Source organism: Impatiens glandulifera, chromosome 7 (assembly GCF_907164915.1).
Source record: "Impatiens glandulifera chromosome 7, dImpGla2.1, whole genome shotgun sequence".
NCBI classification, from domain to species: Eukaryota; Viridiplantae; Streptophyta; class Magnoliopsida; order Ericales; family Balsaminaceae; genus Impatiens; species Impatiens glandulifera.
In genome coordinates this window covers 22,502,419-22,571,585 of record NC_061868.1, presented here as the reverse complement: position 1 = coordinate 22,571,585, position 69,167 = coordinate 22,502,419, and the positions used below count along the sequence as shown (strand labels likewise).

General features: G+C 31.4%; 1 long non-coding RNA gene across 1 annotated transcript; it reads left to right on the top strand.

Annotated features, from left to right (window-relative positions):
* Positions 1-38,462: 38,462 nt before the first annotated feature.
* LOC124944592 lies at positions 38,463-39,354 on the top strand. The gene is made up of 3 exons (XR_007099939.1): positions 38,463-38,538; positions 38,784-39,150; positions 39,266-39,354. It is a non-coding gene; the product is annotated as an uncharacterized LOC124944592 (long non-coding RNA).
* Positions 39,355-69,167: the final 29,813 nt, after the last annotated feature.

The window sequence follows — 69,167 nt, the reverse complement described above, 5'->3', positions numbered from 1 at the left end:
TCAATATATTGTAAGTTGAACAGAGTATGTTCTGTTCAATAGTGAGCTAGCCGTGCAACTGTATTTGATTATAAGAAATGTATAGTGAATCCTTCTGGTGGTAGGAAGAAGGGGTGACGTAGGAGAGTTTGCTCCAAACATCCATAAACAAACTGCTGTGTCATTTACATTCTGTCATCTTCTCCTTCTTTGGTTCTTAGATTCAAACCTGAGTAAACGTTTCCGTACTTGAATCGTTCAAGAGTTTGCAAGATTTTGTGAAGAATAGAAAGTGATTTAAATCCCTAACAGGATTTCTATCAAATCGTTTATCTGAAGCCGTCATCAATAGCCAGACCCCCGTCTCTATCGATTACGCCGATCCTATCAAATTTATTCTTTTATCAATCTATTCTTCTATTCAATATGTTCTTCAATTCATTTTGTTATTCTCTTTTCTATTCTATAAAACTATTATTGTGAGATTTATATCGTGATAGACATTGTGATTACGACAATGTGCAACTTCTTTCTCTAATGTCTATGACATGCCTATGTATTCCTTCAATGATCTTATACTTGAATTCTTCGTTAAAGTCCAATGTGCACCTATGATACATTAATTTTTCAAGTTCGAGTCTCTGCATTGCAATAGGAGAAAAGTCTCTAATTCAATCCAATTCAATCTAATTCATATCCATTTCTTTTCTTAAGCGATAAAACATTCTCATTATCATCAATTAGATGTTCTCCAACATGTTAATGATAGACATTTATCTTCTTTGTAATATCCATAAACTTAATATTTCACAAATATTGTTGTCTACCATGTCACACTTTGGATACTCTTTGATGTATGCCTTTGACCATCTTTTACCAGTAATTCGGATCACAAAAGTATTGGCTACTTTTTTGGCTTGTTAAAGTACTCTTTAATTAACATCATATTGTTCTTGATAGTTGGATCAAGCGCACCTCCAAAACAATAATTTCACGTCTTCACACATATTTCCTCCTCTAGCTCAATTTGTATACCAATGGTGGCAACAAAATCTACGCTCTGTATTTGGTAATAATTCAGCTATTTCTCTTTTTAATCCCTAACAAAATGAAATCAAATAATTCAGAAACTGTTCTTAAAAACTTTGTGATCATTTAAATATCAAATTGTAAATTTAAATCCAATTGTAATTTAAAAACATACATTTTGCATGTATGAAATAATGCTAAATTTATCTCCTTCTTCTAAATGTAAATCCACAATTTGATGTTTGAAAATTCATTCCAACTTGTTCGACTCTCTCCTTCCACCACAACCCATGATATCGGGAACATGTGATCATTTACATCTCAACTAATAGTATGAAGTAGTTCTCCTTTAAATACAGTCTTTAAAAAGCATCCATCAACCACAATTATTAATCTACAACCGGTTTATCCAGCCACTCTTACATGCCTCAAAACACACATAAATTCTGTACAATTTTGTTTTACCCACTTTTTCATCTTTTTCATTACTATATCCCTAGTATAATTTGACTCAACATCAACGTCTTCTTCATAAGTAAGGTCATATTCTTCATCCTCATCTTCAACTAGAAACTCACTTTCTATGTCACATTGATACTTAAGATTGCATTGAATTGGGAAATCTTTAATATCTTCATCAAAGTATTATTCTTTATTATTTTCAACCTCCACAATTTTAACATTCATTTATAACTTGTAGTGGTATAGGAAGAAGACTTGATTGAATTTCATAATCAAGGAGGATAATTATCAATCTCAAGACACGTCACAAAGAGCTTTAATAAATGTACCAATGTTGATCATTATTAAAATCCATTAATTGTTGATTTGGTGGACGCTACCAAAACTCCATTTTTTTCTTTACCTTTATATCCGAGAGAAATCGCAAAGTCCACTAAATCCCATAAGCAAAATCGATCAAGGTCTCTAATAGGCATGATATATTCTTTACCATATTCTTTAACATATTATTAAAAATATAATAATAATTAAAAAAAGTTACAAGTGATAATGAAATTAATTTGAAGAATATATTACTGATATGAAATTCGAAAGAGTTTTTTCGGAGTAACGATTGTATTCTTACAATTTCGGCCTTTAGAACTTTCACCTAAAAAAATCTTCATTTTTCATAATATGTTGTATTTACCATAGTAAGTATTTCAAAAAATTTATTCAAAATGTGTATAATCATACTTATAAAAAATATTCATTATTAATGTTAGTTTTATATGGAGTACATATTCATTATCATACATATATAAAAGTTTTAATTTAAATTTTTAAAAATAGAACAATTTTAGAGGATATTTGAAAATATTTTTCTTGTGTTATTATATTCAAATGCCCAAACTCCCTTGTATTTGGATTTTGATTATAGGAAACATGATGTAAAGGATTATCTCGATGGATAATTTAGACAATAAAACAAGACCAATCCAATTCAGACAATAAATAAGACATAACTATTCTATTCTCAACAACAATATGCAATTATATACATGTTTGAAATTATTCTAATGATATCAAAAAATAACTTACTATAATTCATTAATATTACACACATGAAATAGAAACAATTCCTAAATGATATAAAAGAATTTGAAATAACTTATTGAAATATCCATTAGTTATAGTGTTCTTGTTCTTGATTAAAAAATAGGTAAAAAAAATTCATCATGTACATAAGATATGCAACAATAACTTACTGTAATATTTATTATCCATTAATATTAATATTATCTGACATGATATACAAACATAGAATAAACTAACTATGATATGAATGAATATGATATTCTAAAGGAAAACACATCTACTATTACTTTATATTCCATATATATGAAAATCATTATCTAAACTCAAATATATGATTTACTAAAGATGAACACAATCAAACATAATTCGGTTGAATTTCATATATACTTAAACAAAGAATATAATTTCAGCAGAAATGACTTTTTAATTTAGAGAACAAAATAAAGTGTCAATATTACTTGTGCGCTTGTAGATGATGAGAACGTTATTGATTTCAAACTAATCTAAAAAGGACCAAATAGAAAACACATAATCTAAATCCTAAATTCAACATATCTCAATCTAAACCTAAATCAAACCAAACAATATTAACGAACGAAGAATTTTAACATAAATTAATACAGTTTAAACCTATTAAACTAAAATCTAAATACCTGAATCGTTGATGGTCTTATTAGGTATTTCTTGAAGACGGATCAAAGTAACAGATGAACCAAGAAAATGGGAATTGAAGAAGACAAAGAAGATGTCTACGAGAAGAGAGAGAACTTGTTGCAAAATAATTATGTGTTTGAGATGTAAAAAATAAATTAAAACATCTTATTGTCACGTCAATTAAAATAGACGGACCTAACGTCTGTTTAGTAAAAAGCGCAAATGTTGAATACTTTGATTGTTCGACCCCATATGGATCAAATCAAAGTTTGAGCCCATATGGCTCAAATCAAAGTTTGAGCCCATATGGCTCAAATCAAAGTTTGAGCCCATATGGCTCAAATCAAAGTTTGAGCCCATATAGGAATTGACTTTTGTTTTGAATTTTTATAATTTAGAAAAAAAAAATTATGTTATAAGTTTTGGGTTATATTTCATTTTATTTTAAAATTTGATTTTATTTGTGGAAGTGAATAATCATGTATGAAAGTGGCACTAAATCATGGAAAATCGATAAGATTATTGAAAATACACGATAAAGTCGTTGTGTTTGAAAAAATTGGTGACTCGTCTCTCTTAAAGATTGTTACTATACAAGATTAATGACCTACCTTTTATCATGAAAATCTCGTACCTTAATACTTATATTTTCTTAATTGAATTTTTGCACTTTTTTAGAATATAGGGAACTAATTTGTTTCTTATTTTTTCCTAAATCATTTAGGATGCCATTTGAATTAGATACTACATTATAATTTTAATTTTAATTTCAGTTACATCCTAATTAAAATTTTATTTATAATTCAATTTGTATATTTCAAAAATTATAGAAAATGTAATTCAATAGTAATTCTCATATTTGAACAAACAGAATAAAATTAATTTGAATATAGATTAGTTATATTTTTATAATACGTTACAACTTATAAAAGGTAGTTTAAATAGTAAAAAATGAAATAGAAAATGAAATATTGAAAGTACAATCAAATAAATTAAATTTGTTTATCTATTCAAATTAACATAAAATTAACCTAGTAATTTTAATACGTCTAACCAAAATATAAATAAAAATGAAGTTCAAATTATCAAATATTTGACTTATTCTTTTACTTTGAATTAAAATTATTCTGAGCTCAACAGATTGATTGCTGTTATAAGCCTATTACTACTTATTCTTTTACTTGGAATTAAAATTATATGTTGTGACTACTTATTCTTTTATTTTGAACTAAATTATTTTGAGTTCAACCTAATCTATTACTAAAGTAACTACGTAATGGAAGAAATAATGAGATATAGTTCTATTAATTATTATCGAATATTATATTACAAATTAAAAAGAAAACATATAAAAAAACTTTATTGAATTACTAGAACAATTTCATAATTTTTTAAACAAAATTTAGGTTTTTATATGTTTTCAAATTTAGTAGGAAAATTGTTTATAAAATTAAATGTTAAAAATTTTCATTTAAAATATTTTAAGTAAATTATAACATTTTTAATAAAAACATTCTTGAAAAGTGGTTGTGTTGGCTTAAAATAAGCACGCCGTGTCAATAACCTACTATGTGATTGTAGGGGATATTGTGTCTTATTAGATGCTTAATTATAAAATATTACTATGATTCATATAAAATATTTAAAATTTTAGTATAAAATTGAATTTATTTTTTATTCAATTTATATAAAAATTATCATATGATTTAGATAGTGTCCTTTCACATATATATAATTGATTATCGACGAATACGTCAAGGTTAATAAACATGTATGCATCATCTCTTCCTCTTCTGGTGTCGAGGTTATTAAACATATCGGCAACATCTCTTTCTTTTATGGTTATGACTTTCTTTATTACCTAAATCATTTTTAATATGTTTATGTATATATATATATATCATTATTATTACTTACTTATAATGAAATTAAATTATCTTTTTAATATTTAAAATTAGAATAAATTTAAATTATCTTAACTAAAATCATAATAATTTTTGTTATGATTTTGGAAAGATAAATTAGATTTTTTTTTTTAAATTGTTAGAAAGGGCTATTAAGGATAATAAAAAAATGTAATGAAATAGCTTCTAAAACAATTATTTAGAACTTTTATCAGTTACAAATATTTATGAAAACAATTTTTTTTATCAGAATGTACTATATTTAATGTCATTAATTAAGAATAAATTATTAATATTTTTTAAACTTAAATCATTAAATTACTATTATTGTTCCTGTCATTTTTAATTTGTTAATTAATTACAAAATTAAAATCAAATATTTTTATTAACAATTCATTATTCATTGTCTTGAATTCTCCAATTCATTTTTAAGTTATAATTTATTGAATTTAAAAAAAATTAAAATTAAAACATTATCTATTATTTTATGTAGGCAGACACAACTTTTATTGGCCTCATATTTATGTTTTTCTTAATATGTATAAAAATATTATTTAACTTTATATTATAATATAATGTAATGTATTTAAATAATTAAAATTTTAATAATTATTATAATAAAATTAATATTAGGTGTGTTACCATAGTCTACATGTGCAACTTCTTTTTCTAATATATATGGCATATCTATGTAATCTCTCACTGATATCATACCGGAATTCTCCGTTAAAGTCCAATTTGCACCTATGTTAGATTTCTTTTGCAAGTTTGAGTCTCTACATTTCTACGGGAGAAACATCTTCAATCCAATTCAATTCATAACCATTTCTTTTCTTAAGCGTCAAACTTTTCTCATTATCAACAATCGAATGTGTTTCAACATGTTAATGATAGACATTGATTTACCTGTGTTCGATAAGGACTTAGAGAAAAGATAAAAAATGAGTTCTTTGTTCCCATAAAGTTCAGTATGCAATATATAAATAAACAAGAAACAGTATGCCACATCAATAAAAAGAAAAAAGTTAAGAATATTTGAAATTACTAAATAAACATCACTTTTCTAGCTGTTTTAGAGGCAAAAATATTGATTAAATATGTATAATCTAATTGATAGACTAGATTGCTAGCCCATTTAGTCTATCTTGTGATATTGTTGATTGAAGATAATTATTGATTAACTTCAATTTTGTTAAACTTCTTTATGTCGATGCACACTATCATTAATTGTTTGATTTTTTTTCAGCCTCTTTTTTAGTTCAACCCAAGAAAACATGTTATCCATATGATCCATACTAACTTTATTATGTTTAAGAATTCTATGTATTATGCCAGTCATTGTATCCGTCATTATCCAAATTCCCATTCTACTCATCATTTGTTCAATCTTGAACAACTTACAATAGAAGAAAAATATTATATATAATGAAATAGAATATACAAACCATAGTCCATCAAATGTTTGTCCATTTGTTATTATCCGTGTATAATGCGATGAAACAAAATGTATATAAAATGAATATAGATGGCATAATATAAAAGTAATGATACACATCGATCTACTTGGTAAATATCCATGAATTAAATGTTTTACAAATGTTGGTGTCTACCATGTCACAATTTGGATACTCTTTGAGGTATGCCTTTGACCATCTTCACTCAGTAGTTCAGATAGTAGAAGTACCGCTCTTTCATTGGTTTGTTTAAGTACTCTTAAATTGACATCAAATTATTCTGGATATGTGGATCGAGCACACTTTCAAAACAATAATTCAAGTCTTCACCCATATTTCCTCTTATAGCCCAATTTGTATACCAATGACGGCAACACAATTTATTCTTTGTATTTGGTAATAATTCAACGCCGCCTCTTATTAATGCATAACAATATGAAATTAAATAATTTAGCAATTGTTCTTAAACACTGTGTGATCAAATTTACAAATCAAATTGTACATTTAAATTAAATTGTAATTTAAAATTATACATTTTGCATGTCATAAATTATGTTAATGTTATCTCCTTCTTCTAAATATAGATTCTCAATAAGTTTGAAAAAACACTCTCAACTTGTTCGACTCTCTCCTTCAACCACATCCCATGCAATCATAAACATTTCATTATTTTCAACTTGACATATAACAAAAAGTAGTCCCCTTTACATGCATTCTTTAAAATACATTCATCAACCCCAATTATTTCTCTACAACCGTTTATCAAACCACTCTTACATGTTTCAAAACACAGCTACATTCTATAAAATTTTGTTTCACCCGTGGTTTCATCTTTGATGGTTTTAAGAATAAAAGTACCATTAATCATTGATTGTAGTTCTTCCCGATAGTTCCATAACTCATTAAAGTCTTTCTCGATGTCACATTCAACTTCGACCAAAACTATTCTTTTGGCTTTATTCACAAAGAACAACTCACATCACAATTTAAATCCTCTCTACAAAGTTGTTGAACATTTTTTGTGGAAATATATCTATGGGGTTAAAATTCTATTCCGAAATTTTATCTCAACATACTTTGTAGAGACCAAAATGTTCTTGTTACCAGAATAGGAACAGTGTTCGGGACGATAATTATGTACTATCCACTGTATTTTTATTTTTTTTGCCCTTGCTTGCAAAAAAGTACCAAGAACATCCTTTTTTGCTGCATTTCACCCTCGTTCTGTACGAGTCTTGTAATCCATTATAAATTAACTATGCAATCACATGAATAATATGTTATAGAATCTTTTATTATTTGTTTTGATTCAAACACCATACCTACTATATTATTTTAAAGAAGGGTTTTATTTTAAATGAGAAGATTGTCGTCTCTTTACTTGATGAGATAATATATCATTATCAAGCCCATCAAAATCACTTTCTTCACTACCACTCCATAAATATTAATAAACTTCATCTTCATCTTTTTTATCATCTATATCACTAGTATAATCTAACTCAACTTCAGCTTCCTCTTCATAAGTAGGGTCATCTTATTCATCATCATCTTCTACTAGAAATTCACTTTCAACCTCATATTGATTCTTAAGATTACATTGAATTGGGATATCTTTGATACTTGTCTCAATTTCAATATATTCTTTAAAATATTATTCTTCATCATTTTCAACCTCCACATTTTTAACATTCATCTCTATAACTTGTAGTTTTATAGGAAGAATACTTGATTTTATTTCATAATATTAGAGTATAGAATCATCTTTAACTTTAAAAAAAATATCAACCTAAAGTAACATCTCAAAGAGCTTTAATAAATGTACCAAATGTTAATTATTGTTCAAAACCATTAATTTCTTATTACGTGACGATGCCAAAACTCCAATTTTTCATTATCCCTATTTCCGAAAGAACCCGCAAAGTCCATTAAATCTTAGAAGCAATATCGATCAAGGTCTCTAATGGGCATGAGATATTTTTTATCATAGTTTACAACTCAACGAAATCCACAAAACATTAATATAAATGTAATATTAAACTAACAAAAGTTACAAGTATTTAAGAACATATTACTAATTCAAAATTTAAGAGAAGTTCTTCAAAGTAACGATTGTATTCTTTCAATGACGGTCTTTAGTACGCTCACCTAAAAAATTCTTAATTTCTCTTAATTTGTCTTTTTTCCCTTAGTAAGTTTTCTAAACATTTTAATCAAAATGTGCATAAACATACTTATAAAAAAAAATCATTATCAAAGTTAGTTTTATGTGAATGAATAAATATTCATTATCATACATAAGTAAAAATTTTAATTTAAATTTTCAGAAAATAGAGGAATATTTTAGTGGATATTTAAAAATATTTTTCTTGTGTTATTATATTCAAATGCCCGAACTCTCTCCTATTTGTATATTGATTACAGAAAATATAATGAAAAAGATTATCTCTATGAACAATTTAGACAATAAAATAAGACCTAATCCAATTTAGGCAATAAATAAGATAAGATTATTCTATGATCATCAATAATATGCAATGATATGAATGTATGAAATTATTATAATGATATACAAAAATAATTTACAGTAATGTCTATTATCAATTGATATTAAGACATTAAATGGAAACAAAACATAAAGGATATACAAGAATCTGAAAGAACTTACTGTAATATCCATTAGTAATAGTGTTCTTGTTCTTGATTAAAAATTATGTAAAACAAAAGTCATTATGTCCATAAGTTATGAAACTTTAACTTATTGTACTACTCATTATCCATTAATATTAGTATTATTCATTAAACAAAATTCAGTGGAGTTTCATATATACTCAAATAAAGAATATAATTTTATTTAGTAATAAAATAAAGTGGAAGGATTACTTGTGAGCTTCTAGATGAGGAGAATGTTGTAGATTTAAATCTAAACCCTAAATTCAACATATCTTAATCAAAACCTAAATACAACTAAACAACATTAATGAACGAATAATTTAAAATTAAATCTAACCAATCAAACCTAATCAAACAAAAATTTAAATACTTTAATCATTGATGGTCTTGATGGTCTGATGTAAAATTTCTTCGAGATGAATCAATGAAAGGAATTGAACAAGAAAAAGATGCCTTGGAGAAGAGAGAACATGTTGAAAAATAATGATGTGTTTGACATATAGAAATTAAATTAAAATATTTTATTGTCACGTGTATTAAAATAGACGGATCTAACATCCATTTATTAAAAAGCCCCAAATAATCAAAATTTTGATAGTTCAAGCCCATATGGTTCAAATCAAAGTTTAAGCCCCAAATGGTAATTGGCTCTTGTTTTGAATATTTATAATTTAAAGAAAATTTGATTTATGTTATAAGTTTTGAGTTATATTTAATTGTCTTTTCAATTTTGAATTTATTTGTGGAGGTGAATAATAAGGTATGAAAGCGTCCCTAAATAATGGAATATTATTAGGTTTTTTGAAAATACACGATAAAGTTATTGTGTTTGAAAAGATTTGGTGTCTCGTTTTTCTAAAAGATTGTTATTATACAAGGTTAATGACATACATTTTATCATGAAAATCTTGTACCTTAATACTTATATTTTCTTAATTGAATTTTCTTACTTATTTACAATTTAGGAATTTAGAATTTTCATATTTTTTCGAAAATCATTTAGGATGTGTTTCATATATAAACGATATTATAATTAGAATTTTAATGTTAGTTTCAACCTAATTAAAATTTTTATATAATTCTATTTCTATATTTAAAAATTAAAAAAAAATTAATTCATTTTAAATTCTAATATTTGACCAAACAAAATAAAATTAGTTTGAATATAGATTAGTTATATTTTTAAAATATGTTAAAACTTAATAAAATGTAGCTTATATAGTAAAACTAATTAAATATTGGAAATAAAATTAAATAAATTAAATGTGTTTATGAAATTAAAATAGTAATTTTAATATGTCATCAAAATATAAATAAGAATTAACTCCAAATTACCAGATATTTGAATTATTGTTTTAATTTGAATTAAAATTATTTGTAGCCCAGCCTGATCTATTACTATTGTAACTATATACATGGAGAAAATAATGAGATACAGTTGTATTGATTATTATTGAACATTATATAAAAAATTTAAAAGAAAAAACATATAAAAAAACTTTATTAATTGAACAACTAACTTAATATCATGATTTTCCAAACAAAATTTATGTTTTATATGTTTTGGAATTTAGAAAAAAAATTGACAAAAATAAAGGTTAAGAAATTTTTATTTAAAATATTTTAAGTAAATTGTAACATTTTTAATAAAAACATGCTTAAAAAGTGGTGGTGTTGGTCTAAAATAAGCATGTGGTGCCTAATTATAAATATATAAAAAATTACTATGTAATTGTAGGTGATATTGTATCTAATTAGATGTTTAATAATAAAATATTACTATGATGCATACAAAATATTTAAAATTTTGATTTGTAAATAAAATTTATTTTAAACTTTGGGATGAAATTGATATTATTTTTTTATTAATTTTTTTTAAAAAAATTATCTTAACTTCATCATCTCTCGATCGGTAGTGGCTTTCCATTCGGTGTCTTAACGAAGAAAACCAACTGAAGTTGCACACAACTTCAGTTTCTCATTTGTCACAGCTTTCGTCAACATATCAGCTGGATTCTCACTCCCGGGAATCTTTTTAAGAGCTAATACTCCATCTTCTAAAGCTGATCGGATGAAATGATAATGAACCTGTATAAGCTTCGTCCTGCCATGATAAACATGATTATTTGCCAAATGAATGGCACTCTGACTGTCGCATCGCAACACACTTCCCTCGTAGTCTTGACCCAATTCTCGCATAAAGGGTTATAACCACATCATCTCCTTAGCAGCTTCTGTCACAGCAACATACTCTGCCTCACAACTAAAAAGAGCAACAATCTTCTGCAATTTTGAAACCCAACTAATTGCAGTACCTCCTAGAGTATAAATATACCCTATTGTACTCTTCCTACTATCAACATCACCACCATTGTCAGCATCAACATATCCTTCCAAACCCATATTAGACTTTCGAAAATACAAAGCGAGACCCGTACTTCCTCTTAAGTATCGTAGTATCCACTTTACTGCTTCCCAATATTGTCTACTCGGATTGCTCATGAATCTGCTAAGAACTCCCACTGCATGTGCTATATCTGGTCTTGTGCAAACCATTGCATACATAATACAACCAATGGCAGAGGCATATGGAACAGTTGCCATGTAATTTTTCTCCTCTGTTGAAGGCGACTGATCTTTAGATAGTCTGAAGTGACTAGCTAAGGGGATAGTAACTGGTTTTGCATCATACAAGTTGAACCTGCTAAGAACTTTCTTCACATATTCTTCTTGTGAAAGCTTGAGAACTTCTTCATCCCTGAAAATTCTCATCCCAAGGATTTGTTTAGCAGCACTCAAATCCTTCATTGCAAACTTTTCAGACAACTCTTTCTTAAGCTTGTTAATCTCATACAAGCTTGCTCCAACAATCAGCATGTCATCAACGTAGAGAAGAAGAATAATGTACGATTTATCAAACCTCTTGATATAGCAGCAATGATCAGCTTCACACCTCAAAAAATTGTTACTTTTCATGAAGCTATCGAACTTCTTGTACCATTGCCTTGGAGCCTGTTACAAACCATACAGACTCTTCTGAAGCTTACACACAAACTCATCTTTTCCTTTGATTTCAAATCCTTCTGGTTGTTGCATATAAATCTCTTCATCTAAATCACCATGAAGATAAACAGTTTTACATCCATTTGTTGAAGATGAAGGTCTTCTTTCACAACCAAACTCAAAATAGTTCTGATTGTTATCAATTTAACTACTGGAGAGAAGATCTCATTGTAGTGAATACCTTCTTTCTGTTGATATTCTTTCACAACCAATCTTGCCTTGTACCTCATGGTTTTATCATGTTCTTCTTTAATTCTAAAGATCCATTTGTTGTGAAGTGATTTCTTTCCCTTTGGTAGCTCAGTGAGCTCCCAAGTCTGATTCAACATCAAAGAATCCATATCATCTTTCATAGCAGACTCTCACTTAATCGATTCATCAGATTGTATTGCTTCCTCATAACATTCAGGTTCACCTCTATCTGTCAACAAGATATAGTTCAGAGATGGAGACCACCTCTCAACTGGTTTTCAATTCCTTGATGATCTTCTCAACTGTATAACCGGTGTTTGCTGATTTACCTCTAGGGCCACGTTCTCAACGATTTCATCTTCAACAACACATTGTTCTTCTTCGACAACCGGTATATATTCAGCTGAAAATTCTCTCAAATCGACTATATCAGTCTCTTCCAACTTGGAATCACCGTCTGATGTCTTCCCAACACAATCTTTGTAGAGAACCTGTTCATTGAAGATAACATTTCAGCTACGAATGATCTTCCGATTTTGATTATCCCAGAAACGATAACCAAACTCGATATCACCATAACCAATGAAAAAACATTTATTAGACTTTGGATCAAGCTTGCTCCTATCACATTCATTAATATGAACATATGATAAAGAACCAAACACTTTCAAATAAGAAAGGTTTACCTTTTTATTGCTCCAAGCTTCTTCAGGAATTTTTAATTCATGAGGAACAGAGGGTCCCCTGTTTTTCAAATAGGCAACAATATTAATAGCTTATGCCTAGAAGGTTTTAGGCAACACTGCATGCAATCTCATGCTTCTAGCACGCTCGTTCAATGTTCGATTCATTCGTTCAGCTACTCCATTTTCTTGAGGCGTTCGGGGAATAGTCTTCACCATACTGATCCCATTCTCAACACAATACTCTTTGAAATCTGAATTGATATATTCACCTCCGTTGTCGGATCGCAAGCACTTAATTTTCTGATTTGTTTCATTTTCAACCAAAGCCTTCCACTTCTTGAAAATAACAAATACTTCAGACTTGTGCTTCATAAAGTAAACCAATACTTTTCTTGTTGAATCATCTATAAAAGTCACATAGTAGTATGATCATCCAATAGAAGAAACAAGTGCAGGTCCCCACACATCAGTGTGTACCAACTCTAGTCTTTTTTTCTTGAGCTCCTTCCCAGTTTTTAAGAAACTCACTCGTTTCTGTTTTCCAAGAATGCAGTTTTCACATAACTGATGTTCAACATACTTCAGTTCTGGAATCTGTCCATTCTTCAAAAGAATTTCCATCCCTTTTTCACTCATATGGCCCAACCTGCAATGCCACAACTCATTGTTCTTCGAGTCATCAACTACAGCAGCAACTGTTTCTCTGCAAGTTGAAGTCGTGTATAACGTTCCAGTTTGGTGATCTCGGGCAACAAAAATTGCTCCTTTACTCACCTTCCACGCACTATTTCCACAACTGAAATTGTGACCTTCTTCATCAAGTTGTGTAACAGAAATCAGATTGCGCATTAAACCTAGAATGTGTCTCACCTTATTAATCTTCCAAACAGAACTATTTGCCATCTTCAATTTGATGTCACCAATGTCAACAATATCCAGTGGCTCACCATCTGCGAGATAAACTTTCCCACAGTTTCCAGCCACATAATTCTCCATTAATTCTTTATGAGCAGTGGTGTGGAAAGTCGCTCCTCAGTCCAAAACCCATGAATCTATCGGGCTATCAACAGACAGAAGTAATACATCAGTGACAGATTCTGTAACAATGTTGGCTGCATCATTTTTATCATCACCATTTTTCTTCGGTGCTTTGCAGCTCCTCTTTAAATGACCCTGTTTACCACAATTCCAGCACTCAAATGTTCTCCCAGACTTGGACTGACTCCTCATGCTCCTTGACATAGATCTGCTCTTACCTTTGTTTAAATTTCTATCATTATCTCTTCCCATGTTTTCCACATTTAGAGCAGAACCTTTGAATGTTTCACCAGAATCAATTTTACGAACCTCTTTAGCAAGAATAAAATCTCTAACTTCAACAAATTTCAGTTTAACATTTCTAACTGAATTACTAATTGCTGCCCTCATAGGTTCCCAACTATTTGGTAGAGATGCTGACAAAATCAGGGCATTAACTTCATCCCCAAAATCAATCTAACAGATAGCAATTGATTCACAATTGTATTGAATTCATTCAAATGAGTAGTGACAGAAGTACCATCAACCATTCTTAAGTAAAAAAGTCTTTTCATTAAGTGTACCTTGTTGTTAGTAGATGGTTTCTCATACATATCACTAAGAGCTTTCATTAGACCCATGGTGGTCTTCTCCTTTGCTACATTGTGATCAACCGTCTTGGCTAGCGTCAATCGGACAACTACCAAAACCTGTCTATCAAGGAGTTTCCATTCAACTTCATCCATCTTCTCTGGTTTCTCACTCAAAGGAACATGAAGCTTCTTTCCATAAATATAATCTTCAATCTTCATTCTCCAGAAGGCATAATCTGTCCCATCAAATCTTCCAATCCCATGTCCTATACTGTTCTCACTTGTCATTGTTTCCAATGCTCAGATCTAGTCTAGCTGCTCTGATACCAGTTGTTAGGATTTGTATTTCCCAAATCCGACCTACTAGAAAACAATATGTAAAAACAAAAGAAAGAAGAATACAAGAACACACAGATTTATAGTGGTTCACTCAAATTGAGCTACATCCACTTCACCACCACCAGATTCACTATGAAGAAGAAGAAGGAATACAGAGTTTTTGCCTCACACTTTATCTCTCTAGAATTCTATCTTCACCATGTAAACCCTTAATAATTACCTATTTAAAGGGTAAAAATTCAGGTAATAAACCTAAATAACTTTGGTCAGGCCCAAGCACAAAACCAAAAAAAGAAAACTCAATAAACTCTAAGTAACAATGTAAAGTTTATTTTAAGTGTAAGCTCCATAACTCAACACCTTCCCCCTTTTTAACATTATCAGTTTCAAGGGCAATAAGGGCTTTCTCTTTCTCAGGGACAACATCAGCGTCTTCCATTGCTTGAATCGATCTTGCAAAAGAGTCAGCTTGTTCCATACGTTCAGCGTCAACTCTATTCATATGCTTGGTTACTTCAACCATTTGATCTTAAAAAAGATTCATTCCTGTCATAATTTCCTGATGAAGATTCAGGTAAAATTCCCTTTGTTCCTCAAACTTCGATGATAGTCTTTTGAAAAGATTCTTTCAAATTTGGAATAGGTAGTGTTGACTTCGTAAGTATTTCTCTTCACTGTCTTCTCCAATTCTTACTGAGTTGCCAGAAAAGAAGAAAATTCTTTCTTTTTTAAACTGTATCCCTTCTCAAGATTCGAAATTCTAGACTACATATCCAACATATTCTTATGAAGAGTACTCATCATCTCCGCCATAGACTTTAAGAGCTTTTCTCCTCCAAGGGAGGTTTCTTTAGTAGATGACACTTCTTGAGAGTTGGCAGTACGAATGGGACTAACATGAGTATAAACCTACATAGAATACTCTGGTACTTGTTCCTTAGATGCATTTTTAGACTTCTCTTGATCTCTGAGAATGTCTTCATAAACCTTAAGAATCTGTTCTGAAGTTTCTCCATGATGAAGGGGTAAATCAATAACTCTTTCAAAAATGTTCGTAGCTGTTATTTATGGAGAGGATCGAGGAGATGGAAATCCTTCTGATGAATTTTCGTTTTCAGCTTGTTCCCCCTCGGCTGAAGGACTCTTATCATATTCGTCTTCTTTCTAGAGTTCCTCCTCAGATTATGCTTCAATAGGCTGATCAGCCTCTGTCTATTTTACTATAGATTTTTCTACCTCTAGAATAGGGGTTTCTAATACTAATTATTCTTGTTAAACAGGCGGTTGAATAGTTTCATCAATGTTCTCCTCTTCTACCATAATTGGATCAGGTTGAACGGGATCATGAGTCTGATTGATAATAGGTTGCGCCAACAGGCGTTTCTCTTCAGCAGGCAAATTTCCCAATTCAATTAGATGAGCAACAACTTTCTCTTCTTCTTGTGAATTATAAAATGGATTATGGTCAAAGATTTGTATTGGTTCGTCTTTATCTCATGGATTATAAAATGGATTCAACCCTGAACAGTCGGCGTTATGAATAAATCTGAGAACCGTTGAGCTATAGCTTTGCATGATTTGATCAAGTCTCTTTAAGGCTTTTTCTTCTGCAGCAGCATTTCTTTCCATGAGATTGAAATTTTCTTTTCTTTCTTCAAGCAGAGGAAAGATGAGCACACTCTCTTCTTCCACACGATATAGTTTTCTTTTGAGAACGTAGGGATTGCGGTGGAACTGTCATCTTTGGATATGGTCGACATTCTTGGTGATAGCTTGAGAATAGAAACAATGCTCTGATACCAATTGATAGGATCGGTGTAATCAATAGAGACGGGGGTCTAACTATTGATGACAACTTTTGGAAAATAATTTGATAGAAATCATGTTAGGGCTTAATATCACTTTCTATTCTTCACAAACCCTTGCAAACACTTGAAGCGTTTCAAGTGCGGAACTATTTGCTCAGGTTTGAAGCTATAAACCATGAGAGAAGAAAAGACAGAATGTAAATGACACATCAAGTAGTTTATGGATATTCGGAGCAAAACCCTCCTATGTCACCCATTCTTCCAACCACTGGAAGGATTCACTAAACTTCTTTGAATCAAATACAGTCTACTGGCTAGCTAACTATTGAACAGAAAAGTGTCTGTTCAACTTACAATATGATTAAGAGTACAAGAGTATGAGATTGATAGCAGGTAAGGCTGGTAAGCTTGTTGTAAGGCTTGTAAAGACTTTTTAAAACTTGTCACTCGTAGTAGTACCTCGACCGTTGTCCTTGAGGATATATATATAAAGTTAGGACACCAATGGTCGGATCTTCTAGATGGACACGTGACACACGCCCATTGGAAAGCCTCCATAGTACAAGAGTACAGTAGGCTCTGTGCATAAGGATCGTGGCCGTACCGAACTGGTAGTGCGCTAGATATTCTTATGGAAATGTCCTTTACTGGACAAGTAGTGGGAGGAATATTCACGTACGTAGTGTTCATTCATTGGATACAAATAGTTGGCGTACCGGTCTACACAGATGAGTGGAGCAGGAGTAGCTTACAACTAGTTGATCATGGGTAGACGTATGCTAACTTCAAACAACTACCGAAGAGAGGAATTAGACGTGCTCCATTAGACCACCAAGTCTAATGGAATTAGACTACACGTCTAACTATGTTTGTTAGACTACACGTCTAACTACGTATCTATTAGACTACACGTCTAACTACGTATCTGTTAGACTGCACGTCTAACTACGTATCTGTTAGACTACATATCTAACTACGTATATGTTACACTGCACGTCTAACTACGTATATGTTACACTGCACGTCTAACTACGTATCTGTTAGACTGCACGTTTAACTAAGTATCTGTTAGACTGCACGTCTAACTACGTATCTATTAGACTGCACGTCTAACAACGTATCTATTAGAATGCACATCTAACTACGTATTTGTTAGACTACACTTCTAACAATGTATCTATTAGACTGCACGTCTAACAACGTATCTGTTAGACTGCACGTCTAACTACGTATCGGTTACAATGCACGTCTAACTAGCAACACGTCTAATTAGTCTGTTTCAGTTCATATCTAATTTAGCATATTTTGATGCACCAACACAAAAACAATTACACGGCTTAGCTTCATTCTATTCAAAGTTTTACTAATACATCATTAAAATAACGTTAATCAAACTAAATTGACCCAACCGTTACTATATAAGATTAATGACCTATATTCGATCATGAAAATTTTGTTCCTTAATTCTTGCTTTTGCTTAATTGAAATTTTGTACTTATTTAGAAAATTTAGGTATCTAATTTATTTCTTATTTTTTTGAAAATCATTTAGGATGTGTTTGAATTATAGATGATTTTATAATTAGAATTTTAATTTCAGTTTCATCCTAATTAAATTTTATTTATATTTAAATTTCTATATTTAAAAAATTATAGAAAATTTTAATTATTATATTTGAACAAACAAAATAAAATTAATTTGAATATAGAATAATTATATTTTTAAAATATGCTAAAACTTACTAAAAGTAGTTGAAATAGTAAACTACTAAGTATTAAAAGTACAATTAAATAAATTAAATTTGTTTATCTATTGAAATTAACATAGTAATTTTAATATGTCTAATCAAAATACAAATAAGAATTAAGTCCATATTACCAAATATTTAACATATTCTTACTCACAAATGATAGAAAAAAATTATATTTTCTATTTATTGGATTTTTATCCTAGTATGGGAAATACTTTAGGAAGTTAGGTAAGGACATCCTTTTTTTTAAATAGAGCGCCTACTTTTCTTACTTCGAATTAAATTATTTTTAGCCCAACCTGATCTATTTGGAGGAAATAATGAGATATAATTCTACTAGTTATTAGTGAACATTATATAATAAATTTAAATTGATATTATATTTTTTTTTTAATTTCTAAAAATATTATCATATAATTTACCTAGTGTCCTTTCATATATATATATAATCGATTACCGAGCAAAACGTCATCTCTTCCTCTTCTGGTGTCGGGTTATTAAACAAATCGGCAACATATATTCCTCTTATGGCTACGACTTTCTTATCTAAATCATTTTTTATTATTTTTAATATGTTTATGTATATGTGTCATTATTCTTCGTTACCTATAATAAAATTAAATTACCTTTTTAATATTTAATATTAGAATAAATATAAATTATCTGAACCAAAAACAAATTTTTAATAAAATTTTTTAAGATTTTAGAAAAATAAGTTTGAAATTTTGTTTAAAATGTTAGAAAATTTATTGTAAAAAATGATTAGGAAGGATAATAAAAAAATGTAAAGAAATAACATTTATTTATAACTCTAATCGGTCACTAATATATATGAAAACAAATATTTTTATCAGATTAATATAATTTTGTACTATATTTAATGTCATTTATTAATAATAAATCGAATAAATTATTAATATTTTATTTAACTTAAATCATTAAATTAATATTAATATTACTGTCATTTTTAAGTTGTTAATTAATTACAAAATAAAATCATAATACTTTCATTAAAAAATTATTATTCATTGTCCAATTCATTTTTAAGTTGCAATTTATTAAATTTAAAAAAGAAGCAAAAAAAAAATATCCATTATTTTAAGTAAGCACACACAATTTTTATTGGCCACATATTTATGTTTTTCTTAATATGGACAAAAATATTATTTGACTTTATTTTATAATAAAAGAAAATTTATTTATATAAATAAAATTTTAATAATTATTATAATAAGATTGATATATATAATAACATAAATTTGTGGTGTGAGTATGATTCCAATATATTTATAATTTATAATTTTTTATAATTCATTTATTAATATTTTAATTTGTTATTTTACTAAAATTTATTACAAAAATTTATTACTAGTTCTCTTCGTTTGTCTTACATTCTTCGATGATTCAAAACCTATATCCATCTTTATAAACGATTTATTAATACTAGAAACTTACGGTTTCATTGATTTATCTATAACTATTATTTGTGAATCCAAGTATATAAAATAGTGGATAACTATTTACTAATATCTATTTCATTTAGTCTTCTTGTTATTTTATTCTTTTTATTCATGAATATTTTTTGAGTTTAAGATGGAGATGACCTGTGAATGAAATATCTCCAACCGAGTTGGTCTCATTCTAGATTATCACTGTCAAAGTTGTTTTAAGCTTTTTTTTGTGTTTTATAATAAATTTTATTTGATTATTTCCCCTCAAATATAAATAAATAAATAAATAAATAAAAATCAATATATATAAATATATAAGATAATAAACTTCTATTATATATATTATTATGTATATAAAAAGAATACCTATGACATAATATATGATTAATAACAACTCAAAAATGACATAATATATGATTAATAACAACTCAAAAATGAGTACATATAGCCTATGAGAGAGGTATATTGTGCAACTTGGGTAAGTGAACTTGGCAGGTAGTGTAGGTAAATGTGAACTTGACGGGCATGGGTAATATCATCTTACAATTTCTTTCATTTATTTTAAAACATTCCTAATTTATATATCAATATTTTCATTCACTTTTTTAATAAAAACAAAGAAAATAAAAAATATATATTAATATATATATATATATAAATATATATATAAATATGTGATATACAAGCTAAAATAATCTTGATAAAATGTATTATCATCATTATGCCTTTCAATAATTTAAAATGTTGATTTATATATTTCCAACAAAAAATAAAAAATATATTTCTTTATTTTTTCTACGCCTTGTTTTTTGAACATTAAGAGGTAAAATTAAAAGCTCCTCCACTTAATTGTTTAATGACCTTTTCATATGCCTTCTTGAATGTTATTCTCTTATACCAATTCTAGATATAATCTTCTAAATTTCCACCATAATGGAATATATAGTACAAACATAGTGTGCACAAGATATACATGTGAGTTGCCATAGTCTATATGTGCAACTTCTTTCTGTTATGTATACGGTATGTCTATTTATTCCTTTAGTGATCTCATACCCGAATTCTCCATTAAAGTTCAATGTGCACCTATGATTCATTAATTTTGCAAGTTTGAATCACTACATTGCGACTAAAGAAATATCTCCAATCCAATTCATATCAATTTCCTATCTTAAGCGACAAACCTTTCTCATTATCATCAATCAGATGTTCTCCAACATGTTAATGATAGACATTGATCTACTTAGTAATATCCATGAATTTAATGTTTCACAAATAGTGTTGTCTACCATGTCACACTTTGGATACTATTTAGGTATGCCTCTGACCATCTTCTCTCAATAATTAGGATCACAGAAGTACCGACTCCTTGTTTGGTTTGTTCAAGTACTCTTAAATTGACATCAAATTGTTCTAAATAGGTGGTTCGAGCACGCTTCCAAAACTATAATTTCAAGTCTTCACCTATATTTCCTCCTCTATCTTAATTTATATAGAAATTGCGGAATACAAAATATATGCAGCAATGGTTCTTATTAATCCCTAACAAAAATTAAATCAAATAATTCAACAACTATTCTTAAAAATTGTGTGATCATATTTACATATTAAATTGTACATTGAAATAAAATTGTGATTTAAAAACATATATTTTGTATGTCTAAAATATGTTAATGTTATCTTTTTCTTCTAAATGTTGATCTTCAATTAGAAGTTTTAAAAATTATTCTCAACTTTTTCTTCTAATGTTATCAGTTTTAATCTTCATATGTTTCATCATCCAAATCACTAGTATAATCTAACTCAACTTCAACTCCCTTTTCATAAGTAGGGTCATCTTCTTCATCCTCATCTTCAAAACTCACTTTCAACCTCACATTAAACCTTAAGATTGCATTGAATTGGGACATCTCCGATACTTGTTTCAATTTCAATATATCCTTCAAAATATTCTTCATCACCATTTTTAACCTCCACATTTTTAACATTCATCTCTATAACTTGTAGAGGTATATGAAGAAGAATTGATACAATTTTATAATCTTGAATTATATAATAATCTTTTACTTTAGTTTAATATATATTTCAAGGCACGTTTCAAATACCATTAATAAATATAGAAAATATTGATCATTGTTAAAAGCAATTAATTACTGATTTAGTGGACGATACAAAAACTCCAATTTTTTAATCCATATATCATAGAAAAACTCTAAAGTCCTGTAAATACCAGAAGCAAAATCGATCAAGATCTCTAATGGGCATGAGGTGTTCTTTAGAATAATGTATAACTCGAATAAATCTGCAAAACATTAAATAAATGTATTATTAAGCTAACAAAAGTTACAATTATTAATGCAGATGAATTTAAAAATAGACGGACCTAACGTTCGTTTAATAAAAAGCTTGCCAAAACTTTGATAGTTGAAGCTCGATATAGCTCAAATTAAAGTTTGAGCCTCAAATGTTAATTCTCTCTTGTGTTGAATGTTTAGAATTTATATAAAATTTGATTTATGTTATATGTTTTGGGTTATATTTGATTTTTTTTTTCAATTTTGATTTTATTTTTGGGAGTGAAGAATTATATATGAAAGTGGATCTAGATCATGAAAAATCGATAGAATTATTAAAAATAAACAATAAAGTCGTCGTGGTTGAAAAGATCGGTGACTCGTCTCTCTTAAAGATTGTTACTATACAAGTTTAATGACCTACATTTTATCATGAAAATCTAATTTGTTTCTTATTTTTCGAAAATCATTTAGGATGTGTTTGAATTATAGACGATATTATAATTAGAATTTTAATATGAGTTTCATCCTAATTAAATTATATATAATTCACTTTATATATTTAAAAAATTATAGAAAATTTGAATTCTTATATTTAAATAAACAAAATAAAATTAATTTGAATATAGATTTGTTATATTTTTAAAATACGCTACAACTTACTGAAATGTAGCTTACATAGTAAAACATTAAATATTGAAAGTACAATCAAATAAATTAAAGTTACTTATTTATTGAAATTGACATAATAATTTTAATATGTCTGATCAAAATAGAAATAAGAATTAACTCCAGATTACCAAACATTTAATTTATTCTTTTGCTTCAAATTAAAATTATTTTGAGTCCAACCTTAATCTATTAATGGTGGTTCTATTAATTATTACTCAACATTATATAATAAATTTAAAAGAAAAATATATGAAAAAAACTTTATTGAATCACTACCACAATTTATGATTTTTCAAACAAATTTAGGGTATTATATGATTTTAAATTTAGAAGAAAAAAGTCGATAAAAATAAATATTTAGAATTTTTTTTTTTAAAACATTTTAAGTAAATTGTAACATTTTTAATAAAAACATTCTTAAAAAGTGATTGTGTTGTATAAAATAAACATGTTGCGCCGAATTATAAATGTGTCAATAACAGTAGATGATATTGTGTTTTATTAGATGCTTAATTATAAAATATTACTATGATGCTTATAAAAATATTTAAAATTTTGGATAATAAATAAAATTTATTTTAAACTTTTGTATAAAATCGATATTATTTTTTATTTAATTTTAAAAAAATTATCATATAATTTACCTAGTGTCATTTCACACATATATATATATATATATATATATATATATATATATATATATATATATATATATATATATATATATATATATATATATAAAATCGATTATCTGGCCAAGATATTAAGATTATTAAACATGTCTACATCATCTTTTCCCCTTCTGGTGTCTAGGTTATTAAATATATCGGGAACATCTCTTCCTCTTATCTAAATTATTTTAATGTCTCATTATTCTTCCTTACATATAATTAAATTAATTTATCTTTTCAATATTTAATATTTGAATAAATATAAATAACTTAACCAAAACCAAAATAAATTTTGTTAAGATTTTGGAATAATAATTTTAAATTTTTGATCAATATAAAATTTATTTTAAGAAATGACTATCAAGGATAATAAAAAAAATGTAAAGAATAACTTCCCAAACATCTATTTACAACTTTAATCGATCATTAATATTTATAATAACAAATGTTTTTATTAGATTAATATTATTTTAGTACTATATTTAATGTAATTAATTAAGAATAAATTGAATAAATTGTTATTATTTTTTAAACTTAAATCATAAAATTATGGTTACTGTCATAATTAAAATATATTCATTAACCATTCATTATTTATTGTCCAAATTCTAAATTCATTATTAAGTTACAATTTATTAAATTTAAAAATAAATAAATAACAAAAGTATCCATTATTTTAAGTAGGCATATATAATTTTATTGGCCACATATTTATATATTTCTTAATATGAATAAAAATATTATTTGACTTTATTTTAAAATTAAACTTTTAATGATTAATATAATAAGATTAATATATATAATAACATAAATTTTATTTAATATATATATATTATTATGTGGTGTGAGTATGATTTCAATCAATTCATAATTTTCATTTTTTTATAATTCATTTATTATTATTTTTAATTAGTTAAATTACTAAAATTAGATTTTGATAATTTAATTGTAAATAAATTTAATATATATATATATAATAAATATAAGATTTTATTTGTAAAAATATAAACTAAATAAAAACAGATATATTTTAGTGTTGTATTAAGTTGCGATATGTTATTTTTATAAATTGTGTTCTTGATATAATTTGTATCATGGTCAAGACAACGTCATGTTTTTATGTCTTATGACTTGTGTCTGTGTTATAAAAAAAAATATGTTTTTATTTAATTATTATATATATATATAATAATGACGTGTTTGACATGTAGAAGATGTCTTGAATAGTAGAGAACCTATTAAAAAATAATGACTTATATGACATTCAGAAATTAAATTAAAATATTTTATTGCCACGTCAATTAAAATAGATGGACCTAATATCCGTTTAATAAAAAGTCACAAATGGCCAACATTTTTATAATTCGATCCTCATATGACTCAAATCAAAGTTTGAGCCTCAAATGGTAATTGGCTCTTGTTTTGAATATTTAGAATTTTGAAAAAAATTGATTTATGTTATAAGTTTTAGGTTATATTTGATTTTATTTTCAATTTTGATTTTATTTGTGGAAGTAAAGAATTATGAATAAAAGTGGCCCTAGATCATGAAAAAATGATAGGATTATTAAAAATACACTATAAAGTTACCGTGTTTGAAAACAACGATGACTTGTCTCTCTTAAAAATTTAATTGTATAATATTAATGACCTACATTTTATCATAAAAATCTTATACCTTAATACTTATATTTTCTTAATTGAATATTAGTAATTATTAAGAATTGAAGGATCTAATTTATTTTTTATTTTTTCGAAAATCATTTAGGATGTGTTTGAAGTATAGACGACATTATAATTAGAATTTTAATTTATGTTTCATCCTTATTAAAATTTATTTATAATTAAATTTCTATATATAAAAAGTTATTGAAAATTATAATTCAATTTTAATTCTTATATGTGTACAAACATAATAAAATTAATTTGAATATAAATTAGTTATATTTTTAAATTACGCTAAAATTTAGTAAAAGGTAGCTTAAATTGTAAAAAATTAAATAAATTGTTTTGTTTTAAAAAATTACATATTGAAAGTACAATCAAATAAATTAAATTTGTTTATCAAATATTTGACTAATTCTTTTACTTTTATAACCATTATCTTGAGCCCAACGTGATATATTACCATTGTAACAACTTATTCTTTAACTTCGAATTAAAACTATTTTGAGCCCAACCCGATCTAATAATATTGTAACTATTTACATGGAGAAAATAATGAGATATAGTTCTATTAATTATTACTGAACATTATATAATAAATTTAAATGAAAAAGATATAAGAAAAACATTATTCAATCACTAAAACAATTTCATGATTTTTCAAACAAATTTTAAGATTTTATATGCTTTGAAATTTAGAAGAAAAAAAAGTTGATAATAAAGGTTAAGAATTTTCATTTAAATTTTTTTAAATAAATTGTGAAATTTTTAATAAAAACATGCTTGAAAAGTGGTCGTGTTTGTCTAAAATAAGCACGTCGTATTTTATATATACTCAAACAAAGAAAATAATTTCGATAGAAATGACTATCTAAACCAAAGAACAAAATAAAGTTTCAAGATTACTTGTGTACCTAGATGATGACTATTATATATCAAACTAATCTAAAAAGGAACCATTAGAAAATTCCTAATCTAAACCCTAAATCTAACATATCTCAATCTAAACCTAAATCAAACCAAACAACATTAAAGAACAAAGAATTTAAACCCAAATTAAACTAATTTAAACCTAAATAAAACCAAAATCTAAATACCTAAATCGTTATTGGTATGATAAAGAATTTCTTAGAGATGGATCAAAATCTAAAAAAAAGATGTATTGGAGAATAGAGAACCTGTTAAAACATAATTACGTTTTTTACATGTAGAAATTAAATTAAAATATTTTATTGACACGTCAATTAATATAGGCTCAAATAGCCAAAACTTTGATAGTTCAAGATCATATGTTAATTTGCTCTTTGTTTGGATGTTTAGAATTTAGAGAAATTTTGATTTATGTTATAAGGTTTGGGTAATATTTGATTTTATATGTAGAAATGAAGAATATGAATGAAAGTGGCCCTAAATCATGGAAAATTGATAAGATTATTGAAAATACACTATAAAGTGACCATGTTTAAAAACATTGGTAACTCGTGTCTATTAAATATTATTATTATACAATATTAATGACCTACATTTTATCGAAAATCATGTACCTTAATACTTTGATTTTCTTAATTGAATTTTCGTACTTATTTAGAATTTAGGAATCTAATTTGTTTATTATTTTTTCGAAAATTATTTAGGATGTATTTGAATTATAAACGACATTATAATTAAAATTTTAATTTCAGTTTCATCCAAATTAAAATTTATTTATAATTCAATTTCTATATTTCAAATATTATAGAAAATTGTAATTAGATTTTAATTCTTATAATTGAAAAAACATAATAAAATTATTTTGAATTTAGATTAGTTATATTTTTAAAATACGATAAAACATACAAAAAGGTATCTTAAATTGTAAAATATTATAAAAACAATTTAAAAAATATTTAAATATTGATAGTACAATAAAATAAATTAAATTTGTTTATCTATTGAAATTATCATAGTAATTTTAATATGTCTAACCAAAATACAAATAAGAATTAACTTCAGATTACCAACTATTTGACGTATTCTTTTACTTCAAATTAAAATTATTTTGAGCTAACCTGATCTATTGTTGTTGCAACTACGTACATGAAGGAAATAATAAGATATAGTTTTATTAATTATTACTGTATATTATATTATAAATTTAAAAGAAAAATACATATAATATTTTTTCATTGAATCACTAGCACAATTTCATGAATTTTCAAATAACATCTAGGGTTTTATATGTTTTGTAATTTTGAAGAAAAAAGTTGATAAGAATAAAGTTTAAGAATTTTCATTTAAAATATTTTAAGTAAATTGTAACATTTTTAATAAAAACATGCTTAGAAAGTGGTTGTCTTGGTCTAAATAAGACCGTCGTGCTTCATTATAAATGTGTCAATAACATACTATGTGATTGTAAGTGGTATTGTGACATATTAGATTCTTAATTATAAAATATTAAAAAAAATATTTAAAATTTCAGATTATAAATAAATATTATTTTAAACTTTTGGTATAAAATCGATATTATTTTATTTTTAAAAAATTATCATATAATTTACATAGTGTCTTTTCACATATCTACTCTGTTCTCGACCTTGCCAGATGGTCTCTCTAAGAAGCAAATAGAGTGCTGGTATTTCAGTCCAACTCGGCTGGCTCTTGGAACATTTGGGTGTCCCTATGGGTACGGGTGCGGACATTAACCCCTGCCAAATTTTAAATGAATTCTCTGTGAAAAGCGCCTTGGAAAGGATGAAACTCACGAAAGAGTTGAATCTTGAATCCTTCGGTCAATAGACGAGTGGTCAATTGATCACTCGGTCCAAGCGACCAGCAACTTCAAGCCGCATGATGAGTTCCAAGAGGGCTAAATCCTCAGTTATGGAGTCCACTACGAGCTCCAATAGCCAAAAGAGGGCGTCTATTAGGGACTCGGGAGAAGCTGACTCCATCCCTGAATAGGGAAGACAAGTGAGTACCCATATCGTTGTTATCCCTATATCCACGTTCTCGCCATCGCCATCGCCATCAACCAACCGAATGAAGAAGTGGGCTAAGTCATCTGCTCAGGTTGCTGATCAAACGATGGCATTTAAAGCCTCTAAAATTACATCTAAGGTAACGTCCTACGCTCCTACCGCCGTAGTGCCTAATATTGAAGTTCCAATGATGGAAAAACGTTAAGGACCAACTATTGAGTCAGTTGGACAAAATAATCAATGTATTGACAGGGAAAACACGTCTACTCTACTTGATGAATTAGCAGCAGCAGCTGATAATGCTAATGTTACTGCTGAAATAGAGAAAGTCGAAGTTCCTCCAACTACTACTACTATTGTTACATCCGAACAAGCCATCATTCAGACGAATGTTTCGACACCTGTTGTTGAAATAGTTAAAGAACCACCCATTTAGAAGGAAACTAGAATTGTAAGCGAACTTCCAAAAAGTGCGTTTCAAAAGGCCCTCTCTCCTTTCGAAATTCTAAGAGAAACTAAAGGGGCTCCAAACATTTATTTCACAGAACCAATGCTTACTCCCAAACTAGCCGAAGTTCCTAGAAAAGGAAAAGGTATTGCTGAAGATGTTCCGGAAAACTTTTCGGAAGCCAACCTTATCTTTAACCTTATTATGGATGATGTTGAGACAAAGGATGCTAAGAAGATCGAAACCTTCAACGCCTGGATGAATCACAGACTGAACAAATAATATGATGAAATCATCACCATCAACGAGATTAAAACTGAGTGGAAGAAACTATTATAATAGTGAAGCATGTTCTCAAATTGGCAAAAACAACAAGTATTCATGAGGCATTTAAAAGAAAAGAACTTGTTGTGCAAAATGCAATGGGACATGCCTTATTCCTTTACAAGGATGCCAACACTAAGTAAAAGGATCTTAAACCACTTGACCTGCTTATGCATGCCTATTGCTCTACCTTCCTCCAATATGCTCATGGTACAGGTTCCTCCAAATCTGAAATCTTCTACTCTGAATCATCAGTGATAGAGTTAAATTGCGAAGATGAGAAGGAACCTGGCACTCGCCTTAATGACATTCCTTCTCCGCAAGGCGAGCGTCGCCCCAGTATGAAACTCGACAAGATCACCCACTTCTCAAAGAAGAGGAAGTTGTTGCCCCTGACGCTGAGCTGGACTCTTTGTCATAAAGATATGTTCGAACAAAAAAAGTCTTCATCCGTTGAGGGGGAATCCTCAAAGACTACATAATAGGCACTAGGTCCACAAGTTGAGGGGGAACCTTTGTATCTATGTGATCAGGAGAAGACTCCGTCTTCTGGGGGGGCGATCTAAAAGAGCATTAGAATCCGAAAAAGTTAAGTCATCTTCCTCCTTAGAAGAAAGAATGTTCCCTCCTCCAATCAATCATCACCTCTCTTCTGTGAGGATAGTAGGGTCTCTTCATGAACATTTCTGTAAAGATCCTCCTCAAACTAGTGACATTTCAAATTTTGCCAAATCGTTGGATGGTGAGATCAAAGATGACAGAAACGAATCCGGGAATATGAAGGATGCTCCTCCAAAACCCACCCAAGATAAGGAACCAGAATAATCTATATAGGTAAATCTACCTATTAACCCTATTCGATCTGTTCCAGCAAACTCGCACGTTGTATCCTCCTCTCCTCCTTCGTCAGAGGAAGCTTCTCTTGGAAACGGAAGCTTTCGCACTGCCATTATGGATGCATTGGGCTTTATGCAACAGAACCTAATGGACATGTCGTCCATAATACAAAATCTTGAGAAGGGATCTGCAACGAATAAAGAAGTCGTCTCCTCCATAGTTGCTACATAAAAGGAAATAGACAAAAATTTGTACAGACAACACTCTGATTATCATGTTGATTCAAAGAAATTCAATCTAGAGCTTCACCAAGAAACTAGGTCCATGATTGAAAATGTTTGGTCTCAAGTGTTGGAAGTTTCCAATTCATTGAGAAAAGCAGAACGTCCAGAGTAAGTTGATGCTGCTGCAAGACATTTCCAAGCTGACGAAGATGATGAAGTTACTACTGCAAAAGAAAGAGCTCTCATTGCTGCCAACTAAGATAATGTTAAAAGGGGGGAAGGAAGCAATAGAGGGAGGTCAACTTTTATAAGCAATAGAGGGGGTTCAACTTCCACTCGTGGCACTCGATACAAACGAAAACTCACTCAAGGTGTTAGAGGTAGTTGTCAATCTGATATAGGTGGCCATGGTCATGGAGGAGACAGAGACAGTGTTGGTTAAAAAATGCATCGACTTCATAACCTTCTAATCGAGGAAGAAATTCTTCAAGGTCCAGATTCTAGAGTTAACAGGGAAGGATCCTAAATCTATTATCTTGCGTTTTTGTATTTTTAATTTAGTTGAACATGTTTGAATTCATTTTAATTTGTGTTCTCAACTTAACTGATGTTGTTTGGTTTTAACATCATCGAAAAGGGGAAAATTGTTGGGAAAAATTAAAACAAAGAAATAAAGAATGTTAATTAAGAAAGAAAAAGTTTAATTAAATTTATAAGAATATAAAAGAGTTTTATGACTTCAAACATAATTTTGATGATGTTACTATGTTCAAGTTAAATTGTCTATTTGTTTTGTGCAAGTGAGAATATAAAATACTTTGTTACTTCAGACGCGGACTGAAGTAGGTAATCTTAGACGTCTTATGTATTTAGACGAGGTCGTTTAACTCCTTTAGACGCGGTCTGAAGAAAAACGTAGTTAGACGAGGACGTCTAACTCCTTTAGATGTTGTCTAAAGAGATGCGTAGTTAAATAAGGTCGTCTAACTCCTTTAGACACTAGTCTAAAGGAAATCGTAGTTAGATGAGGACGTCTAACTCCTTTAGACGCTGGGATGCGCAGTTAGATGAGGACATCTAACTCTTTTAAACACGGTCTAAAGGAAAGCGTAGTTAGACGAGAACGTCTAACTCCTTTAGACGATGTCTAAAGGGATGCATAGTTAGACGAGGTTGTCTAACTCCTTTAGACGCGGTCTAAAGGAAAGCGTAATTATACAAGGACGTCTAACTCTTGTAAACGTTGTCTAAAGGGATGCGTAGTTAGACGAGGACGTCTGACTCTTTTATACGCGGTCTAAAGGAAAGAGTAGTTAGACAAGGACGTCTAACTCCTTTAGATGCGGTCTAAAGGAAAACAGAGTTAGAAGAGAATGTTTAACTCCTTTAGACGCGGTCTAAAGGGAAACGTAGTTACACGAGGACATCTAACTCATTTTGACGCAGTCTAAAGGGAAACGCAGTTAGGTGAGTACGTCTAACTCATTTAGACGCTGTCTAAAGGAGTACATAGTTAGACAAAGACGTCTAACTCATTTTAGACATGGTCTAAAGGGCAACGCAGTTAGAATAGGATGTATAACTTCTTTAGAGGTGATCCGAAGAAGAACGTATGATGCCTTGCTTTAGTAGCTTTCTGAAGAAAGCGTCCCTCTAACTGCGATCACTTAGCTACCTGCTCCACTTCTTTCAATAGGATGACAAGCCAGATAATTCTATCAGTACGCGGATATATGTCAATTACCTTTCCAGTACATGACAAGATCTGAGGATATTCGACGCACTACTTATTCGGTATGGCCACGATCTAAATTCTCAAAGTCTTTTATACTCTTGTACTATAGCAGGCCATCCAATGGATACATGCCACGTGTCCAAAAAGAATATTCGACCGTTGGTATACTTCAAATATAAATAGAAGCTCAAGGACAACGGTCGAAATATAACACACAAGTCTAAAAATAGTCTTCTTAACTTACACGCAAAATCAGTTACTGTGTAGTTGTGAGTACATTGTAATTGCATACTGTTTTTTTTGTAAGAAACCTTAGTGTTGTAAATTGAACAGAGGATGTTATGTTCAATAGAGAGTTAACTGGATTAGTGAGTTGTATATGATTTAAGGTCTTAGTGGATATCCTTTTAGTTGTGGAAGAAGGGGTGACGTAGGAGTTTTATCTCTGAACATCCATAAAACTCTTTGTGTTCTTTATTTTCTATTATTCACATTCAATTGTCTAAAGCTTTAAATTCAACAAACAGTTCTGCACTTGAATCTATTTTAAGAGTTTCAAGCATTTGTGAAGAATAGAAACAGATAGTAATCCATCACAGAATTATTATCGAAGTGTTTATCATAAGTTGTTCACAATAGTCAGACCGTAGTCTCTAATTCTATCATAATGGCTACAACAAAATAAATGCACTTCATTTGGTAATAATGTAGAAACTGTTCTTATTAATCTTTAACAAAATAACTCAAATAATTCAGAAACTTCTCTTAAAAATTGTATGATCAAATTGTACATAGAAATTAAATTGTAAATTGAAAACATACATTTTTCATGTCTGAAATGATGTTAATTTTATCTCCTTCTTCTAATTTTAGATCCTAAATTACATTTTTGAAAAACCACTCCCAACATGGTCGACTCTTTCTTTCTACCACAAACCATACTATCGAGAACATGTGTTCATTTGCATCTCGACCAATAGCAAAAAGTAGTTCCCCTTTACATATAGTCATCAAACAAATCCATTAACCCCAATTATTGGTCTACATCTGTTTATCTAGCCACTCTTACATGTCTTAAAACACACATACATTCTATAAAAATTTGTTTCACCCGTGGTTTCATCTTTGAAGGTTTTAAGAATAAAAGTACCATTATTCCTTGATTGTTGTTCTTCCACAGTTCCATAACTTATTTAAGTCTTTTTCGATGTCACATTCTTTGGCCAAAACTATTCTTTTAGCTTTATTCATCAAAGAACAACTCATATCACAATTTCAATCCTCCCAACAAAGTTGTTGACGAGTTTTTGTGTATATGTCTCTTTAAGTTAAAATTATATTGCAAAATTTCATGTAAACATACTTTGTAGTGACCAACATGTTCTTTTTATCAAAATAAAAACATTTCTTGGCAGGATAATTCTTTATTATCCACTTTATTTTTGTCCTTTCATGCAAAAAAATACCAAGAACATCCTTCTTTGTTACATTTCACCCTCATTTTGTAAGAGTCTTGTTTAATCCATTTTAAACTAACTCTGCAATCACATGATGAAATTGTTATAGAATCTTTTATCATTTTTTTATTCAAAAACCATGACTACAATGAACCTCCCTGCACCTTGGACAAAAGGGTTTAATTTTAAATGTGAAGATTTTCGTCTCTTTACTTGATGAAATATTACATCATCATCAAACCCCTCATAATTATTTTCTTCACTACAATTCCTTAAATAACTACTGGAGTTACTTTTATCAAAATATTTAGGAAAATTCATCTTCATCTTTTTCATCATCCATATCACTAGTATAATCTGACTGAACTTCAACTTCCACTTCATAAGTAGGGTCATCTTCTTCATCCTCATCTTCAACTAAAAACTCACTTTCAACCTCACATTAATCTTTTAGATTGCATTGAATTGAGACATCTTCGATACTTGTCTCAACTTTAATATCTTCTTCAAATATTCTTCTTCATCATTTTCAACCTCCATAACTTGTAGAGACATAGGAATAAGACTTGATTGAATTACTAATATTGGAGTATAGAATCATCGTTTACTTTAAGATAAATATCTACCTCAAGGAACGTCTTAAAGAGCTTTAATAAATGTAGCGAATGTTGATCATTGTTAAAAGTCATTAATTATTGATTTGGTAGACGATACCCAAACTCTATTTTTTCTTTATTCCAATGTCCGAGAGAAACCACAAAGTCCACTATATCATATAAGCAAAATCGATCAAGGTCTATAATGGGCATGACATGTTCCTTACCATAGTGTACAACTTAAGAAAATATGCAAAACATTAAAAAAATGTAATATTAAGAAAACAAAAGTTACAAGTGTTAATGCAAATGAATTTTAAGAATTTAAGAGAGTTTTTCCGGAGTAACGACTGTATTATTAAAATGACGGCCTTTAGAATTTTCACCTAAAAAATTCTTCATTTCTCCTAATATGTGTATTTCCTTTAGAATGTTTTTCAAACATTATAATCAAGATGTGCTTAATTATAATTATAAAAAAAAATTCATTATCAAAGTTAGTTTTATGTGGAGTAAATATTCATTATCATACCTAATAAGTAAAAATTTTAATTTTAATTTCCAGAAAACAGAGGAATATTTTACTGAATATTTGAAAATCTATTATGTTATTCTATTCAAATGCCTAAACTCTCTCCTATTTAGATTATTAAACATGATGCAAAAGAATATCTTGATGAACAATTTGAACAATAAAATAAGACTTAATTAAGACAATTGATAAGTCATAAATATTTTATGCTCATTAATAATATTCAAAGATATACATGTCTGAAATAATTCTAATGATATGAAAAAATAACTTACTATTATTGATATTACATACATAAAATGAAAACAGAACCTAAATGATATACAAGAATTTGAAAGAATTAATGCAAAATCCATTAGTAATAGTGTTCTTATTCTTGATTAAAAACTAGGTAAAACAAAAGTTACTTTGTCCATAAGATATGGAAAAATAACTTAATGTAATATCAATTATTCATTAATATTAGTATTAGTATTACATGACATATATATGCAAAACATTGAATAAACTGACTGGAATATAAATGACTGTAATATGAATTGATTATAATATTCTAAAGAAAAACACATCTACTATTACTTTCTAATCCATAATATGAAAGTCATTATCTAAACTTTAGATATATTATTCACGAAAGATGAACAAAATCAAATTGAATTAAGTGAAGTTTCATATATACTCAAATAAAGAATATGATTTCAGCCTATATGATTGTCTAAAAAAGAAAACAAAATAAAGTGTCAAGATTACTTGTGAACTTCTAGATGATTAGAATATTGTAGATTTCAAACCAATATAAAAAGGAACAAATAGAAAAACCCTAATCTAAATCCTAAATTCAACATATCTAAATTTAAATCTAAATCAAACTAAATGACATTAACGAAAGAATCATTTAAACCTAAATCACACCAATCTAAACCAAAATCTAAATACATGAATCATTGAATGTTTGTTAAAGAATTTCTTGTAGATAGATCATAGAAACAAATGCATGAAGAAAAAAGTAATTGAAGAAGAAGATGTCTTGGAGAAGAAAGAACCTGTTGAAAAATAATGACGTGTTTGACATGTAGAAATTAAGTTAAAACATTTTATTGTCACGTAAATTAAAATAGACGGATTTAATGTCCATTTAGTAAAATTCACCAAATGGCCAAAACTTTAATAGTTCGACCCTTATATGGCTCAAATTAAAGTTTGAGCCCCAAATGGTAATTGGCTCTTGTTTTGAATGTTTAGAAATTTCATTTACAGAAAATTGTATTTATGTTATAAGTTTTGGGTCACATTTGATTTTGTTTTCAATTTTAATTTTATTTATGGAAGTAAAGAATCATGTATAAAAGTGACCATAGATCATGGAAAATCAATATAATTATTAAAAATACACGATAAAGTCGTCGTGTTTGAAAAGATCGGTGACTCGTCTCTCTTAAAGATTGTTATCATACAAGATTAATGACCTATATTTTATCATGAAAATCTTGTACTTTAATACTTATATTTTCTTCAAAATTAACATAGTAATTTTGACATGTCTAACCAAAATATAAATAATAAATAACTTTAGATTATAAAATTTTCAATTAAAATTATTTTGAGCCCAAACTAATCTATTACTACTGCAACTACATAAGATATAGTTTTATTAATTATTACTGAATATTATATAATAAATTTAAAAGAAAAACATATAAAAAATACTTTATTGAATCACTATCACAATTTCATGATTTTTTAAACAAAATTTTGGTTTTTATATGTTTTGTAATTTATAAGAAAATAATTTGATAAAAATAAAGGTTAAGAATTTTCATTTATAATATTTTAGATAAATTGTAACATTTTTAATAAACACTAGTAAAAATTGGATCAACATCGACTAATTTAGTGACGGTAAAATATTTTTGTAGCTAATGATCAATAAAAAATTCACAAACACACTATTTATTCATCATTGGCAACCAAATAAAAATACTGAGGCTATTGACATATTTTTTTGAATAATATTAGGAATCAATTAACTAATATTTTTCTGTAGGCCTATTGTTTTTTAATAAATTTTTAACCCATCCTAATGATAAGTTATAATTTTGAAAACAAATATTAAATATCCATTATATAAGGCCAATCAACCCATTTTTTAAATAATAGCCCACTTATATTTCTTTTAACCTAAAAACATTAGGAATGAATATTCAAAGCCTAAATCACTTTGCAAGCCAGTTCTCGTCTCTCCCTCATCTTATCTTGCGTGATCAGATTTCTCACTCCAATCCAAGTAGGCAGAATTCGTTCTAATCCAAGTATCTGTAATGGCAATCATCAAGTCGGTTCCTGTTCTACTACTGTAAGTTCTCTATGTTTTCTTCATTGGTCACTCCTCCGCTACTCCTAAATCTCCACCACTGATGGTCGGCTGTACTAATATAGTCCTCGAAATGGTCGATGACTTGTCTTACGTCTCCACCGGAAGCACTGATATGAAACCACAAGGAACTTGTTTTTCATGTATCAAAACTGTTTTGTTTTGAAAAACAATGCTCAGTGTATTGCTTCGCTTTCAGAAAGAACGCTCAATTTGGCGTCACTTTGAATGTTACCAAAGCCATGACTCTTCTTAATGCATGTCGTCTCTCTCATCCACCTCTCTTCAATTGCGATCGTGAGTGCTACTGCTTCCAAACCTCCTTAATTCATTTCTAGATCTCACTTTCAACTTCTGATTTGTTTATTTGTTTAGTGATCGATCAATCTATCTCTTTAAATTGTTTGTAGTGAGCGTTGACAGTCTTGCTCTAGGTATGTTGTTAGATGTTATAATTGTAATGAATTAATTGATGATCTTTGTTGAATTGCATTTGTATTTGCGCAGCCTTGCTCCTGATAGTTCTCTTAGACCATCAACATCATCTGTTAGTGTTGGGGCTCTTAGTCCAATTTCAGGGGAAAACGAGGTTAACCCAACCCTGATACCTTTAGGAGGAGAAAGCGAGGGTTCTGCTTCTTCCTCTGATCATCCCTACTTACTAGTTAGCAAAGTGAGAATTGTAACAACTGACTCATTCTCCTCAATCCTCATTGCTAGTTAGAAATTATTAGTCATTTTTGTTCTGATCATATGATGATTCTAATACTTTTGTATATGCAGGAAGCAAGTGAAAACTCTTGGTAAGTTTTCCTCCTTAAGTTTATTGTGGAGCTTCTTCCAATGGTTCTGGTTCTTTACTGTAGAAAATAGATGGTGCCTTTTCATCTTTCCCTATATTTAGTCTAAGCCTATAAAAAATAAGTGATTAATTACATAAGCTTCAATAAATCCAGTTCCTTTCAATTAATCTATTATTTTGACATGTTTTACTTCGACTTCTCAAATATCTGAGTTGGAATGATTTGTCCACACCAAGTCAATGTATCCTTGCTTCTTGGGTGTATCCTATCTTGGGGAATAATGTGGCCTATGATAGGAGACAAAAGAGATGATTGGTATTCTACTAAGAATTCCTACTGTGACATCCAAGGTTATAGACTAGGTAGTTAATATCCTTGCACCTTGTTAATAAATGTGAATGTTACTTACACAGATTTCTTGAGCTTGAATATAGATAATCATGTATATTTAAAGGTATCTGGCCTTCTATTAAATAATTACCTAAGTTTCTAGAAAATAACTTAAATAGTCATGTAAAATTTATGCAATATAAATGAATTGCCTATGAATGAATTTTGCTATGTAAAATTTATACATATTCACATACTAACATACTAATTAACTTCAACTTTACCTATTTTTCATGGTTTCCAATTTTTTTTGTCATTTTTATCCATAATTTCAACATTTAAGTGATCATTTTCTTTTGATTCTGCTGGTTGTGATATATAATCACCACCTCTATATTCACTGTTAGTTTTCAACTGTTTGCATACAGTGGGAGGATAAATGTTACTTGGCTGACCATCCTGGCTTGGTGCTGGTTTCCACTACATAGGTGTGTCAATTTTAATATCTAAGTTGTGTAAGAAACTTTGTTATGATAGTTTTGGTTTTGTGTTCTTCATTTCATTAAATTCTACATGTTTTATATATATTTGTTTTTTAATCTTTCCGATAATACTGGTATTATTATTAATCTCGGGAGAAATGAAATGTGAGTTTATTTGTATCAAGTTATTCAACTGTTTTGGTATTAAAATATGATCTAAGGAATAATAATTTAATTGAAATTGATTTCAGGTTATGCTAGTTCAATTGGGAAATAATGGGTTGATTTTGGCCAAGAATACAAAAAAGAACGTGTTGATTTCAGGTTCTTCTATTTCAATTGAATTTTACTTTTGTTTTTGTTATATAGTTGTTAATTTGATAATTTTACTATCATCACATTCATTGTTGGATCATTGGATGAGATTGCTAACAAAATTATAGATCGATTGGATTGACATTATTGGATGAGATTGCTAACCATTGCTTATCTTTCTTTCTTTCTCATATGTCTTATTTTGTTCTTCCCTAGTTTGAAGTAATAATGCAGGTGTAATGGCTCCTCAATTCACGTTTTCCCAAGACAATATTGAACTACAATTTTCCACCAATCATTTAGGTTTGTGTCCAACTTGTATTGATTGTAGTTTGTGATTTTGGTTCAATCTAAATCCACATCTAAATGAGAAATCTGCTAGAAAATTTCAGAATGAATCTTATCTTTTTTTGTTTAGGTCATTTCCTATTGACAAATGAGGTGTTGGAGATCATGAAGAAGACAGTTCGTGATAGCCAAAGAGAATGAAGGATTGTTAATGTCTCCTCTAAAGGTCATATGTTAATGTAATTTTAAACGTTGGTATAAAATCGATATTATTTAATTTTAAAAAAAAAATTATCATATAATTTACATAGTGTCTTTTCACATATATATAATCGATTATTGGGCAAAGACGTCAAGGTTATTAAATATGTCTGCATCATCTCTTCCTCTTCTGGTGTTGAGGTTATTAAACATATAGACAACCTCTCTTACTATTATGTATATGACTTTCTCTCTTATCTAAATTATTTTTATTATTTTTAATATATTTATCAATATGTCTCATTATTCTTCCTTACTTATAGTTAAATTAAAATATATTTTCAAAATATAAAATTAGAATAAATGTAAATTATCTTAACCAAAACCAAAATAAATTTATATTTTTGTGTGTGGCGTGAGTACAATTCTAATATATTCATAATTTTAATTTTTATTATAATTCATTTATTATTATTCTTAATATATTACATTACTAAAATTAAATTCTCATAATTTAATTATAAATAAATTTAAAATATATATATATATATATATTGAAAATAACTAAATAAAAATTGATATATTTAAGTGTTGTGTTAAGTTGTGATAGATTATTTTTATAAATTGCATTATTAATATAATTTTTATTATGGTCAAGACACCTTCAATGTTTGTATGTCTTGTCTATGTGTTATAAAAGATAATATGTTTTTTTATTTAATCATTAATATTTAGATTTTCAGTTCACTCTTTTATAATGTTGTAGACACCCTAATTTTACACCCTGTTTATAAGTAAAATTTTGACTTATAAAATAAAAATAATAAAAATATAAGAAACTTAAAATGAATATTTATTTTATAATCTATCGTGCTTTGTGTTTTTTTTATTCTGCAGAAAAAAAGATATCACATATCCAAATGGGTCCTAGGATTTCAGTCATGCGTAATGTGTGGTTCCTTTTTGGCTAATGTTTGATTCTCTTGCTCTAGAGCTGAAAAGTTTTTTTGAGACCAAATTTGTGGAGAAGGGAAGGGAAGAGAAGAGAAGAGAAGAGAAGAGAAGAGAAGGGAAGGGAAGAGAAGAGAAGAGAAGAGAAGAGAAGAGAAGAGAAGAGAAGGGAAGGGAAGGGAAGGGAAGAGAAGAGAAGAGAAGAGAAGAGAAGAGAAGGGGGAAGAGAAGAGAAGAGAAGAGAAGAGAAGAGAAGGGGGAAGAGAAGAGAAGAGAAGAGAAGAGAAGAGAAGAGAAGAGAAGAGAAGAGAAGAGAAGGGAAGAGAAGAGAAGGGAAGTGAAGAGAAGAGAAGTGAAGAGAAGAGAAGTGAAGTGAAGAGAAGAGAAGAGAAGAGAAGAGAAGAGAAGAGAAGAGAAGAGAAGAGAAGAGAAGAGAAGAGAAGAGAAGAGAAGGGAAGAGAAGGGAAGAGAAGGGAAGAGAAGGGAAGAGAAGGGAAGAGAAGGGAAGAGAAGGGAAGAGAAGGGAAGAGAAGGGAAGAGAAGGGAAGAGAAGGGAAGAGAAGGGAAGAGAAGGGAAGAGAAGGGAAGGGAAGGGAAGGGAAGGGAAGGGAAGGGAAGGGAAGGGAAGGGAAGGGAAGGGAAGGGAAGGGAAGGGAAGGGAAGGGAAGGGAAGGGAAGAGAAGAGAAGAGAAGAGAAGGGAAGGGAAGGGAAGGGAAGGGAAGGGAAGGGAAGGGATCTGGATGAGTCTCTCTCCTCCATCGCTAGCCATACGCCTCACATTCACTTGTGGCTCTGGACTTCATAGCAAATAGGTGCCTTATTCCCCCTTAGACGAAGAATAGGGACAGTGTATAACATATGAGTGGTGTCTTCGCTTTTTCGGACGTTACATTCATAGAAAATGATAAAGAATGAACAATCATGTTTCTTTCATATATATTTTCGATTATTTCACAAATGATATGATGAATTGTTGAAGTTAGGTAGGTACTAGTTCTCTTCGTTTTCTTAATATTTTGCGATGATTCAGAAATTAGATTTATCATTATAAGCGATTCATTAATAACTAGAAACCTTACTTTTACTTGATTTATCTATGATTATTATTTGTGAATACATGTAAAAAAAAAATAGTTGATAAATGTTCACTAATATCTATTTCATTTTGTTTTCCTTCTGCTTACTCTCTCTATTCATGTATATTTTTGGAGATTAAGTTAGAGATGACATGTGACTGAAATATCTCCAACCAAGTTGGTCTTATAGTAGATCCATCACCGTCAAAGTCATTTGTGCTTTATATTTAATTTTATTTTTTATCCCCTAAAATATAAATAAATAAAAATAAAAAAGAATCAATATATAAATATATGTATGAGATAAAAACATCTATAATATACCTATAATCATATATAATTAATAACAATTATAATATATATATATATAAAATGAATACCGATGGTATAATATATGATTAATACCAACTATAAATATATATATAAATATATACATATAGTATAATATAATATAATATATATATATATATAATGAATATAGATAGCCTATAAGAGAAGTATCATTTAAATTTTGTAATTTAATACTAATATGTTTTTAATAAAAATTTTGTACTTATTTAAAATTTAGGGATCTAATTGTTTCTTATTTTTTTAAAATTAATTTAGGATGTGTGTGAATTTTAGATGTCATTATAATTAGAATTTTAATTTTAGTTTCATCCAAATTAAAATTTATTTATAATTAAATTTTTATATTTAAAAAATTATAGAAAATTATAATTCAATTTTAAGTTTTATATTTTAACAAACATAATAAAATTAATTTGAATATCGACTAATTATATTTTTAAAATACACTAAAAATTACAAAAAGTTAGCTTAAATAGTTAAAAATTAAATATTGAAAGTACAATCAAATAAATTAAATTTGTTTATCTATTTAAATTAACATAATAATTTTAATATGTTTAACCAAAATACAAATAAGAATTAACTTCATATTATCAAATATATGACTTATTCTATTATTTCGAATTAAAATTATTTGGAGCCCAACATAATCTATTGTTGTTGTAACTACTATTTTTTTTTTACTTGGAATTAAAATTATGTGTTGTAACTTCTTATTCTTATTCTTTTACTTTGAATTAAAATTATTTTGTGTTTAACCTGATCTATTACTATTACTGTCCTAACTACTTAGCAAATAATGAAATATAGTTCTATTAATTATTATTGAACAATATATAATAATAAAAACTTTATTGAATCACTAGCACAATTTCATGAATTTCATAGAAAAAAAAATTATAAAAATAAAGGTTAAGAATTTTCATTTTAAATAATTTTACGTAAATTGAAATAATTTTAGTAAAAACATGCTTGAAAAGTGTTTGTATTGGTCTAAAATAAGCACGGTGTGTCTGTTTATAAATGGGTTAATAATCTAATATGAGATTGTACGTGATATTGTGTCTTAAATGATTAATCATAAAATATTACTATGATACATATAAAAATATCTAAAATTTTGGATTATAAATAAATTTTATTTTAAACTTTGGTATAAAATTTATAATATTTTTTTATTTAATTTAAGAAAATATTATTATATAAATTACATATTGCCACTTCACATATATAATCGATTAACGGGCGAAGACTTTAAGGATATTAAACACGTCTACATAACCTAATCCTCATATGGTGTCTAGGTTATTAAACATAACCACAACATCTATTCCTCTTATGTTTATGACATTCTTTATTGTTTAAATTATTTTTATAATTTTTAATATGTTTATGTATATATCTTATTCTTCTTCTTTATTTATAATAAAATTAAATTATCTTTTTAATATTTAAAATGAGAATTAATATAAATTAACTAAACCAAAACGAAAATATTTTTTATAAAGATTTTAGAAAGATAAGTTTGAAGTTTTTTTTAAGATGTTACAAAATTCATGGTAAGAAATTACTATTAAGGATAATTAAAACAAATGTAAAAATAACTTCCCAAATAACTATTTACAACTTTAATTAGTCACTAATATGTATGAACATATTTTTTTTTTTATCAGAATCAAATTATTTTTATGTTACTGTCATTTTTATTTTGTTAATTAATTACAAAATAGAATTAAAATATTTTGACTAACAATTTATTATATATTGTCCTAAATATCCAATCCATTGATAAGTTACAATTTATTAAATTTAAAAAATAAGAAAAAACAACAAAAACAATCCATTATTTTAAGTAGGTACACCTATATTTTATTGGCAACATATTTATGTTTTTCTTAATTTGGACAAATTTATTGTTTGAATTTATTTTAATATATTGATGTATATGTCTCATTATTCTTCCTCACTTATAATGAAATTAAATTATCTATTTAATATTTAAATTTAGAAAAAATATAAATTATCTAAACTAAAATAGTTTTTGTTAAAATTTTAATAATATAAGTTTGAATTATTATTTTTAAATGTAAGAAAATTTATGGTAATAAATGACTATCAAAGATAATCAAACAAATATAAAGAAATAACTTCCCGAACAACTATTTACATCTTTAATCAATCACTAAATAATATTAATTTTATAACTATATATAATGTCATTAATTATTTTGTTTACATTAAAGTCGTTTTAAGATTCGTTTGTGCTTTATATTTAATTTTATTTTATTATTTCTCATAAAATATAAATAAAAAAACAATATATATAAATATGTATCAAATAATAAATTGTTATTATATACCTATAATCACATATAATATATAAATAATAATAACAGTAAAAAAAATATATATATAACATATAAAATGAATAAATATGAGGGAGGTATATAATATAGACGGTGCAACTTGGGTAAGTGAACTTGGCTAACGTGGGTAAGAGTGAACTTGACAAGCGTGGGTAATATCAACTTACCATTTCTTTCATTCTTTTTAAATGTTCTAATTTATATATTTATACTTTTTATTCATTTTTTAATAAAAACAAAACAAAACAAAAAAAATATTAATATATATAATTATGTGATATATAAGCTAAAATACTCATAATAAAATATATAATCATCATTATGCTTTTTTATAATTTAAAATATTTATTTATATATAAGCAAAAAATACAAAAATATAATTCTTAATTTTTTCAACCCATTTTCTTTTGAAAATTAAGAGGTAAGTTCAAAGGTAATCATTCACAATGGAGTTTTCAAAATTCTCTTCCATTTAATTGTTTAATAACCTTTCCATACGCCTTATTGAACACTATTCTTTTATATCAATTCGAGATATAATATTCTAGATTTCCACCATAATGGTATATAGCACAAACAACGTGTGCACAAGGTATACATGTGAGTTATCATGGGTTATGTGTGCAACTTCTTTCTCTAATGTCTATGGCATGTCTATGTATTTCCTCATTTATCTTATACCCGAATTCTCTATAAATGTACAATGTGCACCTATGATACATTGCTTTTGCAAGTTCGAGTCTCTACGTTGCTACAATAGAAATGTCTCCAATCCAATTCATATCCATTTTTTTCATAAGCCACAAACATTTCACATTATCATAAATCGGATGTTCTACAACATGTTAATAACAAACATTGATCTACTTGGTAATATATGTGATTTAAATGTTTCACAAATGTCGTTGTCTACCATGTCACACTTTGGATACTTTTTTAGGTATGTCTTTGACCATCTTTTATCAGTAATTCGGATCATAGAAGTACTGAATCCTTGTTTGTTTTATTCGAGTACTCATAAATTGGCATCAAATTGTTCTGTTTAGGTGGATCGAGTGCACCTCTAAAACAATAATTTCAAGTCATCTCCCATATTTCCTCATCTATCCCAATTTGTATATCAATGGCGAAAACAAAATATGTATGCTCTACATTGGGCAATAATTCAGAAGCTGGTCTTATTAATCAATAACAAAATCAAATCAAATAATTCACCAAATGTTCTATAAAATTGTGTGATCAAACTTAAATATCAAATTGTACATTGTAATAAAATTGTAAATTAAAAACATACATTTTGCATGTCTAAAATGATATTAATGTTATCTCTTTCTTCTAAGAGTAGATCCTCATTTAGATGTTTTAAAAACCATTATTAAAATTTTCGACTCTCTCTTTACACCACAACTCATGCTATCGAGAACATGTGATCATTTGCATCTCGATTAATAGAAGAAAGTTGTTCCCCTTTACATGCGTTCATCAAAAATTATTCATCAACCCCATTTAGTGGTCTACAACTGTTTATCCAACTACTCTTACATGCCTCAAAATACACATACATTATATGAAATTTTATTTCACCCGTGGTTTCATCTTTAATTGTTTTATGAATAAAAGAACCATTATTCCTTGATTGTAGTTCTTCCAAATAGTTCCATAACTCACTGAAGTCTTTCTCTATGTCACATTCAACTTCGGCCAAAACTATATTTTTGGCTTTATTTATCAAAGAACAGCGCACATAACAATTTTAATCCTCTCTACAAAGTTGTTGAAGAGTTTTTGAGGAAATTTCTCTTTGGATTAAAATTTTATTACGAAATTTCATCTCAACATACTTTGTAGAGACCAACATGTTATTGTTATCATAATAGCAACAATACTCAGGACGATAAATCTTTACTATCCACTTTTTTTGTTCTTTTCTTTTTCTGTTTTGTCCTTGCCCGCAAAAATACCAAGAACATCATTATTTTCTACATTTCATCCTCATTTTGTAAAATTTTTGTTTAATCCATTTTATACTAACTCTGCAATCACATAAAATCTATTATAACATCTTTTATCATTTGTTTTAATTCAAACACCATGCCTACAATGAACCTTCATGCATCCTGAATAGAAGGGTTGCATTTTAAATGAGAAGATTGTGTTCTCTTTACTTGATGAGATATTACATCATTATCAGTCCCATTATGATCACTGTCTTCACTATCACTCCATAAATAACTCATAAGGTCACTTTTATCAAAATATTCATAAACTTCAACTTCATCTTCATCTTTTTCATCATCCATATCACTAGTATAATCTGACTCAACTTCAACTTCCTTTTCATAAGTTTGGAAATCTTCTTCATCCTCGTCTTAAACTAAAAACTCACTTTCAACCTCACATTGATCATTATGATTGCATTGAATTGGGACATGTTCGATACTTGTCTCAATTTTAATATCTTCTTCAAAATGTTATTCATCATCATTTTAAACCTCCATATTTTTAACATTCATCTCTATAACTTGTATAGGTATAGGAAGAAGACTTGATTGTCATAATCTTACAGTATAGAATAATCTTTTACTTTATAAATATCAACCTTAAGGCACGTCTCAAAAATCTTTAATAAATGTAACAAATGTTGATCATTGTTAAAAACCATTAATTGATTATTTGGTGAACGATACCAATACTCAAAATTTTCTTTATCCCTATATCCGAGTGAAACCGCATAGTCCGTTTAATTCCAGAAACAAAATCGATTAAGAGACTCTAATGGGCATCAAATGTTCTTTACCATATTGTACAACTCGAAGAAATCTAGAAAACATTAATAAAAATGTAATATTAAGCTAACAAAAGTTACAAGTGTTAATGCAAATGAATTTTAAAAATATATTACTGATCTGTAATTTGAGAAAGTTTCTTTAGAGTAATGATTGTATTCTTACAATGAAGGTAATCATTATTTTTCCCTATATGTTGTATTTCTCTAAGTATTCATAATGTGCATTTTTCCAAATATTTTAATCAAAATGTGCATAATCATACTCATAAAAAAATATTCATTATCAAAGTTAGGTTTATGTGGATTAAATATTCATTATCATACACAAGTAAAAGTTTTAATTTAAATTTCTAGAAAATATAGGAATATTTTAATGGATATTTGAACATCTTTTTCTTATGTTATTCTATTCAAATACCTAAAGTCTATCCTATTTGGATTGTAATTTTAGGAAACATGATGTAAACTATTATCTTGATGAACAATTCAGACAATAAAATAAGACTTAATCCAATTTAGACAATATATAAAACATTATTCTTCTATGATCATATATAATATGCAATGATATGCATGTCAGATGATATTACATACAAGAAATAGAAATAAAACTTAAATAATATACAAGAATCTGAAAGAACTTACTATAACATCCATTCATAATAATGTTGTTGTTCTTACTTAAGAACTAGTTAAACAAAAGTCATTTTGTCTATAAGATATCTGTTAGGATCTAGGTCGCGGCTGGGGGACCGGGGTCTGGGCCGGTTAGCGCGTCTCACTTAAAGATGGTGATTAATCCGGTTAGAGATTAACATCGGGGTTTCAATAATACACAAACTGTCACAAACCCTTGAACCAGGTTTAAGCGCGGAAGATGTTTGTTTTAGGTTGAAGCAGAACACTCACAAGATAGGCAGAACCGGTTTGGAATAGGACAGGTTTGGGGGTTGCTGGGTCGGTTTTGGATCATAGTGATTCGGTTTAGGTAATGTAGAGTCGGTCAAAGCAGTGTAAGTAGGTTAGTACAAATCGGTTAGAATGTAGAACCGGCAGAAAGTAATTAACAAGACAAGTTTTTATGGATGTTCGGAGATGAAACTCCTACATTACCCCTTCCTTTCGAAACCGCGAGAAGGATATTCACTAAGGAATACAAACACAATCCGATCGAGACTTATTTCCTGCTCGATAACACCCGTACAATTTTAACCGAAATTTTAAATACACACTTCAACTTAGCACTTAAGCTTTCTAGAGATAGAACACAATCTTATCACTTGTAAATTAATTGTCCACTGTGTCCCGCATTTACTCCTCTTCAACTCCTCCTTTTATAGATGAAATGTGTCAACGGTCACATTTCATTTCCTTAAATTTGATTGGTTGAGCAGAGTTTCAGTGATTCAGACCTGGCGGTCAGCTTTTCAGACCTGGCGGTCTAGTCTTCCAGTATGTAGGTCAAACCGGCTAGGTTTGTCTTTTACTCAATGTGGTAACTGTCGGTTAGACAGTTGTCTGTACTTGGAAGACTTCCTTTCTGATTTATCCTGAAGTGGAAAGATCTTGTAGGACGATTTTCTGTAGCCTGCAGACTTTCCTCAGACTTGTATGAATATGGCAATATTCAGTCTGTTCCTTTGGCATCATTCTCAACAGATACCCGAAGTATCTTTTTATGTTGGTCGGTTATGTGTGTTAACCGGATGACCGACTGTCTGGTGTTTCCGGCCTTCTGTTTTGACCGATCTTGTCTTTTCTTGTTCGGTCAGGTTTTTGGTAGGTTTGATAACTTGACCGGTTTAGTTACTTGGCCTATTGAGTTACTTGACCGGTTTCGTTTCTTAACTGGTTTCTTAATTTGACCGGTTCGGTCCTTTGCCTGTTCCTGCATAAGAGATTTGTTTGTGTTAAGTTCTATTAACCGGTCTAATTTTATCTAACAATTTCTCCCTTTTTGATTATTTTATTTAAAATATTCAAAATCCTGTAAGATTGCAAATGTAGGCCGGTCTTGTGAGTTTTATTTGGCCGGATTTTTGGAAATTAACTTGGGAGAATTTTTCGAAAAGTTTTGGAAAACTTTGAGAAAAATTTTGAAAAATTTTATTTTATCAATTTCTCTCTTTTGATTATTTTAATTAAAATATTCAAAATTAAGTCGGAATGCAAATATAGGTCGTTTCCAAAAATAACTATATATATATAAGTAAAGATAACCGTAGAAGGGAAAAATATTATATATGTAGAAACCGAAATAAACATAAGTAAAGATAGAAAAGAGAGCCCCTATTTCATCAATTTGGACGGAAGGAATTCATCCATCAGATCATCTGTTGTTTGTCCCTTAGCTGGTTTAGCTGGTCTTGAAGAAGAACCCCCAGCTCCTGAGGTGTCCGTGTGAGTAGGGAACGGTTGACCGATCGTTCTGACTGGAACCGCATCGAAAACTCGTTGTCTTGTGAGTTGTGGCTGAAGATCTTCTTCGAAGTTATCCTCGGTGTGCAAAGCTGGGTTGAGTGGATGGTCAACAACCGTCTTGGTGATTCGGTCCAGCATCTCGGTGACTTGAGCCTTCTTTGAAGGAGCTTTCCTTTTTCGTGTCGCCGGAACCGAAGAGGAGGGAGCCGCCTGAGTCTTCTTGTGAGCCTTGGCATATTCGTCGTACATTTGTTTCTCAGCGTTGAACCGCTTTGCCTCCTTGGCTTCTTGAGCTGCTATGGATTTTGCGAGTTCCGGATTTTTGGCCGTTAATATTCGTAAGCGTTCGTTGAAGTTCGCATCAGACCGTGGTTCCTCCTTCTTTTTCCGCGTCTCGTCGTCCAACGCATCCTGAACTTGTCGGGCCGCGAGGGCATTCGCCTCCTCAATTTCCTTATCCGCAGAAGCTTGGCCTTTATTAACTCAGTCACCTGTTCGGTGACCGCCTTGAGGTCGGCCTCAAGCTTTGTGTTCCTTTCCTCAAGACTTGCATGCTTCTCTTCAAGATTTGTGACCCTGTCGAGTGTCGAACCGGCTTGGGTACTTGACCGCCCCTGGTCGTCATCGACCTTTGTAAGTCGTTGCTCGGTCTTCTCTTGAAACCGTTTCATCTCAGCGATCCCTCGGTTAACCGACTCGAAGTCATCCACCAACTTCGAAGTCGTATCTTCCAAGGCTATGGTTCTCTTAAGATGAGCGCCGTACAAAACATTGGCTTGACCGTAGTTGGTTTCGACCGACGTGATCCGCTTGTCTGCTTTGCCAAGATCATCCCTTGTTGTCTTGGCCAACTTGATTGCTTGAACCGCGACCCTTTTAGTTTTCTTCTTCCAGGGCTTAACCGCGTTGTTGACAAACTCTTCAATGAGAGACTTGACTCTTTCTTCCGTGACGGCCGGTTCTGAGTTCCCGGTTTGAACGGTTGCGCGTAGGCCGTTGAGAGGAGTCTATGTCCTTTCGTCGGTTACGTTGATAGCCTGATCCGCTAGAGGGGAGGCTATCTCATTATCGCCTTGATTTTGACCGTCAACATTCTTATGACGCGGAGAGTGTGTTGTATTTTGTTGTTCGGGCACCGCTTCAAGCCGCGCCACTTCGTCGATGAACTCTCTTTTCTTTACCGCAAGTAACTCCAACACCAAGAGTTGTAGTTGAGACTTCGGTGTTCCCGGAGTATACTTTTCTGTTAGTTTTCGAATATGTTCGGCTAGCTTTTGTAGCTGAGCACGCGGTTCCACTATTGCGTGTCGTTCTAAGGCTTCGTTGGGATCCTTAGCTTTTGTTAGGTTGATCACGTCCTCCTCTATCTCCATCAACCTTTCGAATCTTTGTCCAGCGGTTAGGCTTCGGTAACATTTGTTTGTAGAATTTGTCACACCGGTACTAGAACCACACACAGTATACTTCGGATGCCTCGTAAGCCTGTAGATCGATTTCTTCCATGATTCTGCGCACGATATTCTCGGCCACCTCCTGGGTGTTGTCGTTATCGTGATCGTTTTCCTCCCCAAGGTTGTCCGTACCAGTATCTTCATGTTCAAGACTAGCCGATTGTTCCTCTTCTATCGGTCCTTTTTCTTTACCGGACAGATTTTCTTCGGTATTATGTGAAGCCGTTCGTTCGGAGCTGGAGGCCGAATTGTCCTCATTTTGCGTTTCAGAGGGCGGATCTGCGAATTCTATCGGTTGTTTGTCCTTCTTGCTCCCGGATCTGCCCTTTACCGGAGCCGGTTTCTTATCTATAGAACCGGAGCCTTTCTTCTTCTTTTCCAAGAATTGGCGATACCTTATGATTTTGCTTGAAGGAAGAATAACACCCGGACCGGTGTTGATATTGTAGTGGAGCATAATTTTCCCGAGTGGGATGGCGTATCCCCATGACCGGGTGGAATCCGGTATCACCATTTCGTTTAGGTTGTTGAATATTTCCTTCGCCCAGTTAATATTTATGCCGTTTAGTAAACCGGCAAGCATCTCGATTTTTGCCTTGGTGAGATTATCAAAATTTCCCCCTCTCGCCTAGACCGACTTAGTGAAGATGTCACATAGCGGTATATATTCCGGTCGAAGTGATGATTTCTTTCCGGAGACTTCTATAGGAGCTGTGGTTGCCGAGAGAACCTGGCAAACCGTCTCGAAGGTTTCTCGATCTAGATCTGTCGAAATGTTGCGTCCATATGTTGGTAGGTGTAGGATTTCAGCAACCGACTCTTCGGTTAGGTCGAACTACTGACCGCCGACGGTTGCGGTTATTGTTCTGCCGGAGAGAGATTCGGTTTTAAAGAATTCCTCAATCGCTTCCTTGTATAGAATAAACGGACCACCTAGGAAATATTCGAGGCCGGATTCGGAAATCCGGGATAAAACTCGCTTTGCCGGAGCCGAACCGTTTTCTTTGATTTCTTCAAAGTCTACCTGGACGATATGTTTGAACAATGAGGAATCACAACCCATTTGTGATGATTGAATTAAGAGAGCAAGAGAGCTGTGTGGAGAGGGTTTGAGAAAGCTAGAGAGAGAAAGCCGTTTCGCGTAAGAATGAAATGTAATGGCTAATGACCCTTTTTATAGTTGCGGTTTGGAAACCCAACCGTCGCAAACCGTCCCATCACCTTTAGGCGGGAATTTTCCCTCCAAGTGAATTGGGCGGCAAACCAAGGGCGGCAAACAAAAAGGCGGCAAATCAAAGCGGGAAACCAAAGGCGGGATATTTGAGCGGGAGTTTTTGGGCGGGAAATTTCCCTCCAAAAATTCGAGTGGACTTTTGCTTTAAGTTTTAACGAGGCGGTCCCTTTTCAAAGCCGTTTATGAAGAGATGCGAAGATGCGGTTTATGAATTTAACAGGATTTTTCAATGAAGACAAAGTGATTTATTAATATCAACCGATTAGTTAGATGGATAACCTGATTTTTATTGAAGAAAGAGTACAGGATATAAACCGATTCATAAATCGGTTTTAGGAATAAGAATACATAAGAAATAAAAATATAACTTATGTGATAACGACCCTTGAAAGTTTTTCTTCCACTCCATCCACGTCAAGGATGTTTGAAGGAGATGCTGGTGTGCCCGGTCCAAATTCTGGGCGGTACTTCAGAATAAGCCGACTAATGTGAGGAGCATAACCGAGACCTTTCTTGGTCAGCACCATGGTTTTCAGATTTTGGAAGATGACCGATGACCAATTGATAGGCGTATTGCTAACAATGTAGGTCATCATGTCAAATATTCTTTTCGAGTAGCGTTGATTAGGGGATTGACAGATGATAGATTGGTTAACGATCTCATAGAAGAGTTGGATGTGGTGGGCAATGCGGGTTTTCAGACCGTAGTTCTCTACCGGTACATCGGTTCCGGAGAAGAATTCTGAGTAATCGGTCGCTGCACTTCCCACACGGGTTGGGAAGTCGAAAAACCCTTCTGTGGGTAGGCTGAACATTTGAGCAAACTCGGCTTCATCCAGCTAGAAAGTGTGATATCTCACTGTGGAAACAATGTAGTTTCCTCTTATGCAAGCACTTCTGAAGAAGGTCTTGACATCCTCAAGGAGTATGGGACCAGATTCTTCGAGAAAGGTGCGAAGACCGGTGTCAACGAGGGATTCAAACATGAGTTCTTTGGTTTCCAGGTCCTCATGTTCCATACATGAATCGAAATCGACGCTTAGGAAGTTGCCTAGAGTTCGGCTCGGCATGATTCAAACTTTGCTAAGAGAGAGAGTTCAAGAAATTTTGTTTTGAGATGTGTTAAGTTGATTAGAGGGTGACTCCTTATATAGATCCGGATTTGGAGGGAAAATATTAGCATTTAGTGTTGAAGATCAGTTTTGTCTTATTAAGGAAGAGAATATTTATGTTTCCAAAACGTATTGGGAAGGGGTTACTTTTGACCGGCTACGGAGCTCAAGGTAAGAATCTAGTTCAAAAGTAACCAAGTTACTCGGATAGTAATTATTCATGTAGTTGGGGGTTACTTCATTAATTGAACGTTACTTTTCATTAATGACGGATGTTATAAGAAAAGTAACCGATTGAAACCGAAGATAACATAAACCGGTCCGAAATGACCATAAAGGAAGTCGAACAAAGATACAACCGGTGCGTACAGCAAAATGACCGGTTGTAAGAAGGAGTGACTTAATATCCGCTGGAGTTGGCGTGACCGTTGGAGTTGATGTGGCGGTTCCTCCTCTTCCAAGCCTTTTCAAACCGATCATAAAATGAGTCGGTGACTTCCTTGGTGAGTACCTAGGCTTGGTTCAACCCTTCGTCCGGACATGTTGGAACCCCAAGCTCCAGAAGTAGACAACTTAGTTGAGGAACGATAACGACTGTTCGAACGCCAATCATCCAGATTAGGACGTCGAACAGCACCCTTGACCAGTTGACCGGTGTGCCAGTGGTTATAGCGGCCATGATGTTGAAGGCAGCGGTGCAATACGTGTTGGTCACATCCCTTCCAAGGATGCCTCGACCGATCACGTTGTTGAGAAGCTGGTATTCAGCTTTCAACAGTGACTTGGCACCGTGGTCTTCAACTGGATGATTTGACCGGGTAAAGGCTAAGGAGATCTCGGCTTTTAGTTCAGCCGGTACATTAAGGTCGGTCAGCCCTTGCTTTGGTAGGTCAAAGCATCTTGCAAAGTCATTTTCGATAAAGTCGAATACAATCCCTCCCACTTTTGACTGAATATGTATGTCAAAGTGAGGAGTTCCACGAAAAATCCTGGCATTGTAAAAGAACTCCAGGACCGATTCAGAATAGATGACATGTTTGTCGTCTAGAAAGTGTTGGAGACCGGTGTCTTCAAGTGACTTGATCATCTTAAAGACATCGTAGTGTTCAGTACTTAGAGCAGATTTGAAGTCCACTTGAAGGATGTTTGGAAACTGAGACATTTTGTCTTAGTGAGAGGATGAGTTATATCTTGTGATTGTTTTGTTTAAGGTTTGCTTAACTTATATACTAGTGGAGAGAGGATCTTATTATCTAATGTGTCACATGTAATAATGTCTATTAACCATAGGATAAAGTATTTTGTATGAAATAAGCATATCTACAGCCTAGGATGTTGGTCATAGGCCTGGACCATGAAAGATATCAAATCTTCACGTCTTTTGAGGTGTGACCATTTTACTTTGAAAAGGTAACTTTTCAGAGCAGATAAATTTAAACACAGGTAATTATTCCACTTTTGTTTGAAGACCAAATAATCTGAGGTAAACTATTTCCGAACCGGTCAGTTATCAGTTGTTCGTCCCGATGCGGTTATTTGGTGCATGCACTAAGTAACCGGTCGGTTTACTCTGACTAATAGACCAGGCGGTTCTTCCATAGATACCTTGGGAAATTTGAGATCCGACAGTTTAGGAGGACCTACCGGTTTTGTCTGTCCGAACCGATTTCCCTTTTTAAGCATCCTTAGAAATAATTTGATTAATATCGGTCAAACCGAGTGTGAGTCTGAATTGAGAAAACTTAGCTTCCTGCAGGGGCTTTGTGAAGATATCGGCTACTTGTTGATCTGTCGATACGTATTCCAGCCGGATATGCTTCAACATGACATGTTCCTGGATAAAGTGATGCCTTATGTCAATGTGCTTGGTTCTAGAGTGTAAACCCGGATTGTAGGTGATTGCTATGGCACTTGTGTTGTCACAGAAGATTGGAGATTCTTCGGCTATGACACCGAAATCCTTCAGTTGTTGTTGAATTCAAAGAAGTTGTGAACAGCAGCTTCCAGCCGCCAGATATTCAGCTTCTGCGGTTGATGTGGCAACTGATGTCTGTTTTTTGCTGTGCCATGAAACAAGCCGATCACCTAGGAATTGGCATGTTCCGCTGGTGCTTTTTCTATCAACTTTGCAACCTGCATAGTCTGCATCTGAATAACTCGTTAGGTTAAAAGATGAGTCCTTTGGATACCACAAGCCGACGTCAGGAGTTCCCTTTAGGTATTTCAAGATTCGCTTTGCGGCTGTGTAGTGGGACTGTTTTGGGTTGGCCTGGAATCTTCCACACACACCGACTTCAAATAGAATATCCGGTCTACTTGTTGTCAGGTATAGAAGAGAACCGACGATGCCTCGGTAAATGGTCAGGTGTACTGCTTGACCCTCATCATCTTTGTCCAATTTGATCGATGAACTCATTGGAGTAATCGTTGAGGAGCATGTATCCATCCCAAATTTCTTTAACAATTCTTTAGTGTACTTGGGTTGGCTAATGAAAGTTCCTTCTTTGAGTGGCTTAACCTGAAGACCTAGGAAGAAACTTAATTCTCCCATCATACTCATTTCAAATTTGTTAGTCATCAGGGTTGAGAATTTATCACATAGTTTAGGATTGGTTGAACCGAAGATGATATCATCTACATAAATTTGAACAAGTAGGATATGTTCCTTTTTCTCAAACTTAAATAATGTTTTATCCACCGAACCGATGGTGAAGTCACGCTTTAACAAAAATGCGGTTAGTGTGTCATACCAGGCTTTAGGAGCTTGCTTTAGACCGTATAAAGCTTTGTTTAACCGATATACATGGTTGGGTAGTTCGGCATTTTTGAAACCGGGTGGTTGTTCAACATATACCTCTTCACGTAGGTCACCATTCAAAAATGCACTTTTAACATCCATTTGGAAAACCTTAAAGTTTTTGAATGCAGCAAAAGCTAGAAAAATCCTAATAGCCTCAATCCTAGCTACAGGAGTAAATGATTCTTCAAAATCAATGCCTTCTTCCTGTTTGTAACCTTGTGCCACTAATCTGGCTTTGTTCCTCGTGACCAAACCGTCTTCATTGTGTTTATTTCTAAATACCCATCTTGTTCCTATGACCGGTTGATCTTTCGGTCTAGGGACTAGGTACCAGACTTTGTTACTCTCAAACTGGTTTAACTCTTCTATTGCCCAAGATCCAATCTGGATCTGACAATACTTCATCCACTCTTTTCGGCTCAATTTGGGATATAAAGGCGGAATTGAAGTATTCCTCCAGGATTTGACGTCTAGTTCGAACAGGTTCTGAAGGGTCACCTATGATTAACTCAGGAGGATGCTTAGTGTTCCTTTTGAGGTTCGGTTCAGGGATGTCTACCAAATTACCGTTTACTTGATCAAGGATAGACATATCGGTAGGCTGAGCAGAATTGTCAGACCGACCGATTTCCTCGGTTTGGACCGAAGTGTCAGCTTCCTGTCGTGGGACAGCTTGATCCGGCTGGGTTTCATCATTACCCATTTGGTCATGGACAAACCGTCTGAAAACCGGAATCTCATCTTCACTATCAGAATGGATATTGTTATTTTCCAATCTGTTGTTCAACCGATTCATCGAAAACAACATGAAGTGATTCCTCCACGGTTAAGGTTCTATTGTTATACACTCTATATGCTTTACTCACTGTTGAGTAACCTAACATGATCCCAGTATCGAATTTTGCATCGAAAGAAGATAGATAGGTTTTACCATTTATGTGAATGTAACATTTACAACCGAAAATCTTAATTTACCTGAGGTTAGGAACTCTATCAAAATAAACCTCATAAGGTGTTTTGTTGTGAAACTTGTTAATTAAAGACCGGTTTTGTGTGTAACATGCAGTATTGATAGCCTCAGTCCAGAATTTTTGAGCAATGCCCGAGTCAGCTATCATGGACCGTGCAGCTTCCTTGAGAGTTCGGTTTCTTCTCTCGGTCAGGCCGTTTTGTTGAGGAGTCCTAGCACTAGACAACTCGTGTCTAATACCGGATTCATCAACAAATGCGGTTAATGTACTGTTTGTAAATTCGGTACCTTTATCACTTCTAATGCTATTTATGCGTGTTGATTTTTCATTTTGCAAACGTTTAAGCAGTGTGATCAAATTTGATGCGGTTTCACGTTTGGATGGTAGAAATATTACCCATGTATATCTAGAGTAATCATCAACAACTACCATAGTGTAAAGCATACCTCCTAGGCTGATGACCTGAATTGGTCCAAATAAATCCATGTGAAGAAGATCTAAGCATCAGTTAGATTGAATGTGTCCTTTACTCTTAAAGGTTTACCTAGTTTGTTTTCCCATTTGACATGCTGAACAAACATTATCCTTATTAAATACTATGTCAGGAACTCCTTCGACTAACTTTTTACCGTAAATATAGTTTAAGGTTTTCATGTTTAGATGGTTTAGTCTTTTATGCCACAGCCAGTTTGATCGGTTTTAGCTATCATGCATATAGAATATTCTACTTTATTATTCCAATCTACCTTGTAGATGTTTCCTAACCTATTTCCGATTAGTAGTGTAACACTTTGAGAGTTCTTAACTAAGCATGCATGTTTAAGAAATTCTACATTGTATCCAACATCACACATTTGACTAATACATAGCAAGTTAAAACGTAGGTTTTTAACTAAGAGTACATTATCAATTGTCATGTTACCATGGACAATCTTACCCTTGCCCACAGTTCTACCTTTTGAGTTGTCACCGAAAGTGATTAATGCACCGGTTTCTATTCTGATGTCGGTTAGAAGATTGTTGTTCCCGGTCATATGCCTGAAGCAACCGCTATCCAAGTACCATTCAGAGTTTCCTAGCCGTTTCTTTAAATCCTGCAAAATGTACATATATACAACTATTTGGTACCCACATTTACTTGGGTCCACAGGCGATTAGTCCCTTGGGTATCTAGACCTTGACAAGCCGGACAGCTTTCCTAGTTAAGGTTTTAACTACTTTTCTTGCACTAGGTTTTGAATCTTTATGTTTTCCTAAGAAGGCCTTGTGTGGGGGTGATTTTTGGTTTGTCCTATGCGGTTGTGGGTTGACTTTTCTATTATTGAACAGGTTGACTTTCCTTTTCTCAAGATGAAGCCATTTCTCAGAATCAGTTAGACCTACGAAGGTTAGTTTGTCTTCCGTATAGTAGGCAGTTAGTTCCTCTTCAGCCGTTAAGGAACTTCTTATAAAACTTATAAAGGGAAGATCATCCTTTGTGAGCCTTACTTTGTCTAAGTGTTTTTGGCTTTGGGATCTATTGTTTTTGTAACCTAGACCAAACATGCAAGTAAGGTGTCTTTTATAACTACACATTTTTCTTACCATTTCACTAGATCTCTTCCATGCCGCCATTCTATACTGGAGTCGGGCATTTTCTTCCTCGGTCAACTCTTGGACCAGCTCATTGAGCTGTTCGGTTTCAGAGGATGGTTCAGGCGCTGACTCGGTTTCTAAGGTAGGGGTTTCATCAGGTTGTATGATCTTTGATTCGGTCAGGGGGGATGCTATAAGGTCGGCTCTAAAGTTGAGTTGCTTAGGTAATAGAGTTAGTAAGTTCTTATATTCTGCTACCATATTATTTAATGCATTATATAACTCATCTTTAGTAAATTCTTCACAAGGAGAGTCAAATACATGTTCCTCATTTGCCATAAGGCATGTGAGTTCATCATCACTGTCACTGTGAGCCCAAAGGCTTCCTCCATCATCGGCTATCAGTGCATTCTGAACTTCACTTCCTTCACCGGTTTGTTGATAGTTATTTCGGTTATTTTGATTGTCCGGTTTCCGGTCATCCCTCCTCGGTTTTCTGCATTCCCACTTGAAGTGTCCTAAACAGTTGCAGTTATAACATCTTACATTGGAATTATCGCCATAGTTGTAGTTGTTTGTCGGTTGGCTTCTTTTCATGAACCTCCCAAATTTCTGTGCGAGCATTGCCATGGCATCTTCGGTGAACTGTTCAGCGGTTCTGATTGGTGCAGGTGCAACAGGTTCTGTGGATGTGATTAGTGCTCTGGTTGAGGTTGAGGCTGAAACTTCTTCGAATACATACGCCTAAATCTCATTTCAAACTCATACGCCTTAAGATCTTCGAATACATCATGTAGTTTCATTTTGCTTAGGTAGTTTGATTCCCTCATCACCATTGTCTTTATATCCCATGCACTTGGAAGAGATCTTAACGCTTTCATGATGACCTCCTTGTTATCATACCTCTTGCCAAGAGTTGTTAGCTCGTCTAACACACCTGTGAACCGGTCACTGTATTCTCTCATTGTTTCTCCCGGTTTCATCTTGATGCTTTCAAACATCTCAGTAACTACCATTACCTTATTTTCCTTGGTTCTTTCATTTCCCTCATGAATCTGTATAACCGTTTCCCATGTTTCCTTTGCGGTTTTGCAGTCTCTGATCTTGCAGTATGTGTTTCTGTCCACACCGTTGGAGATGCGGTTTCTAGCATAGTTATCCAGATTGTTTCTTCTCTTATCTTCAGCTGTCTAGTCCTTTCTGTCCTTGTCAATGATTATCGGTCCTTCGGCTATGATGAACTGCATTTCATCATCCATGGTGATTAAATGCAGGTACATGCGTGCCTTCCAGTTGGCAAAGTCATCACCTTCTAGCATTGGTGGCCTATCAAAAGACATGTTTGCTTGAGTATTGAAACTAACTGCTCTGATACCAATTGTTAGGATCTAGGTCGCGGTTGGGGGACCGGGGTCTGGGCCGGTTAGCGCGTCTCACTCAAAGGTGGTGATTAATCCTGTTAGAGATTAACACCGGGTTTTCAATACTACACAAACAGTCACAAACCCTTGAACCAGGTTCAAGCGCGGAAGAGGTTTGTTTCAGGTTGAAGCAACACACTCACAAGATAGGCAGAACCGGTTTGGAATAGGACAGGTTTGGGGGTTGCTGGGTCGGTTTTGGATCTTAGTGATTCGGTTTAGGTAATGTAGAGTCGGTCAAAGCGGTGTAAGTAAGTTAGTATAGATCGGTTAGAATGTAGAACCGGCAGAAAGTAAATAACAAGACAGGTTTTTATGGATGTTCGGAGATGAAACTCCTACGTCACCCCTTCCTCTCGAAACCGCGAGAAGGATATTCACTAAGGAATACAAACACAATCCGATCGAGACTTATTTTCTGTTCGATAACACCCGTATAATTTTAACCGAAATTGTAAATACACACTTCAACTTAGCACTTAAGCTTTCTAGAGATAGAACACAATCTTATCACTTGTAAATTAATTGTCCACTGTGTCCCGCATTTACTCCTCTTCAGCTCCTCCTTTTATAGATTAAATGTGCCAACGGTCACATTTCATTTCCTTGAATTTGATTGGTTGAGCAGAGGTTCAGTGATTCAGACCTGGCGGTCTAGTCTTCCAGTATGTAGGTCAAACCGGCTAGGTTTGTCTTTTACTCAATGTGGTAACTGTCGGTTAGACAGTTGTCTGTACTTGGAAGATTGCCTTTCTGATTTATCCTGAAGTGGAAAGATCTTGTAGGACGGTTTTCTATAGCCTGCAGACTTTCCTCAGACTTGTATGAATATGGCAATGTTCAGTCTGTTCCTTTGACATCATTCTCAACAGATACCCAAAGTATCTTTTTATGCTGGTCGGTTATGTGTGTTAACCGGATGATCGACTGTCTGGTGTTTCCGGCCTTCTGTTTTGACCGATCTTGTCTTTTCTTGTTCGGTCAGGTTTTTGGTCGGTTTGATAACTTGGCCGGTTTAGTTACTTGGCCTATTGAGTTGCTTGACCGCTTTCGTTTCTTAACCGGTTTCTTAATTTGACAACTCGGTCATTTGCATGTTCATGCATAAGAGATTTGTTTGTGTTAAGTTCTATTAACCGGTCTAATTTTATCCAACAATATCCAAATATAACTTATTGTACTATTCGTTATCCATTAGTATTAGTATTATTCATCAAACATAACTCAACGGAGTTTCATATATAATCAAAGAAAGAATATAATTTCATCATAAATGACTATCTAAAATAGAGAATAAAATAAAGTGTCAAAATTACTTATAAGCTTCTAGATTATGAGAACGTTGTAGATTTTAAACCAATCTAAAAAGGAATAAATAGAAAATACCTAATCTAAACCCTTAATCCAACCTATCTTAATATAATCCTAAATCAAAATAAATGACATTAACAATTGAAGAATTTAAACATAAATAAAACCAATTGAAACATAAATCAAACCAAAATCTATGATAAGATCGGCTTAATCAATAGAGACAACAAATTACTATAATATTCTCTATCAATTGATATTAGTATTACAGATATTAGTATTACAGACAGCAATTGGAAACAAAATCTAAAGAACTTATATTAATCTCTATTAGTAATAGTGTTCTTGTTCTTGATTAAAAACTAGGTAAAACAAAAAAACATTATGTCCATAAGATATGCAAAAATAATTTACTGTAATATTCATAATTCATTAATATTAGTATTACATGACATGATAGGCAAACTTTGAATAAACTGACTATAATATGAATGAATAATGATATTCAAAAGGAAAACACATACATATGAAAATCATTATCTGATAGAAAAATTAAGTAGATTAATTTTAAACCGGCCACACATTACAAGTTTTGAATATTTATTCTAAATAATCAAAAAGGGAGAAATTGATAGAAAATAATTGTTATAACTTATGAAAAGTTTAATGAATAGATAAAACTAAGTTCAAATATATATGTTAAACCGCTAAGTTATATCAAGTATATTAATTGGTTTAAATATAACAAGAAGCTGTTGTAGCGTAGTGGTAAATGCCTCTGCGTGTCACACAAGTGACCAGGGATCAAATCCCACTGCCGGTTCGGCCAAGAAGTTTAGTCAACCGGTTGGTCAACTGGAGTTCAGTTAGGAGATCGGTCAACTGGCATTTAATGAAAGAAGGCTCCGGTCAACCGACACTTAATGCAGCCGCTTCAGTCATAAATGCTCCGGTTGATTAAATGCAGCCGCTTAGTCATAAATGTTCCGGTTGATTAAATGCTGTATGTTCCGGTTGATTAAATAAGTAATCCAAATCCAGAAGCAATCTCCAGGCAGCCGGTAGCTGTCAGGCATGTCCAGAAGCAATCTCCAGGCAGCAGGTAGCTGTCAGGCAGCGGTTAAGAGTTGCCATGTGTCCAAAATGCAAACCGGCTAAGTGCATGTCTGCCATGTGTCCAACATGCAAACCGGCTAAGCGCATGTCTGCCATGTGTCCAAATTGATCTGTCCAAGAGGGAAGGCGTGCAAGCCTCTTGATCATTACCGGGAGAGAGAAAATATGACCGTTGTCATACTTTTCATATAAATAGAAGGCTAGGAAGAAGTATCGAATCATCAAGAGAAAAATATCAATCACATCTTTCTAAGAAAAACAATAAGTTAGAGAGATAAACTCTTATGATCCAAAAACCGGTGTGTCACAAACCGGAAGCTTTTTTGTGTTGTTGTGTTGAGTTATTGTATTACATCAAAGAGTGAGTTGGTGTAACCGGCGAGTAGCGAGTTGGGCTCGACCGGCAGTGTTGTTGTAACTATAAAAGTTAGTGGAGATCCTTCTCATAACCTGAGAAGAAGGGGTGACGTAGGAGGGTTTGCTCCGAACATCCATAAAAAATCTTGTCTCGTGTCTTTTATTTATTTCCCGATTATTTACTCCAAAAACCGAAATACATTAACCGAAAAATAATCCTACTCCAATAATCAAAACCGGTCCATTTATCCATTATAACCGACTCCTCCTAAATACTATACAAACCGAATCGTATTCGTTGCTTCAGATTGAAACGGACATTTCCGCACTTGAACTCGGTTCAAGAGTCTGTGACAATCTGTGTAGTGTTAAGAACGGTTATAGTCTCTAACCGGACTATCACCAAAGTGTTATGTGTGTTGTAAACGGCCACCCTTTAAAAACCGGAAACAACCCCGGTCCTTCAAGGGCGTCCCCGATCCTAACAAGTGGTATCAGAGCGAGGTTCTTAACACTCAATCAACCGAATACCATCATGTCTTTCATCAACGAGCCCCCCATGTTCTGCATCGAAGAATATGTTGATTGGAAGATACGGATGGAAGTGCATTTGGCCTCACAAGACGATGACATGTGGTATGTTATTACCGATGGCCCAATAAAGATTGATAAGCCAAGATACAAATGGACGACGGAAGATAAGAAGATGAATAACTTGGATAATGTTGCCAAAAACATTTTGTTCAAGTCGTTGGACAAAAACATGTTTAGTAAGATCAAATTGTGCTCCTCTGCTAAAGAAATTTGGGAGAAGTTGATACAACTGTGTGAGGGCAGCGACCAAATAAAGGAGAATCGGAAAGATCATAAGGCTCTGATAGCTTATGAAATCAATAGCAAATGGACCGATAGCGATTCGGACGACTCATCATCCAGCGACGACGATGATAAAGTTGATGCATGCTTCATGGCGAAGAAAGAATCTGAGGTATTTGATTTCTCTTCTGAAGAATTTACTAAAGAAGACATAGTTATTGCACTCAATGACATGGTCGATGAGTTCAAAAAATTGTCTGTTTTAATACCCACCCAAACAAAATATGAAACCGGAAAGTCAAGTGGTACCGCTGGTGAGCCAAGCGGAACCGAGACTTACGAACCGGTTGGACTGTCCTTAGAGAATGAGAAGCTCAAAGAGACAGTCCAATCGTTAACCGAAGAAAATGAGAGAATCAAATATGTCACGGCTTCTTGGAAGAGATCTAGTGAAGCGGTAAGACAGATGTCTAATTACCAAAGACATCCCAAATGTAAATTTGGTATTGGTTATAACAAATCCGCCACTCACAATCATTCCAACGGGATGAAACTCACAAAAGACAATCTTCCTGTCATAAGATTTGTCAAGAGTTCATAAACCGACAATGAGGCACAACGTGACTCAAAACCGGAAAAAGAAATAAAATATGTAAGTCCAACTGACTCGGAAAAATGGCTTCATCCTGTGAGAAGGAAAGCCAACCGGCCAGTAGGTAAACAAACCGATACACACTCACATAAAATTAATCAAAAGTCACCACAAAATAAGGCACTCTTAAGACATAGAGATGTCAAGCCAAGCACCGGAAAAGAAATTAGAATCATAACCGGGAAAGTTATCTGACTTATTAAAGTCTGGATTCCCAAGGGACTAATAAGTCACGGATCCAAAGAAAAATGGGGACCATATTCTTTATTGTCTATCAATGCAGGTAAATCAAGACACAAGCTTGGAAGAGACAACATTGCATCCGGACAGCCGGCTGCTGAAGAACACATCATTTGAAGGGAACAAGCATAAAGTGGCTAACATCCTCACAAAGCCACTTCTCGAGTCTAAGTTTTCTTCCCTTAGAAATATTTTAGAATTGTTAGATTACAAAATTTGAAGAAAATTTGTTAAAAAAAAAAATTCCTTAAACGAAACCGTTTTTCCAAAAACCGGCCAAACAAATATAAGTTTTCCAAAAACCGGCCAAACAAATATAAGTTTTCCAAAAACCGGCCAAAAAAATATAAGTTTTCCAAAAAAAAAAAAAAAAAAAAAACCGGCCAAACAAATGTAAGCTCTTTAAAACCGGTCAAACAAATATAAGTTTTTTTTTAAAAACCGGCCACACATTACAAGTTTTGAATATTTATTCTAAATAATCAAAAAGGGAGAAATTGATAGAAAAATTAAGTAGATTAATTTTAAACTGGCCACACATTACAAGTTTTGAATATTTATTCTAAATAATCAAAAAGGGAGAAATTGATAGAAAAATTAAGTAGATTAATTTTAAACCGGCCACACATTACAAGTTTTGAATATTTATTCTAAATAATCAAAAAGGGAGAAATTGATAGAAAATAATTGTTATAACTTATGAAAAGTTTAATGAATAGATAAAACTAAGTTCAAATATATATGTTAAACCGCTAAGTTATATCAAGTATATTAATTGGTTTAAATATAACAAGAAGCTGTTGTAGCGTAGTGGTAAACACCTCTGCCTGTCACACAGGTGACCAGGGCTTAAATCCCACTGGCTGCAAATAATGTTTAAAGTTTTGTTATTTCAGGGAAATTGAGCAAAATCCATTCGGTTGGAAATATATATACCGTTCGGTTGTTTGACTTCGGTTTGTAGTAAAAGCAACCGGTTCGGCCAAGAAGTTCAGTCAACCGGTTGGTCAACTAGAGCTCAGTTAGGAGATCGGTCAACCGGTTCGTCCAAGAAGAAGTTCAGTCAACCAGTTGGTCAACTGGAGTTCAGTTAGGAGATCGGTCAACAGGCATTTAATGAAAGAAGGCTCTGGTCAACCGACACTTAATGCAGCCGCTCAGTCATAAATGTTCCGGTTGATTAAATGCTGTATGTTCCGATTGATTAAATGATGTATGTTCCGGTTGATTAAATGTTGTATGTTTCGGTTGATTAAATGCTGTATGTTCCGGTTGATTAAATGAGTAATCCAAATCCAGAAGCAATCTCCAGGCAGCCGGTAACTGTCAGGCATGCTTGTCCAAATCCAGAAGCAATCTCCAGGCAGCAGGTAACTGTCAGGCATGCTTGTCCAAATCCAGAAACAATCTCCAAGCAGCAGGTAGCTGTCAGGCATGCTTGTCCAAATCCAGAAGCAATCTCCAGGCAGCAGGTAGCTGTCAGGCATGCTTGTCGAAATCCAGAAGCAATCTCCAGGAAGCAGGTAGCTGTCAGGCAGCGGTTAAGAGTTGCCATGTGTCCAAAATGCAAACCGGCTAAGTGCATGTCTGCCATGTGTCCAACATGCAAACCGGCTAAGCGCATGTCTGCCATGTGTCCAAATTGATCTGTCCAAGAGGGAAGGCGTGCAAGCCTCTTGATCATTACCGGGAGAGAGAAAATATGACCGTTGTCATACTTTTCATATAAATAGAAGGCAAGGAAGAAGTATCGAATCATCAAGCGAAAAATATCAATCACATCTTTCTAAGAAATTCAATAAGTTAGAGAGATAAACTCTTATGATCCAAAAACCGGTGTGTCACAAACCGGAAGATTTTTTGTGTTGTTGTGTTGAGTTATTGTATTACATCAAAGAGTGAGTTGGTGTAACCGTCGAGTAGCGAGTTGGGCTCGACCGGCAGTGTTGTTGTAACTATAAAAGTTAGTGGAGATCATTCTCATAACCTGAGAAGAAGGGTGACGTAGGAGGGTTTGCTCCGAACATCCATAAAAAATCTTGTCTCGTGTCTTTTATTTATTTCCCGCTTATTTACTCCAAAAACCGAAATACATTAACCGAAAAATAATCCTACTCCAATAATCAAAACCGGTCCATTTATCCATTCTAACCGACTCCTCCTAAATACTCTACAAACCGAATCGTCTTTGTTGCTTCAGATTGAAACGGACATTTCCGCACTTAAACTCGGTTCAAGAGTCTGTGACAATCTGTGTAGTGTTAAGAACGGTTATAGTCTCTAACTGGACTATCACCAAAGTGTTGTGTGTGTTGTAAGCGGCCACCCTTTAAAAACGGGAAACAACCCCTGTCCTTCAAGGGCGTCCCCGATCCTAACATTATCTAAATATCAGATATATTATTTACTAAAGATGAGCACAATCAAATATAATTTAGTCGTGTTTTATATATACTCAAACAAAGAAAATAATTTCGATAGAAATGACTATCTAAACCAAAGAACAAAATAAAGTTTCAAGATTACTTGTGTGCCAAGATGATGACTATTATATATCAAACTAATCTAAAAAGGAACCATTAGAAAATTCCTAATTTAAACCCTAAATCTAACATATCTCAATCAAAACCTAAATCAAACCAAACAACATTAAAGAACAAAGAATTTAAACCCAAATTAAACTAATTTAAACCTAAATAAAACCAAAAACTAAATACCTAAATCGTTATTGGTATGATAAAGAATTTCTTAGAGATGGATCAAAATCTAAAAATAAGATGTATTGGAGAATAGAGAACCTGTTAAAACATAATTACGTTTTTTACATGTAGAAATTAAATTAAAATATTTTATTGACACGTCAATTAATATAGATGTATCTAACGTCTGTTTTTAACAAGCTCAAATAGCCAAAACTTTGATAGTTCAAGATCATATGGTAATTTGCTCTTTGTTTGGATGTTTAGAATTTAGAGAAATTTTGATTTATGTTATAAGGTTTGGGTAATATTTGATTTTATATGTGGAAATGAAGAATATGAATGAAAGTGGCCCTAAATCATGGAAAATTGATAAGATTATTGAAAATACACTATAAAGTCACCATGTTTAAAAACATTGGTAACTCGTGTCTATTAAATATTCTTATTATACAATATTAATGACCTACATTTTATCGAAAATCATGTACCTTAATACTTTGATTTTCTTAATTGAATTTTCGTACTTATTTAGAATTTATGAATCTAATTTGTTTATTATTTTTTCGAAAATTATTTAGGATGTATTTAATTATAAACGAAATTATAATTAAAATTTTAATTTCAGTTTCATCCAAATTAAAATATATTTATAATTCAATTTCTATATTTCAAATATTATAGAAAATTGTAATTAGATTTTAATTCTTATAATTGAATAAACATAATAAAATCAATTTGAATTTAGATTAGTTATATTTTTAAAATACGATAAAACATACTAAAAGGTATCTTAAATTATAAAATATTATATAAAAAAATTTTAAAAAATATTTAAATATTGATAGTACAATAAAATAAATTAAATTTGTTTATCTATTGAAATTAAAATAGTAATTTTAATATGTCTAACCAAAATACAAATAAGAATTAACTTCAGATTACCAACTATTTGACGTATTCTTTTACTTCGAATTAAAATTATTTTGAGCTAACCTGATCTATTGTTGTTGCAACTACGTACATGAGGGAAATAATAAAATATTGTTTTATTAATTATTACTGTATATTATATAATAAATTTAAAAGAAAAATACATATATTTTTTTTTCATTGAATCACTAGCACAATTTCATGAATTTTCAAACAACATCTAGGGTTTTATATGTTTTGTAATTTTGAAGAAAAAGGTTAATAAGAATAAAGTTTAAAAATTTTCATTTAAAATATTTTAAGTAAATTGTAACATTTTTAATAAAAACATGCTTAAAAAGTGGTTGTGTTGGTCTAAATAAGACCGTCTGCCTCATTATAAATGTGTCAATAACATACTATGTGATTGTAAGTGGTATTGTAACTTATTAGATTCTTAATTATAAAATATTAAAATGATGCTTAAAAAATATTTAAAATTTCAGATTATAAATAAATATTATTTTAAACTTTTGGTATTAAATCGATATTATTTTATTTTTAAAAAATTATCATATAATTTACATAGTGTCTTTTCACATATCTACTCTGTTCTCGACCTTGCCAGATGGTCTCTCTAAGAAGCAAATAGAGTGCTGGCCTTTCAGTCCAACTCGGCTGGCTCTTGGAACATTTGGGTGTCCCTATGGGTACGGGTGCGGACATTAACCCATGCCAAATTTTAAATGAATTCTCTGTAAAAAGCGCCTTGGAAAGGATGAAACTCAAGAAAGAGTTGAATCTTGAATCCTTCGGTCAATAGACGAGTGGTCAATTGATCACTCGGTCCAAGCAACCAGCAACTTTAAGCCGCATGATGAGTTCCAAGAGGGCTAAATCCTCAGTTATGGAGTCCACTACGAGCTCCAATAGCCAAAAGAGGGCGTCTATTAAGGACTCGAGAGAAGCTGACCCCATCCCTGAATAGGGAAGACAAGTGAGTACCCCTATCGTTGTTATCCCTATATCCACGTTCTCGCAATCGCCATCAACCAACCAAATGAAGAAGTGGGCTAAGTCATCTGCTCAGGTTGCTGATCAAACGATGGCGTTTAAAGCCTCTAAAATTACATCTAAGGTAACGTCCTACGCTCCTACCGCCGTAGTGCCTAATATTGAAGTTCCAATGATGGAAAAACCTTAAGGACCA